The sequence below is a fragment of the Pholis gunnellus genome, assembly GCF_910591455.1.
Source record: "Pholis gunnellus genome assembly, chromosome: 13".
NCBI lineage: Eukaryota > Metazoa > Chordata > Actinopteri > Perciformes > Pholidae > Pholis > Pholis gunnellus.
The window spans coordinates 24965229-25016598 of NC_136540.1; the positions used below are offsets into that span (position 1 = coordinate 24965229).

Here is a 51370-nt window from a genome sequence, read left to right on the forward strand (position 1 = left end):
TTCGTCTCTTCTGGAAGACATTGTATTGACAGGAGAGGTGAAAAAAAGGGAGCAAAGAGAGAGAAGTTCAAATCCCGCTCCTCTCCTGACCTCCATACAGAAATGTTGCTCAAAGGCTCTTTTTAGGTCCTTCGAAGCAAGTCAGAGTCAAAAAAGCCAGTTTTTCGTTTTTGATGCTTGTTACTTACAACTCAATGTCAAAAATCACAGCAGCTACTTTAATTGAACAGAAACAAGGCATGTAACACTCAGTCTGTTGTGTTTTCTTTTCTTAAAGTGTCTGACGATAATAGAGCACAAAAGCTTAAAGCCCTTCTGAAAATACAGGTGATGATAACAATCCCACCAACATGTATGAGCTGCCGCTGACGTCATCACTCTCTGCATTACCCAGAACAAAGTCGTTCATTAGACAAGGCAAGTTTCCCCACACATTCAAACTGGTGAGAGTGAAGCCTCGGTACAAAGAGGGATCACATTAGAACCTGCTCATCATCAGCCTGTCCCCAGCCTGTGTTCACTATCACAGGTCAGACAGTCATACATGAACAAACTGATATTTATCACACAATATTCTGTATGAATTTCAATCTGGTTTCAGAAAATCGCATTCTACCCAACAGATCACATGAGTGAAGAAGGAGATGAAGGAAATCTCAGAAAGGCGTCTGATACTGTAAACCGTGACATTGATTTGATGAAGCTCAGGGCTTCATCTCTACAGGGGGTCAAAGAACAAGTGGTGGATGATGACTGGAACCATGTCTGTTCAGCTCTTACTCTCAGTTGGATGGCAGGCTGTTTTCAGCTCCATTCATTTCAGCGTGTGCTAGAGACAGGCAGCCAATATTATTTGCCAATTTTCAGACACCAAGCTGACCTCAAATTAGCACCAACAATGGCAAGACGAAAAAGAAGGATCAGAACTGATTTAGCAGACCAATATATCTTTTTTCATTTCACATTTTCTTCTTTCTCGACAAAACCTGGCGCCCGCATTGCTCTCATGTTTCTCTTGTTATTGGTGTTACAAGATAAGGCTGTTAAGCAGTTTGCTTAAAAAAACACCCAAAAAACATTTCACCACCCATGTTGACCATTTTCCAAGGCTGACTACAAGGTTTTGATTGATGAATGTGTTTTTTATTTTCTACCTTTCAGTCAGTGACTGGTTTCCTTTCACGTCAGCGTGGTATGAAAAAAAAAATAACTTAAATTACCTGTAAAAGTTGTCTTGAGGTACATAATGGCGGTGAATAACATGACAGCTGTCACTTTTGTCAATATTACATTTTTGTTGAGTGGCAAGCAGCTGAGAACAGAGGCTGCGACGGCAGCATTTGACTGGTGGTGCATTAAGGTGCTTGCAGGAAAATTGGATTAGTGTATTTATGAACTGAAAATCCAATCTAAACCTAAAGTGTTCAATAAAACATTTGACTTAAATAAAGCCACACAGGCAAACAGTCTGTGCCTTCCTGTCCCTGAACTAGAACAACAAACAACTTGTTTAAATGAGAAAGTGTTCATTTAGCCCTGAACCGGTTATGGCCCGTTTGCAGCAGACCACTACTTTTGCTACCTTGAGTTTGGAGTTGGCATTCAGCATGATGTATTTAATGGCGCTCTGGATGTTCTCAGTCCAGCTGGCCAGCCATGTCACAGCGTTGTCATGTTGAACCTCCTTCCAACGGTGACCAGTAGGCGGCACGGGGATGCAGGCTTCTCTGTCAATTAAGGAGAGAGTGCAAGACAGAATGTGTGTGTGTTAGCAGTCACAGCATGGAAGTACAAGCTACAGCATCCCGAAGGGGCTCACGCCTTCTCAGCATACACGTACGACACCAGAGCCAGAAATGGATTCAACGGTTGAAATCTACGGTGATATGAATTAAGGTTGCTTTAACATACCGGATTTCTGAGGTTACCTAAAGCAAACATTCACAGTCAAAATACAAAGACAAGTGAAATAAGACTGACCCTAATGTTTCAAAGTTATTTTTTTAAAATATATATACGCATCCCCTCCAAATGTCATATGAAATGTATCATAATCCCACATTATTTACTCTGCGTCAACATTAATTATTAGTTCTTCTCACTCGCTGTTTGTTGTGTAGAGGGTGCATGTGTGTGTTCGGTAAACAAAGCCAGGTCCTTTATTTTATTTGTTTGCATAGGCTACGGTATATTTATTTATTTATAGGCCTCCGTATGAGCAAATCATTATTTTATGGGCTATTGCTAGAACTTATTTGATGCGAATATTGCACATTTTGCCACCGTTATTGTTTCAATTACAAGGAAATCCTTAAAGTTCATTTTTCTTCTCATTTGACAATAAAAGCAAAGAAAGTAAATCTTGGCTGCAAGTTTGAGGAAAGTCTTACAGCGCGTGTTGTCGTCGTCCCCCCTGGCCACAGATGTTTCAGCAGGAGGTTCTCTCCCTCTCTGTACCTTTTGGTGACACAATTTGTAAATAACCAAATTCATGTGTGGCAAGCAATCTGTTGTTTTTCGTTGCATGTTTTGCCTGTTTTTCTGAGTTTATGTCTTTATTGTTGTTAAAACGAAATGCTTTTATTTTGAAAGCACCTCAGAGAGCAACGATCACGGACGGAGAGAAAGACGGTTGGAGAGAGAGTAACGGACAGAGAGTAACGGACGGAGAGAAAGACGGTTGGAGAGAGAGTAACGGACAGAGAGTAACGGACAGAGAGAAAGACGGTTGGAGAGAGAGTAACGGACGGAGAGAAAGACGGTTGGAGAGAGAGTAACGGACAGAGAGTAACGGACGGAGAGAAAGACGGTTGGAGAGAGAGTAACGGACGGAGAGAAAGACGGTTGGAGAGAGAGTAACGGACAGAGAGTAACGGACGGAGAGAAAGACGGTTGGAAATGGATACTAACGGTACGGGATGAGTACCCCCCCGAAGAGGCACAAGCTCTTAAGTTGTTTGTTGTTTGTTGTTTGTTGTTTGTTTGATTAATCAATAAATTACACAATCATCAGTTAAGTGTCAAACCATCATTCGGAGGGATACGCTACAGTAAGAGCTTTACCTTCATCTGCTACACCTCGCTACTTGTGGAAAAGTAAGAGCTTCACCTTCATCTGCTACGCTAAAGTAAGAGCTTCACCTTCATCTGCTACACCTCGCTACTTGTGGAAAAGTAAGAGCTTTACTTTCATCTGCTGCGCTTCAGTGGGAGCTTCACCTTCATCTGCTACACCTCGCTACTGGTGGAAAAAGACGGAACGGCCACAGAGCAGCGAGTTGCAGCACCTAGCTTGATGGTCAACAGTAGCGGTAAGGAAAAATACATTCCAAATGGATTCCATAAAGGATCAGATATATAAGCTACAAACGGAAATTCAAGAAATTAGAGGCTTACTACATCTGGAGGATTATGAAGTAATGTCGAAGCAGGAATTAAAAGAGGAAATTGAATGTAAGGAAAAACAGCTAGCTGAGCTTCAACTTGAAATGGATACATTACCACGTCGATCAGAACGTCATATTGTACAAACGGAGAAAATGCTTGCCTACCAACAGGATGAACTGAGTAAAAAAGAAAAAAGACTCCTAAACTTGTATGATCAATGGAAAATTAAAATCAGAACATCCAAAGAAAATTTAAAGAAAGACATATCAGACACCGAATTGTCTACAATAGCAGACAACATTGAAGAAGGAATGGATGATGTCATGAGAGCGTACAGTGAAATAAGAGAGCGTGCCTCACCATCCACTGACTTGAGACGCAAGATTGATGCATGTGAGGCTGTGACTAAAGACGTCATGAAGATAGTCAATGAACGCTTATCAGCAGTCGATGGTGATTATGATGCAGTATGTGAAAGGCATCGTCTCCGTCAGTTATATGCCCATGACTATGCGTACTCAGTATATGGCACAGCTTCTCAGTCAAGTGGCAGTCACCACTCTGAGTCAACGATCATAGCTGCAAAAAGGGCTGAGGCAGCCGCAGAGCTCGCTGCAAAGGAGGCTCAGTATAAAATACTGCAAGAAGAAAGAAAGCAAAAGGAAAAAATAAGGATAATGGAGGAAAACCATAGGAAGGAATTAGAAAAGCAGACGTCTGAATTAGAGCGTCTACAAGTAGAAAGAGATATGGAAGTTGCTCGTGCTAGACTGGAGATCTACGACAGAGAAATCAGACAAGAAACTGATAGACAGTCCATTCAGCAGAACAACAGACCCCCCATCATTCCTTTCAACCCTGCTATATACCATCAAAACCCTCACGTTGTGACACCAGCGCCCACTAATGACATGTCCTGTCTAGCCCAAGCAATCCAAGACAGCATAGCCATAAACAGACTCCCAGTGCCAACGCCCACAGTGTTTAGTGGAGACCCAATCCAGTACATTGAATGGCGAGCGTCGTTCATGTCACTTGTTGACCGAAAGGGTATTTCTTCAGCTGATAAACTGTATTACCTAAAGAAATACGTCAGTGGCCCTGCTCATAAATGTCTCGAAGGCACATTTTATCGCAATGATGATGAGGCATATAGGGATGCATGGAATAAGCTCAACCATCGCTACGGACAGCCTTTTGTCGTCCAAAGAGCTTTCAGGGACAAGCTATCAAAATGGCCAAAAATTCAGCCCAAGGATGCTGAAGGGTTAAGAACATTCTCGGACTTCCTAAGTGCTTGTCTGCAAGCCATGGCCCATGTGAAGGGTTTAGAAATATTAAGTGACTGCGAAGAAAACGTAAAGCTAATACAAAAGGTTCCTGACTGGTTAGCATCAAGTTGGAATCGTCGGGTTACAATAGCCCTAATGGAAGGAAAAGAGTTTCCCACCTTTGAGGATTTCACTAACTTTGTGTCTTTAGAAGCAGAGATAGCATGCAACCCAGTCACTTCCCTATATGCTCTTCACTCAGCCAACTCATCTCATGACAAAGGATACATAAAGGAAACAAAGGGAAACAAAGCCAATGTTTTCAGCACTCAAACTGCCATGAACAGTGACAAGTCAACATTAAACAATGCAAAACCAAGGTCCCCCTGTTTGTGGTGCAACGATGACAAGCATCAACTTCCCAAGTGCCCTGACTTCAAAGAAAAGTCCCTTGAGGATCGACGAGCATACGTGAAGGATAACAAGCTGTGTTATGGATGTGTGAAACCAGGCCACGGTGCCAAGGAATGTCGTCACCGCCATTCTTGTGATATATGTAAGGGAAGGCACCCTACTTGTCTCCACGATGAGAACTACAGAAGACGTGATGGTAGAGAAAGGTCTGTACCCCTTGCCAACACAGCTCCAAACACTGTAAACGAAACCATTGCAGCCACAGCACTCAGTGTCACTGGAGGTAGTCAGTCAGGCAGCACTTCCATGATCGTTCCTGTATGGGTGTCCTCTACTGAAAACCCAGCCAAAGAACAGCTTGTCTACGCATTACTAGACACTCAAAGTGACAGCACCTTCATCAACAAGGAGATAAGCAAGGAACTACAACCAGACGCATACCCTGTTAAACTGAAACTTACCACTATGCTTGGAGAAAACATGATTGTGAAAAGTGAAAGGGTATCGGGACTACGTGTGAGAGGTTACAATTCAGGTGTTCACATCAACCTTCCTCCTTCTTACACCAAGGACTGCATTCCTGTGAATCGTGATCATATTCCCACTCACGAAACTGCAAAACAATGGCCTCACTTAACAGCGATCGCAGATAAGATGCCACCTCTTCTCAGCTGTGATGTAGGACTCTTGATTGGGTATAACTGTCCCAGAACACTAACACCCAGACAAGTTGTAGCAGGAAAAGACGACGAGCCCTATGCCATCCTTACGGACTTAGGATGGAGCATTGTAGGCTGCTCAACACAGTGCCTCGATGAAACAGAATCAAGGCTGTGTCACAGAGTCACTGTAAAGGAACTCCCAATAGTCACGCCAATGGATGTGATAAGCGCCCTGGAATCAGATTTTAAGGACACCAAAGGAGATGACAAGACTGTCTCACAAGAGGATATCATTTTCCTAAACAAACTCAAAGAAGGCATAAGGAAAAATGATCGGGGACATTACGAGATGCCTCTGCCCTTTAAGCAGCGGCCACACTTACCTGATAACAAAAAACTCGCTGAAATCAGACTTAGTCATTTACGACGGAGGTTCCACAGGGACGAGAAATATAAGAAAGACTACACAGCATACATGAAAGAAGTCATTGAGAGAGGTGATGTTGAGGAAGTAAACAAAGATGGAACTCCTGGTGAACGATGGTACATTCCCCATCATGGCATCTACCACCCTAAAAAACCTGAAAAAATACGGGTTGTGTTCGACTGTTCTGCAAGGTACAGCGGCACAAACCTAAACGAACACAGAAATTTATGTGTCGGTGATATAGTGATGGACATTGATGAACTGTTGCCCAGAGGTGAATGGAGACTTGCAAGGGTCTTAGAGACTGTTAGTGGTAAGGATGGACTTGTAAGGAGAGTGAAAATCTCAGTGGGAGATAAGAGACTGAACAAGAAGGGTGAGCGCCTTAGAAATCTCTCCATAATGGAGCGCCCAGTGCAGAAGTTAGTTCTGATGTTAGAGGCTTCTTAAGCTCAAGACTACAAAGGGACATTGTCGCTCTTAATGTGAAATTATTCATAGTTCATATGATGTAATATGAAACATTCATAATTTGGTGGGAGTGTAAATAACCAAATTCATGTGTGGCAAGCAATCTGTTGTTTTTCGTTGCATGTTTTGCCTTTATTGTTGTTAAAACGAAATGCTTTTATTTTGAAAGCACCTCAGAGAGTAACGATCACGGACGGAGAGAAAGACGGTTGGAGAGAGAGTAACGGACAGAGAGTAACGGACGGAGAGAAAGACGGTTGGAGAGAGAGTAACGGACAGAGAGTAACGGACGGAGAGAAAGACGGTTGGAGAGAGAGTAACGGACAGAGAGTAACGGACGGAGAGAAAGACGGTTGGAGAGAGAGTAACGGACAGAGAGTAACGGACGGAGAGAAAGACGGTTGGAGAGAGAGTAACGGACAGAGAGTAACGGACAGAGAGTAACGGACGGAGAGAAAGACGGTTGGAGAGAGAGTAACGGACAGAGAGTAACGGACGGAGAGAAAGACGGTTGGAGAGAGAGTAACGGACAGAGAGTAACGGACGGAGAGAAAGACGGTTGGAGAGAGAGTAACGGACAGAGAGTAACGGACGGAGAGAAAGACGGTTGGAGAGAGAGTAACGGACAGAGAGTAACGGACAGAGAGTAACGGACGGAGAGAAAGACGGTTGGAGAGAGAGTAACGGACAGAGAGTAACGGACGGAGAGAAAGACGGTTGGAAATGGATACTAACGGTACGGGATGAGTACCCCCCCGAAGAGGCACAAGCTCTTAAGTTGTTTGTTGTTTGTTGTTTGTTGTTTGTTTGATTAATCAATAAATTACACAATCATCAGTTAAGTGTCAAACCATCATTCGGAGGGATACGCTACACAATTTCTGTTTCCTATAGCGCGTATTTATAGTGTTCTCTAAAACAATTCCTGACTCGACTAATTTCATCACTTTTTGTGTGGTTTCTGGGACACACTGTCTGAAAATGTGTGCTTTATGCCCATATTTATCCATTATCATGTATATGATGGCCCGGCTCAGTTATGTCAAAGAGCATGCAATTTAACACTTCAGACATTTTCCTTAACTGTAAACACACCGGACGTGGCTTCAAGGCATTTTTAAGGTCAACTGTCCCGCTGGGGGACGACTACATCCATGCATTAGTCTGACAGGACTCCAGAGGACGTGGCTGTTATACTGTAGCATGTGGGATTTACATCGGAGCTTCCTAATATGCGTGTTTTGAGTTTCTTTTGTAACTTGTAAATGAAGAACCCCGTGTTGTGTTGAACGTGAGCTTGTTTGTCTGTGTGCAGGTAAGAAGGTGAAGCTGAGCCTGGCAGCTGAAGAGGTGGCGTTGTTCTTTGCCCAGATGTTGGACCACGAGTACACCACCAAGAAGGTGTTCCGGGAGAACTACTTCAAAGACTGGAGGAAGGTAAAGCCAGAAAGAGTCTTGGATATATTGCCAGTTTTGCAAAAAAAAAGCACCCCTTAATAGGTTTGGGTGATATTGAAATTCTCCTACTGACAATATTAATGTAAGATAAAAATGATAAGAAATGATCATCCAAAAAATGGCATTACACAATGCATGAATTAGATTAGCAGCTAGTTAGTTATTACTTTTCCTTTGGTATAGCTCTTCTGCTGTTGCTTGGTTCTCCCGACAGGGTTAACAACACCACGGTTGAATCTCAGCCTGCACGCTTGTCTTTTTTCAGCTCAACATTATTGAATCAGAGAAGTTAATATTGGGAGCACGAGAGCGTCGTGTCTCTGCTCAGGGCACAAGGAGTGTGTTGAAACGATCAGGGGAGAGGAGAGAAACAAGTGCAGTAAAGACTAAACTCCCGATTATGTTTTGTCATCGAGTCGCTTTTTCAAGAAATGTTCTTCTGACCTCTTCAGTCAACTGGTGGTAACGGCCCTCATACAGTCTCGCCCTGTGGACCATGTCATGTTTATAGTTGCTTATCTTTGCAGAAGGTGATGACTGAGGGTTGATTGCTCTTGCTGATAGTTTTTGGCTTTGTCAATGGAGTCTGTGGCTGACCATTAAACCGGAAGTTAAGCGGAGCTCAGAAAGATGAAAAATGGCGGTGAAAACAGCGAACTGTTTCTTCCCCGTCTGTTATTCTACAGCTGGTCTACCAGGCGAACATGGTAAAGTTTATTCAGTTAACTCATTAAAGTACTGTTATACTTGTAGGTGATGAGAGACAGAGTATTTGTTTCTTTGTTGTTTGTACATGAAGCTGTTTTGTGTCTTCTAGTTTTCCCGGTATTCCATGAGAGAGAATCAGTAAGAAGCGTGGACTCTTTTATGACCAGTATGGCTACAGGTTCTATTTTGTGGGTTTTTCTCTGAACTGGGGCCATGATTAAGAGGGACGGCCGGGGAAACCTCACCCGGCCCGGACACGGCAAGGATTGACAGATTGATGCTCTTTCTCCATTCTGTGGGTGGTGGTGATGGCCATTCTTAGTCGGTGGAGCGATTTGTCTGGTTAATTCCGATAACGAACGAGACTCCGGCATGCTAACTAGTTACGCGGCCCCGTGCGGTCGGCGTCCAGCTTCTTAGAGGGACAAGTGGCGTTCAGCCACATGAGATTGAGCAATAACAGGTCTGTGATGCCCTTAGATGTCCGGGGCTGCACGCGCGCCACACTGAGTGGATCAGCGTGTGTCTACCCTTCGCCGAGAGGCGTGGGTAACCCGCTGAACCCCACTCCTGATATTAGTCCATTTATTTTTTTTAATTATTACTTTAACAGCTCAGGGATGTTTGAGCAACCTGTTTGTGCACTTTCTGAAGATCTTTTGCACTGTGAAGTCAGCTCTGTTCTTGAATAAAGGGTTGGAAATGAATGCTTTTTTGTTTTTTTATCCGATTCATCGATTAATCGAACAAATAATCGACAGATTAATCGATTATTAAAATAATCGTTAGTTGCAGCCCTAAATTATAGTTGAAACTCAGCTGCCCTTCTGCTGCCTCCAGTGTACTGCTGTGTCATGCCTTCTTAGGAGGAAATGGTCTATACTCTGGCCTTTCATAACGATACCGTTATTGTATGCTGCGCTATTTGACAGACAAAGGTTGTGTACTCTATTAATAGCTCCTAGTAAAATGACTAAAGCAGCATTGTGTGCGGATCCTTTGTCTCTTTCTTCCTTTAGTTAAACATTTTGAATCTGCACAGAACAAGTGTTTGAATTTGCATACTTTTTATGATCCATATTGAAGTTTTGATTTAACAAGTCAGTTTGTTTCATCAGAATTTCCATTGAACTTTAGATCAGTGGTGGAAAATGGATGGATGGATACTGTAGTCCAGAAAATGAACAAAAACTGTTGACTGAGGAGATTTATTGATGATCAAAATGTGATGATGATTCATTTTCTCATATACGCATCTTTGTATCACTAAAGGCTATCCAGATGTATCTAAGACACATTCCAGAGTGTCAGATTTGTGCGTTTGTGTCTGTTTAGAAAATGACCGATGAGGAGAGGTCGCTGATCAAAAATCTGGACAAATGTGACTTTGGAGAGCTCCATGCCATGCATAAAGCCAAGGTGGAGGCCAAGAAAGTCCTGACCAAAGAGGAGAAACTGGTAAAAACAATGTCTCTGTCTGTGCCATATCTTCAATATCATAAGATTCTTCCCGTTAGTGTTTGAAGAAGGTCAACATGGATCATTTTGGTTTAAAAAACCCAAAATGATTTGATTTCTGTTGTAGGTTTTGAAAGAGGCCAACAAGAAGGTAGTGGATGAATACGGCTACTGTCTGCTGGACCACCACAAAGAGCGCATCGACAACTTTAAGATTGAGCCTCCAGGGCTGTTCCGGGGTAGAGGCGAGCATCCAAAACAGGGCATGCTGAAGATGAGGATCCAACCGGAGCATGTCATCATCAACTGCAGCAAGTGAGAGTGAGGCAAGGGGATGAAACTGTACACAGAGCGGTGTGACAGCATAGTGATGCATAAGTAAAGACTGGTGTGACGAAGAGCAGCATTTGCTAAAACTCCATCACCCTAGCTGCTAAAAAACCCAGTGGGTAATGCCTCTTGATGCGACCTTCTAGCTGGAAGACCTCAATGCACAAAGTGTTTTTAAAAGCTGTGAATCATAAGAAAATCTTTTCAAAATGTCCATTACCATGTTCCTTAGTATGAAGCAATGCGTATCCGTATTGACAGCTGCACAGGCACTGGTAGTTCACTGCTACAGATGGTGCTGTCTTTGTATTTTGACTGTGAATGTTTGCTTTAGGTAACCTCAGAAATCCGGTATGTTAAAGCAACCTTAATTCATATCACCGTAGATTTCAACCGTTGAATCCATTTCTGGCTCTGGTGTCGTACGTGTATGCTGAGAAGGCGTGAGCCCCTTCGGGATGCTGTAGCTTGTACTTCCATGCTGTGACTGCTAACACACACACATTCTGTCTTGCACTCTCTCCTTAATTGACAGAGAAGCCTGCATCCCTGTGCCGCCTACTGGTCACCGTTGGAAGGAGGTTCGACATGACAACGCTGTGACATGGCTGGCCAGCTGGACTGAGAACATCCAGAGCGCCATTAAATACATCATGCTGAATGCCAACTCCAAACTCAAGGTAGCAAAAGTAGTGGTCTGCTGCAAACGGGCCATAACCGGTTCAGGGCTAAATGAACACTTTCTCATTTAAACAAGTTGTTTGTTGTTCTAGTTCAGGGACAGGAAGGCACAGACTGTTTGCCTGTGTGGCTTTATTTAAGTCAAATGTTTTATTGAACACTTTAGGTTTAGATTGGATTTTCAGTTCATAAATACACTAATCCAATTTTCCTGCAAGCACCTTAATGCACCACCAGTCAAATGCTGCCGTCGCAGCCTCTGTTCTCAGCTGCTTGCCACTCAACAAAAATGTAATATTGACAAAAGTGACAGCTGTCATGTTATTCACCGCCATTATGTACCTCAAGACAACTTTTACAGGTAATTTAAGTTCTTTTTTTTTTTTTCATACCACGCTGACGTGAAAGGAAACCAGTCACTGACTGAAAGGTAGAAAATAAAAAACACATTCATCAATCAAAACCTTGTAGTCAGCCTTGGAAAATGGTCAACATGGGTGGTGAAATGTTTTTTGGGTGTTTTTTTAAGCAAACTGCTTAACAGCCTTATCTTGTAACACCAATAACAAGAGAAACATGAGAGCAATGCGGGCGCCAGGTTTTGTCGAGAAAGAAGAAAATGTGAAATGAAAAAAGATATATTGGTCTGCTAAATCAGTTCTGATCCTTCTTTTTCGTCTTGCCATTGTTGGTGCTAATTTGAGGTCAGCTTGGTGTCTGAAAATTGGCAAATAATATTGGCTGCCTGTCTCTAGCACACGCTGAAATGAATGGAGCTGAAAACAGCCTGCCATCCAACTGAGAGTAAAGAGAGATATTCAGTTAGAATACAAACAAGTAGAACAAAAATCTCATCTGTCAAAAATGTGCAGTCCACGCGCCAGATGGTTTGTTAGACAGACGCCGTAATTGGAAGCTCTTTGGAAAATGGGCAGGAACTTTAAAAAAACAATTGTCGGGTGATTGAATGAACCATCTGTCAATCAAACTCTCGCTGAAGCATAAACATCCTCTGCTCTTCTTTCAATTAAGAATTACTCGCCAGTTGTGATACAGCTGATGCTATTGCAGCATCTATGCTAACCTCTTTAGGAGCCGCCATTGTGGTTTTGAGCAAACAGTTGCCTCTGTGACACCCACACCTCACCACGGCCTTAGCTCCTCACAGGATGCTGATTGGTCCCAAACAATGTAGTTGCAACACAAACACATTACTTTAAACCTGACGAGATGGGTTTTTCAATTTGTCAACCCACTTACAAATAATATTTACACTTCTAACAGGTATAGAAAGGCCAATTTAAACCCTATTGGTTTCCAATCACGGCTGTGCTTTTGTTTTATGTGCTTACAAGTTGAGAGGGCGTCATCTTGTTCCTTTAATCGGTCCTCACACTGTTGACCTCAGACCACAGCTATGATCCTGACATCAGATCTGTATTGTATAACTACAAGCACCAAGCATGCATCCTTGTCATGGTCAATAAAACCCAACTGTTTGTGTAGGAGATTTGCAGTATATACTGTATATTATATAAATATTGTTTTGTTTCTAAAATATTAAAATGCCGTTATGGTTTCGTTTGGAGAGGAAATGTGACTTATGTGTTGAAAAAGACGTGTGTGACTTCTTCTCTTCCTCTTCTTTCATGTGTAAAGGTTAAGTTATTCCCCTCTTAGTCTCCATGACAATATGTGCGTGTATTCACCGCTGGTGGGTTTAATTGTCTTAATCCCATCTCCCGATAAACACTACAGCCAGTGACAAACAGGCAGAGGAAACGTAGTCAAAAGAGTTGTGATATTCAGCCTGCTTTCATGTCATGATTACCATTTTGATTACTGTTTTGATCAGAGGCTTTTCAAGGAAAATTACTTTTCTGTTCTCATTTTGTTTCTTCAGTTCTTTGTTTCATATTTGCCCCCCTCCCCCCCCTATCTCTGCTGTTTCCCCTATTGTTATCCCTACTTCTCACTGTGTCTCTTTCTCTCTGTTGCTTTCTCTTTGTCCGTGCCACTCTTCTTCCGCCTTCCTCCCCTACTTTTCATCCTGCGAAGGGAGAGAAGGACTGGGAAAAATACGAGATTGCCCGAAAACTGAAGTCGTGCGTGGACGACATCCGTAACCAGTACAACCAGGATCTCAAATCCAAAAAGATGGATACACGACAAAGAGCTGTGGCCCTCTACTTCATAGACAAGGTCTGTTTAGTCCAGGACAAACTTTGATGTTAAGATTGGCATACCACGTTTTTTACATGTTTACACACCAGTGCTAGAAATAAAGTGCTGTCAGTTTCACAGATTCTCCTCAGTGCTTGGGTCTGATACCAAGAGCCATGTGAACATATTGGAAATCAATGCGATGCGTCTTGATTGCCTTTTCTATCTTCTCACATAGCTGGATGGAAGATCTTTTGCAATGAAATAATGGATTAGATGTAGCTATTTTCTTTCAGCCACCCCACGCTAATTGTCTCGGTCTGCATTTAGTGAAATGAGTGTGTGATTGCTTTTGACTCATGCCAAAGGATTCTGATTCTGCTTTGTGTTTAATTTGCAGATCTTCATTCCTACCACATGCCTTGTGTGTACGTGTATATATTTAATGGTCATCTGGTCGGCACATGTTTGCTCTGTGAATGGGGAGGATGATGGTCAAAGTGCTGGGAGAGTGAGTGTAGATTTGTGCATTTATCTCTGTATTTTCTGCCCCCCCCCCCCACAAAAGCTTGCACTGAGAGCTGGTAATAAGAAGGAGGAGGGAGAGACGGCGGACACAGTTGGTTGCTGCTCACTACGTGTGGAGCACATCACCCTTCACGAGAAACTGGAAGGCAACAAGTGTGTGGTGGAATTTGACTTCCTGGGTAAAGACTCCATACGTTACTACAACAAGATCCCCGTCATCAAGAAGGTAAAGAAGCAACGAGCTCCAAAAGCACTTCCACACTCTCCTTCATCCCTGCTTTCATGTCTTTGCTTGCACCTGAAAGTTTTATTCTAGATCTTCTTCTGCTAACATCTGGGCCGTTCATTGCAGTACAAAACCAAAATATTTCATTATGATAATCTAGGTTTTGCCCTTTGGGTTTTTGGCAGAAGTCCCTGCAGAGAAGGTCACTTGCATGCATATCGACATGCACTGATCCTGCTGCAGAGAGGGAACTGAGGAATGTCCCCTGGGCACAGTTGTAGATTGCATTCCTGTGGCTGTGCTGGTTTAATTTGTCTCTGCTCCAGTCTGCTGCTCTTGAATGACATGTTGGTGAATTGTTAACCCACAACTTCAGGTAACCTTGAGTTGGTCTGTACACCTTAGCATCATAACATGGTTTGAATATTGCGGTCAAGCTTATACTCCATAAGCAGTACTTTGTAGTACTGATGAATCATCAGTTCTTTCCCTTGTGTTAGACGGTCACTATGTAGCATCTCTTAGGCCACAACTGCTGGCAACAGTTTGTCGAATCTAAGAATGCGGTTTATTCCTTTTCTTTCGTTACCTCTCCTTGTTCTGTCGTGTTAAATCGTTTTTAGGTGTTTTACATTGATGGTCAGACAAAATAAGCTATTTTAAAGCAAAGTTGCTGCTGACATAACTTATTTCTGGCATTTTATGGAATAAATTGATCAAGATAATTAGCAGAGAGGTGGATAATAATAATAACTAGAAAATTTCGCAAGAAATTTTGACAGTGTGGCTTCTACTGCCGGAAGACGTCGCAATATATAGCTACACAGGCCGATGTTACGGTTCGATTGAGTTATCGCTTCTCTCTTTTCTGCATTTAAAATCCATACTCTTGAATTTAATCTTGTATAACTGTTTCAATTTCCTGTACATGTGAGTTTTTCACACACCAAGCCGGATCAAGTGCTGTCTGTCTTCAACAGGCAGTTAAATATATTGTCCACCGTTAATGGTGTTAGCATTGGAGCTAGTTTTCTTATGTGTATTGAGAGGGACCCCTAGTCATGGTCATTACTTTATAACAATGAACAACCCACAACAAACGCTCTTTAACAGAGCAAATCACAACGACACAACAGTCTGTCACACAAACAATTTGTAACACTAATAATTGTACATTTATAAAATTACACCGCCGAACTGCATGCTGGGTACAGCTCACTCGCCTGCTAGCAAAACAGTCTGCTAACAGCTGGGAGAGGCTCCGTTGCTCCAGTAAAGTTTTTCACATGATCTGCTCTTCAACTCATCATTCCTCTCATGTGTTCATATCGGAGCAATAGGAGCTACGGTTATGGGGGTTTGAGGATTTGTTTGAGAGGTGTTTCCCTGCTTTTTCTCCATGAACAGGCTGCAGGCGCACAGGTGACTCACAGTGTGTGTATGTGAGTCTGTGAGCCTCTGTTCACTAATTAGCTCAATCAGAATCACCTGTGCACCTGCAGCCTGTTCATGGAGAAAAAGCAGGGAAACGCCTCTCCTCACATTACGTGATGCCTACTAGTAATGCCTTTGGAAATGATGGGAGCTAACGCTCCCATCATTTCTCTATTTGAGATAAATACATTTGTTTGAGAAGCCTTTGGAAATGATGGGAGCTAACGCTCCCATCATTTCTGTACGAACCTCATTCTGAGCTTCATGTTAAGATACAGTTAATCTATGGGGCTTTTATTTTGAAAGGGTGGGACTGGGTGGGTGAGAGAGGGGGAGAGGAGACATATTCATAATGTTTGACACAAACACAAAGGTTATTAAATGACAGGCTTCATCACAAGTATTCCAGTTAGGATTCACTCTGTGGGGCTTTTATTTTGAAATGGGAGGGGGGGGGGGGGAGACAGAAAGATAGAGAGAGACAGAGTGAGTGAGTGAGTGAGACAGGCAGGCAGACAGACAGAGAGAGAGAGACAGACAGACAGTATGTGGAGAGAGACAGAGAGAGAGCGTGCCTGCGTGCGTGTGTGTAACTGGTTGCCATGGTGAGGACGCACCTGGTGTTAGAGGCAGACTTATTAATAAACGTTACAGTAAACAGTGATTTTGAACAAAACTTTTTAACAAAAAGTAGGAGTCTGAGTGCCAAAATATGTTTACCGTGAGAAAGATAAGACTCTTACAAACATGGTGATGTGTTTTTTATGTTTGTGGTGTTAAAAATGTGAGCTCCAGAGCAATATACAAAAGTGGTACCGTCTGCTTTCTTTGAGAAATGAGTGGTCAGATTTAACATGGAGTCTAATGGAGCAGAAAGCTGGTTTTCCTGTCAATTAAGGTCTGTAGTGCAAAATGTGTAAATGTGCTGGATTCCACAGTCATTTCTCTAGACCAGCACACCATTAGCTAACTTTTTGCAAAAAATAATGCATGAGGTGTGCAAATTGTGGCACTCTGAGCAATTTGTTTTCAGAAATCACAAAATATTTTCCTGCTCTGCTCCACTCTAACAATTATGCCCTCACTCTAGCCCTTAACGAGCTGCGCAATACACACCCATTATAAAATCTGAAATGGAGCCAAAATGTTCCTGAAACTTCATCTGCGACTTCATGAAAACTGTGCTAGCTATCAAAATGTCCATTTGGCTCAATAACCTCCAGCGTTTTGTCTACGTTTTAAACTTTAAATCATTTTTCTATGTTAAAGTATGGCTTGTCAATATGGGTCCAAAGTTCAGTGTTTTTTTTGCTCTCTTCACGCCGAAACCCCATTCAAGTCTATGGGCCAATTTTGCTCCGTTTTTCGGGATTTTCGGGAAAACCGCTGGGCGAATCTCTTATACGAGACATAGCACACCATTCCCGATCGGGCCGCACGTTCGGATATACTTTTCACGCCACTGTTGGCAACGCTGTGTGACAAGATACACGCCGAAATTCGGGGTGGCAGATGGAGAATAAGAAAAACTAGAAAATGCATTTCCTGCTGAAAATGCGTTGGAATGCTGAAAGCTGAAATTAATTGCAAAAACATTGCTGAAAATAGATATCCAAATTAAAAAAAATTGCAAAAAGCTTAATAATTCAAAAAGTTTAAAGATTACAAATGGCTGAAAATACAGAAATGGGAGACTACCTGTCTGAAAAATGTTGTAGCCTGAAAGCATTTAAACTGCACTACTGAAAACCCTTCTAGTTGAAATGTTTAACTATGGCGTCTGTAGCTGAAAGTATGAGAAAGAAGGCTTTGAAAGTTGAAGAAGTTTAAGAGGATTTGAAGATTTAAAAAAAGATTGCAAAAAGCTGAATAATTCAAAAAGTTTAAAGAATACAAATATGAAAAGTCATATCACCCATCTCCTGAAAGAGCTGAACATTTTGATAGTCGAACGGTTTCTGTAGCTTAAAAAAGGGAAAAGTCCTCTCAAAATCTCTAAGACTAAATGAATATATGAGAGACACAGAGAGAGAGAGAGAGAGAGAGAGAGAGATAGACTGAGTGAATGAGTGTGAGAGTGAGAAAGAGACAGACTCAGACAGTTATATGTACTAAGTGAGTGAGTGAGACAGGCAGACAGACAGACAGACGGTCTAAAAATGCCTTTGACTGAATATCTCCAAGTCGTGTGTGTGTGTAGAGAGAGAGCGTGCCTGCGTGCGTGTGTGTATCTGGTTGCCATGGTGAGGACGCACCTGGTGTTAGAAGCTGATTATTAAGAAGCGATTTTCAACAAAACTACCTGTCGAACATATGCTCTTTTATACCAAAACCAGTCAACCTCAAAAAACATCAATCTCCATTGATATCTCAAAAAACATCAATCTCCATTGATATCTCATTCAAAAAAGATTGCAAAAAATGGAATAATTCAACACGTTTAAAGATTAGAAACATGAAGAGATATAGCACCCCTCTGCTGAAAGAGCTGAACATTTTGATATTTGAACGGTTTCTGTGGCTTAAAGAAATGTCAGCAGTAGTGATATTTGTAGTAGTAGTAGTAGTAGTAGAAGTTGTAGTTGTAGTAGTAGAAGTATTATAAGTAGAAGTACTAGTAGCATTTGAATAAGTACTCGTAGTAGCAGTAGTGATTTTTGTAGTGGGTAGCAAAACTTGTAGTTATAGTAGAAGTATTATTACTAGTAGAAGTATTAATAATTAGAAGTAGTAGAAGTAGTAGTATCAGTAATTGTAGTAATAGCTATAGTAGTGGTCGTGGTATTTAATAAAACAGTAGTAGTAGTAGAAGTAGTAGTAGTAGTACTAGCAGTCTTACTAATATATGTAGTAGTATTAGTACTGGTGTAGCATGAATAGCAGTAGTAGTAGTAGTTGTAGTACAAGTAATAGTAGTAGTGGTAGTAATAGCTGTAGTGGTAGTAATAATATTGATGGTAGCAGTAATAGCAGTAGCAGGAGTAGTAGTAGTAATACTAGAAATATTAGCAGCTGTAGTAGTAGTTGTTGCAGTATTAGTAAGAGCATGAATTATTTCAACAAAAAAGCCTAATTTTAAGCTTAATGTTTAAATACAATTAATCCATAAGGCTTTTATTTTGAAAGGGTGGGACTGGGTGGGGGAGAGAGGGGGAGAGGAGACAGAATCATAATGTTTGACACACATAAACAGAGGTTATTAAATGACAGGTTTCATCACAAGCATTTCAGCTTAAATTCACTCTCTGGGGCTTTTATTTTGAAATGGGGGGTGTGGGGGTAGGGAAGAGGAGACAGAATAATAATGCTAGATAAACACAGACAGGTTATTAAGTGACAGGCTTCATCACAAGCATTTCAGTTAGAATTCATTCTGTGGGGCTTTTATTTTAAAATGGTGGTGTGTGTGTGTGTATGTGTGTGTGTGTGTGTGTGTGTGGGTGGGGGGGGGGGGGGGGGGCGGGCGGGGGAGTCCTCTAAAAGTATCCAAGACCTGAATGAGAGACACACACAGAGATAGATAGAGAGAGGAGTGAGTGCACGTGTCTGTGAGTCTGTGTGTTTATAAACATCCCTAATTAGAAACACCTGTGTGCCCGCAGCATTTTAATGGAGATAAAACTGTGAAACACCTCTCAAACAAATCCTCAAAAATCCCATAACCGTACCTCCTATTGCTCCGATATCATTACATGAGCGGAAGGATGAGTTGAACAACAGATCATGTGAAAATTGTGTCTGTAGTGTAAAAAATGTGGCTAAACTGGCGATGTAGAAATGGGGTACCGAGTTCTGTGGAAGATGTTTTTGCAGCAAGATTTAACATTGGTCTCTATGGAGCAGAAAGTTGGGTTTTCCTCTCAATTAAGTCATTTTCTGCCAAATGTGTAAATCTGTGGGATTCCACAATCACTTTTTAACGAGAAGACAGGATTAGCTACTGTATGAACTAAAAAATATATATGAAGAGTGTAAATTGTGGAGTCGAAGGCAAAAGACAAATATTTTTTTCACAAGAATCTGAAGCTGCTCTTCACTCTAGCGGTGACATCACGCACTCTAAGCTGCGCAATACACACCCATTATAAAGGCAGAAGAGGACTGAAAAAATCATAAAAGTTAAAATGGGACAGTTCAAAAAGTATAAAAGATATTAAAAAGATTATAACATACAATAATAGCTTAAGATTTTCTCTGTATTTTAAAGTTGAAATGGTGTCTGTAGCTGAAAGTATGAGGAAGTTGAAGGATTTGAAAGTTGAAGAATTATTTGAATTATTTGAAATATTTGAAAATATTCTCCATAGAAACCCATTCAAAAAAAAGTTGAAAAAAGCTTAATAATTCAAAAAGTTTAAAGATTAGAAATATGAAGAGACATAGCACCCCTCTCCTGAAAGAGCTGAACATTTTGATAGTTGAACGGTTTCTGTAGCTTAAAATATGAAGGAGCCTTAGCGTGTCAAAGAATGGGGACGGAAGAAATAGAAGAATAAAGAGAAACAGGATAACAATACTTGGAATGCTTAACAGCATTCCAACAACTAGAAAATGCATTTCCTGCTGAAAATGCGTTGGAATGCTGAAAGCTGAAATTAATTGCGAAAACATTGCTGAAACATTGCTGAAACATTGCTGAAGTATGAGGACGTTGAAGGATTTGAAAGTTGAAGAAGTTTAACAGGATTTGAAGATTTTCTCCATAGATATCCAATTCAAAAAAATTGCAAAAAGCTTAATATTTAAAAGATTTAAACATTACAAATGTGAAAAATCATAGCACCCCTCTCCTGAAAGAGCTGAACATTTTGATAGTCGAACGGTTTCTGTAGCTTAAAAAAGGGAAAAGTCCTCTCAAAATCTCTAAGACCTAAATGAATATATGAGAGACACAGAGAGAGAGAGAGAGAGATAGACTGAGTGAATGAGTGTGAGAGTGAGAAAGAGACAGACTCAGACAGTTATATGTACTGAGTGAGTGAGTGAGACAGGCAGACAGACAGTTATATATACTGAGTGAGTGTGTGAGACAGGCAGACAGACAGTTACATGTACTGAGTGAGTGAGACAGGCAGACAGACAGTTATATGTACTGACTGAGTGAGTGAGACAGGCAGACAGACAGTTATATGTACTGAGTGAGTGAGTGAGACAGGCAGACAGACAGTTATATGTACTGAGTGAGTGAGACAGGCAGACAGACAGTTATATGTACTGAGTGAGTGAGTGAGACAGGCAGACAGACAGTTATATGTACTGACTGAGTGAGTGAGACAGTCAGACAGACAGTTATATGTACTGATAGTGAGTGAGACAGAGAGGCAGACAGACAGACAGGAGGTCTAAAAATGCCTTTGACTGAAAATCTCCAAGTCGTGTGTGTGTGTAGAGAGAGAGCCTGCATGCGTGCGTGTGTGTAACTGGTTGCCATGGTGAGGACGCACCTGGCGTTAGAAGCAAACTGATTAAGAAATGTTACAGTAAACAGTGATTTTGAACAAAACTCCTGCCTCCTTTTAACAAAAAGGGAGCCAAAAAATAAGGAGACCGTGAGAAAGATAAGACTCTGCCGAACGCGATGATGTGTTTTTTATGTTGGTGGTGTTAAAAATGTGAGCTCCGGCGCAATATACAAAACTGGTACCGTCGGCTTTCTTTGAGAAATGAGTGGTCAGATTTAACATTGGTCTCTATGGAGCAGAAAGTTGGGTTTTCCTCTCAATTAAGTCATTTTCTGGCAAATGTGTAAATCTGTGGGATTCCACAATCACTTTTTAACGAGAAGACAGGATTAGCTACTGTATGAACTAAAAAATATATATGAAGAGTTAAAATTGTGGAGTCGAAGGCAAAAGACAAATATTTTTTTCACAAGAATCTGAAGCTGCTCTTCACTCTAGCGGTGACATCACGCACTCTAAGCTGCGCAATACACACCCATTATAAAGGCAGAAGAGGACTGAAAAAATCATAAAAGTTAAAATGGGACAGTTCAAAAAGTATAAAAGATATAAAAAAGATTATAACATACAATAATAGCTTAAGATTTTCTCTGTATTTTAAAGTTGAAATGGTGTCTGTAGCTGAAAGTATGAGGAAGTTGAAGGATTTGAAAGTTGAAGAATTATTTGAAGTATTTGAAAATATTCTCCATAGAAACCCATTCAAAAAAAAGTGGCAAAAAGCTTAATAATTCAAAAAGTTTAAAGATTAGAAATATGAAGAGACATAGCACTCGTCTCCTGAAAGAGCTGAACATTTTGATATTTGAACGGTTTCTGTAGCTTAAAATATGAAGGAGCAGAAGCATTTCAAAAAACGGACGGAAGAAATATAATAATAATAAAAAGAGGAATAAAGAAGAGGATAACAATACTTGGAATGCTTAAAAGCATTCCAACAATAAAGAAACAGGATAACAATACTTGGAATGCTTAAAAGCATTCCAACAATAAAGAAAACAGGATAACAATACTTGGAATGCTTAAAAGCATTCCAACAATAAGCCCGCAGGATTACAGTCAGTGTGCTTTGGCACAGGCAGTTCTACTGCCTTTGTGCCACAAAGCCACACTGAATAATGATGATTTGTTGCAGTCCTAACTTGTTTTTCACTTATGACAACAGAAGTATCGGTCTGAGAGTGCATGTGACGAACTGATCCTTAGGAACAGCTTTCCTGGAGCACGTTTTACCTTCAAAGAAGTAACACAGGTGTAGTCTCACCCCAACCCCGATGACATCACAATGGCCACACTAGACATAAATACCACAGAATGCAACTCCTCAAGACGTGTAAACCAAACTTAGTGTTTTAAATGTGTCGAGTGCATCTTCGAGATCTGCAATACTGTTGCCATTCAGGGGTGGTATTCACAGTGTAAATCTTGTTTGAACAGAAAGCTCAAAACACACATACATACACACACACACACACACACACACACACACACACACACACACACGCACACACACACACACACTCACTAAGGTCCTTGTGTCTTTATTATATGTTTATTATCATGTATTTGTATAAGAGAGTAATTGTTTTAGATCTGACTTGTAAGCATTTCTAACTAATATAAATACAATGTTTAAGATCTTTCACCTCCTCAATGTAAGTGGCTCACTAACTACTAACAGTATTTTTAAACGATTCTATTATTTCATTATTTGTGAAATCTGCCCACAAGTGATTACCTGTTGTTTTTTTTTCTGGGGTTGTTTAATACCTGACTACTAATGAGTGAGATGCTCTCCTCAGGCGTGTAATATTTGATGTTTCTTTATGTTTTCTGGCCGCGGGTAAAGGAAAAGCAGGGGCTAAATTGTAAGGTGTAAGGGATGAGATTGAATGAGCCAATGGTGTGGAGAGATGAAAGGGCTAAATTGAAGAGAAGGGGAAGAGTATTGGGAGCAGGGAGACTGAAAGCAGGAAAGCACTTTCAAAAGAGAGAGGGGGATGGACACTGGCAGATAAAAATGAAGCCGCACAAGTGGAAATTGAGAATGAACATGCTGGGCGGATGAATTTCAACACATAAAAATGTGCCGTCCACTCAACCTCTTCCTCTACCTGCAGGCAGCGAGGCCACACGGCATGCAGCAGTCGTACGCACGGCCAGTCCACCGCAGGGAGACGTGGGGCTCTTCAGGGGGCACTCGGTCCTTTTTAAAACAACATAATCGGTCTATTTGAGTCCGTACCCAAGGCTAACAGATTAACCTGGTAGAGGACACACATTCAGAATCGCTCAATATACAGGTTTCTTATAGACTGCAGCTCACAGCCTGGCAATCTTGGGTTAAGTGCTGTGATTGCTGAGGAATAACTTGTCTTTTAGATAGACTCGAGAGAGAGAAACGGGATTGTAGGTAGAAACGTATGCAACAGATGAACGGTCACTCTGGAGCTGAGGGGGTTAACGGAACAGAGTGAGGAAGAGATGCAGATGAGAACGCACGAGGAAGGTTCGAGAGCCAGCCTCGTGTCTCATGTCTAAAGATTGACAGGTGGGAGAAGGAAGATGCAGGACAGGACAGGAATGAGAGGGTGAGACGAGGAGATGGAGCAATTGAAGGAAGGAGTGCGGTGCCTCTGCTCTCTGCCCTCTAGTGTGTCAGGAAATGTCAGGGCGTGTTGGAGGTGGAATGGTAATGGCTGCTGTGGGCAGGCCTGATTGGCACCCGCAAAGGCCAGGCCACTGAGAGAGCGGAGGGAGGGTGGGTGTGGGCGAGTAGACAGAGCGATAGGAATGTGACAGCTGGACCAGGTGAGGGGAGGTTAGGAAGGGAGAAGGTGGAAGATGGCTGTGAAAGGCTAGGAGGTGGAAGAGAGGGAGGAAAGAGGGAGGGAGGGAGAAAGCAAATGATAAAGTCGACAACCAGGCAGCAGCTATGTGGAGCTGCTGCGATCACACGGCCTTAATGCACAGAGATGGTGGAAGACGTATTAAACGGATTAGGGCTGAAATGTAAATGAAGAACATGAAAAGGAAAGTGAGTTGCAGAGTTAAATGACTCCTAAGCTCCATTCACTGAACAGCCTCTGTGGTCTTTGGAGCTAAACTAGCCTGTGAGCACGGTGTTGGTGTCCAGTGCTGAGAGCTACTAGGGGGGGGGTCGTCAATCTGGTGTCTCACCTTTACACCTTCACAGTGAAACAGAAGTGGAAGTGTCTTTATTTTCAACAATGTGGCATATTTTGCGAGCTAAACGGAATATAGAATGAACAGGAACACGTAGAGACAGAATCAGACTTTGGAAAATGTATTTTTATGGCTCCGCACCGGCACCAGCTGTGGCCGGAGGCATTCTGTTTACCAGTGCTCCGTCCGGTCCATTCCCAGGAACACCTTGAGCAAACATTCACACATTTGCCACAAATGTCCATTTGGACTCAAGGTTAGACTGATTTAGAATTGGTTGGTCAAAGGTCCCAGTGACCTCACGCGTTTTGGGCCATAACTTAAGAATTCATGTGCTAATTATGACAATCATTCAAAAGCATTCAGTGTTGCAAACATTGAGGCCTAATTGTTTGGAGTAACATTTCTGAGGTAGAGAGCCGGAGTGCTCCTCAATGTTATATTAAAACATCTGAATTACTACTAGCTGTGCAGTATATTCCCTCCCTTTGAGCTGCTTTATTTGGCACATTTACATTTGCCTCCACTCTTTTGCATCCTTTTTCCCTTTAACGGGGAACTGAGGCAGAGAACAGCCGGCGAAAAATGAGAAACATCCCATCATAGCTAGTTCAGCGCGGTAACAGTCAGTATTTGTCTCTGGCAGTAGTCGCCTTCACCACACATTGTCTAGCAGTATGTTGATAAGAAAGTTCCAGTACATAGCATCCTGTGTTTTAAATAGGATATTGGTACTGCAGTAATGGCAAGGTGTAATAAATGCCTGCCTGAGAAGATCTCATGGATGACACACACACACACACACACACACACACACACACACACAAACACACAAACACACAAACACACAAACACACAAAACACCATGCCAAGGGAGTTGGGGGTGTGAGACCTATCATATTTGCCCCTCAGATTTGCAGACACCATCATTAGCATTGCGGGAGGAGAGTTTGGTAGCTCATTAGCAAGACAGACACGGCAGCTGGTGTGTGTGTGTGTGTGTGTGCGCGTGTTTGCGTTTGCAGCACTTGCATGCACACGTATGGATACATGAAAACCCTCCCTCACCGTGTTCCTAATAGGATCCTGCAGGGAGACACATTCACAATCTCATTCAAGTGTGTGGCCCCTGACAGCCGGGTCCTGACCCTGCTCTGATTAAACCAACCACATCATTATTGTAATCCTCACCAGAATCATCAGAGTGATGATGATTCTTCTGCTGCCGCTGCGAGTTCATCTGGATGGTGTTTTTTTTTCCTTCACGTCTGTGAGCTTTCATCCGTGTTTACAAATGCATGCCCACGCTATCTGCCTCTCAAGTCCATGTGTTTACACCTCATATCAGTATTGGAACAGGGAAGCACACGTGTTTGTTTTTCCTTCATAGCATCGTGTGCCCTCACACTGTTAACGCCGTTTAATCTCTTTCCTGTTCCGTTGAAGCTGCAGCCATTTGACAGGAGCTAATGGCTATCTAACCACTGGCTCTGACAGCTCTAACTTGTTATAATACCTACCGAAATAGTACTCTGATCTCTTTTAATTCTCCGCTCTAATGACTGATGATGCTAATGAAGGCGTTGTATAGGTTTCATTTGTTATGGTACAGTACAGACGCTTTAAACACTGCAGTGGCGCAATGCCACAGTGCCACCCAGTGGTCGAGGTCTGATTCATTTGTTTTTTGTGGTATTCGTTGCAAAGCCCTCTGATGTGAACGTGTTCCCTCTCCTTCCCGTTTGTCCCTGCAGACAGGCCTGCTGAACAAGCACCTGAGTACTCTCATGGCCGGTCTGACTGCCAAGGTCTTCAGGACATACAACGCTTCCATCACCTTACAGCAGCAGCTCAAAGAGCTCACAAACAGATACCGTTACGCCAGTCAGCTTTTCCAGCCATTGCAGGAGTACATTATCGCTGTGCACAGTGCTGTGAATCTCTGCCTCACTCTAATCAGGGTCCCGTTGGCTGCCCGTGCCACCGTTTCTCATTCAGAGATAGAAGTGTCACGCTCCTTTCTCATCTCTGGATTGCCGCTGAGAGCCAATCTGCAGGATGGCATGTGGCTGTACCGTGTGTTGTGTGGACCCCAGGGATAGTAGATGAAGATTATAGGGATCTGAATAAATGAAATGAAATGACAGCAGTGTGCGTGTGTGTGTGTGTGTGTGTGTGTGTGTGTGTGTGTGTGTGTGTGTGTGTGTGTGTGTGTGTTTTTAAAGGTCAAGATTGGACACCAGCATGATTAACTCTTCATCTCTGGTCAGATTTGTGTTTTTCGTGGGATATTCCTGTTCAAATACTCTTCGGTCTCACTCCACAGAGTCCGACAATGAGCCGGAGAAACTGCTCTCCTACAACAGGGCTAACAGAGCAGTTGCCATTCTGTGTAACCACCAGCGGGTGCCGCCAAAGACCTTTGATCAGTTCATGGCTAACCTTCAGCCCAAGGTAAGATTAGCTTAGCTTGGATTATTCATCACATTGACAGGGGATGATATTGTCCTGTTCCTGTGTCACTGTAACAGTTTGTTGAAAAAAGGCCAGTGCAGATTTAATAACCTTTCCAGCCTCGATCAGTGATATTTTAAAGCTAACAGAAATCCATATATAAAAACATGTCTATTTCCATATGTGCTCCTCCCAGATTGATGCTCGAAAGGAAACGCTGGCCCTCGCAAAAACGGAGCTGAAACAGGCCAAGAAGGAGGCGAAGAAGCAGCAGACGTTGTCACGATTAGGCTTTGCCTCTGTGTTCTGTGTGTCTGTGTTACTCCACTCTACCTGTCAGTCACTCCCTCAGCCTAATTCCCTTCACCTGCCGCTGATTAGTAATCAAGCACTTCCCCCTCATCAGCACAACTCTTCTCACCTGTTCTTCCCTCTTCATAAGCTCCTGCCCATCAGTCACTCCTTGCCAGATTCTTGCAATGTCTACCCGCCCGTTCGGCTTGTCCTGTTCCTGGTTTCCCTGTCTGCCTGCCCTGTTTTCTGTCCTGCTGGATTTCCTCCCCTCTTCCCTTGTCTCTTCCGTGGATGCCCCATTGTGCCTGTAAGTCTGCTGTTTGATTTGAATTGTTTATTAAAACACCTTCTACACGCTACTCTGCCTGGTCTGCGCTTGAGTCCTCCACCATGCCTCGTGACAGACGTACGTGTCACAATAGTGCTGATAACAAAAAAACAGCAAGCTGTGGACAAAACAATTAGAACAACAAGTAGCAAAGAGAAAGGTACCCGGCAGGTTTAAATGCCTCCAAACAACAGAGATAACGGCTTCACGGTGAATAATGAGCCGTAGGTGAAAGCTGTGAGAAAGGTTCCTGACCATGAAATTGTGTTGGTTGTGTTGGCAGTCCTGCTGTTAACTCACAGAGATGAGCTTCCCTGCTATTCCTTTTAGTCTTTGGGCCTGCAGCCAAAAGGCAATTACAGACACTCTGGTAGTCGTACGTCGCACTGCAACGGACGACTGCTTTTTCTGTGTGTTGCCTTTAATTCACGATCGAAATGTTTGTTCACTGGGATACTCATGATTCAGAGAGCAGTGTGTAGTATTGCGTGGCGCACAGAAAAGGAACACTTGTTTCTGTGGGATGTGTGGGGAGATCTTTGTATATGCATAGGTTTGCTACTTTAAGTTATTTACACAAAACGTCTTCTGAATTAGGCTGCATACCGACGAAAGCACACTAGAATTCACCTATATGTTTTCTGTCAGTCTGGTGGAGCAGAAGAAGGCAGCAGTGAAGCGCTGTAAGGAGCAGCTGCTGAAGTCGGAGGTCCAGGCGACTGACAGGGAAGAAAACAAACAGATTGCACTGGGTACCTCAAAGCTCAACTCCCTGGACCCACGCATCAGCGTGGCTTGGTGAGTGAACACTAACACTAAACACACCTTGATGAAAACACATTTTGCTGACAAACTCTCTTCCTAAATTCATGCACCTGCTGTGCCTACGTGAGAGCACACAGACAAGCTGAGTCTCCAATAGAACCACCTGGACCACGTCCACCTGGGGCCTGTAGCACGAGATTAGTGAGTCAGCTACCCAATTTGGGGCTTAACTTGGGCTTTCTAGTTTTGTGACGCTGGTACTATTTTACTCGGTGCTGACGATATCACCATAGTAACCTGAGTTGTGTGGCCAACTGGACATGTTCAGCTCAGTGGATCTGATCAAAATGTATTTCTTGAAAAGCTCTTGCTATAAAACATCACAAATAGCAGGAAGCTAGTGGACACTTGTCAATAATGCACACAAGGCTGATCTGGAGACTTATTTATGCTGCTGCAGACGTGTTTCAATGAGTCTATAGAAAATAATATTTACAAAGTCGCATAAAATGACTGTTCACCTTAAAATATTCTTCAAATCTTTTAATGCTGTTCTATCTGTAGTTTTCTTCTCTTCGGCATCAAAGCAAATATGGTGTTACTTATAGCTATGAAGTTGTGTAGTTAGTTTGTTCATCTTCAAACACAGCAGTCAGTAAATCTAATCAATTCAATACCAATTCTGCTTACAGTCAACCGTTAAATCATGTTCACACTCCTGTATAGCCTATTACACTTTTGGGGGTTTATTTCTATTGATTGCATTCTATCAGTGCTTTTACATTCTCTATCAGAATACCTCTGTACTTTGTTTTAAGAGGAACGATTTGGGACCTGTCGGACCAAATGGTGGGTTAAACTATTTATTTTTTCCATTTGTTCAGGTGCAAGAACATGGAGGTACCTATAGAGAAAATCTACAGTAAGAGCCAAAGGGACAAGTTTGCCTGGGCCATCGACATGACGGAGGAGGACTTTGAGTTCTAACTTTGATAAGACAATTCTGAAATATTTTCTTTTATACTGAAACTTTTAACAATTGTTATCATTATCTCCACCACATCTTATTATTATCATAGTTGCATTCTTGTCAGAGTGGAAACCCATTAAATAGCAAAAAGACTTACAAATAAAATTGTTTATTAATTTTAACTTCACTTGACAAGAGCATAAAAGGTCACTGCACCGAACAAAGACTGTTTTAATATCTTCATACTGAACACTTTAAGGAATTGAAACAATAACGGACATTTTGTAAAAATCTGTTTTCACTTTGATATTAAAGGTTTATTTATATATAAATAACTAAATCTTCACTATCTGACACAACAGAGAGTACTGACCGCCGCTGTGTCCGTCCGTCTGTCCGTCTCCTGCCCTGGTGGATTCTGGGTAGTAGGAGGGGGGTTGATGGAGTCCTCGAGTCTCAGGGTACAAAGGAGGGACGACTGGGGGGGGGGGGTCATATAAACATGAGGTCATATAAACACGATGAGGTCACATAAACAAACAAGTGAACAGATGTAAGTTCTTGACGTGGTCAGAGAATAAATCAACATCTGTATTCATGACGGAGCAACAGAAACAAACTACCAGGAGAGGTTCAGGGTCCAGGAGATGAGATCTCTAAAGATTAAAACTAGAACATCTAGAACCAGAACCAGAACACAAGCAGAGTCACCGGAAAAAGGAGGAATTTAAAAAGATATTAAAAGACAAACAGAAGAATCAGCTGATGAACCATCAGGCTTCAGCTTAACTCATTACTACCTAACTCACTAACTCACCCATTTACTAACTAACTCACTAACCCATTAACTCACTAACTCACTAACCCATTAACTCACTAACCCATCAACTCACTAACCCATTAACTCACTAACCCATTAACTCACTAAGCCATCAACTCACTAACCCATCAACTCACTAACTCACTAACCCATCAACTCACTAACTCACTAACCCATTAACTCACTAACCCACTAACTAACTCATTAACTCACACATGAACCAACTTAAGCTAACACATGAACTAACTCAACTCATGAACTAACTCAACAGTCAGTCTGACATGTGATATTAAGAGCTGATGATGCTGCTGATTGGTGGCCACACCACCAATGAACTGACGGCTCTCTCCCCAGCAGCCAATCAGAGCGTGAGCAGGCCTCACCATGCAGCGGGGGCTCCTGGTTCAGGTAGGGGGTGTAGTGCTGGTAGGAGTAGGAGGCCTCCGGCGAGGTGGCGGGGTACGCCTGCTGCTGCCAACAGCTCTGATGGTACCATTGCAGAGGAGGGGGGTTAGTAAAGAGTTAGGGGGGGGGGGTAGTAAAGAGTTAGGGGGGGGGGGGTAGTAAAGAGTTAGGGGGGGTAGTAAAGAGTTAGGGAGGGGGGGTTAGTAAAGAGTTAGGGGGGGTAGTAAAGAGTTAGGGGGGGGGTAGTAAAGAGTTAGGGAGGGGGTAGTAAAGAGTTAGGGGGGGTAGTAAAGAGTTAGGGAGGGGGGGTTAGTAAAGAGTTAGGGGGGGTAGTAAAGAGTTAGGGGGGGGGTAGTAAAGAGTTAGGGAGGGGGTAGTAAAGAGTTAGGGAGGGGGGGGGTAGTAAAGAGTTAGGGAGGGGGGTAGTAAAGAGTTAGGGGGGGTAGTAAAGAGTTAGGGGGGGGTAGTAAAGAGTTAGGGAGGGGGTAGTAAAGAGTTAGGGGGGGGGTTAGTAAAGAGTTAGGGAGGGGGGTAGTAAAGAGTTAGGGGGGGGTAGTAAAGAGTTAGGGAGGGGGTAGTAAAGAGTTAGGGGGGGGGGTTAGTAAAGAGTTAGGGGGGGTAGTAAAGAGTTAGGGGGGGTAGTAAAGAGTTAGGGAGGGGGGGTTAGTAAAGAGTTAGGGAGGGGGGGTTAGTAAAGAGTTAGGGGGGGGGTAGTAAAGAGTTAGGGAGGGGGTAGTAAAGAGTTAGGGAGGGGGTAGTAAAGAGTTAGGGGGGGTAGTAAAGAGTTAGGGGGGGTAGTAAAGAGTTAGGGAGGGGGTCAACATGGTGCAAAATCAAACTTTTTATAACAAAAAAAAAGAACAAATACCATATTGTAGTGGATGTTGAAGGGTTTCCCTTTAAATGAGAAAGAAACGTTAAATAAAACTAATGTTTATAGTACAATAACAGAGCCACAGTGTTGGGAACCTGACCTTTGGCCTCACAAGTGGTCTGCGTCCTGGTCTGCTGCGATCTGAACCAAAGCATGATTAGTACCAAACCTGCCCTCCAGATGACAGCAGATGCAGCTTTATGTGAGCTTTGTGAGATGTGCCCCCGTTATCTGAGGATGTGACTGGGTTGAGGTGGGGGGGGGGGGGGGGTCTACCTCTCCTCACTCTCATACAGAGGGGCGGTGTGCCGGGCGGGGCTCTCCGCGGTCGGGGCGGGCACGTGGCTCAGAGAGGACAGCAGCTTCAACGTCTTGGAGCCGGGGGGGGGCGCCGTCTTCATGGCTGCGCGAGCTGCAGGGCCCGAGAAGAGTGGGGGGGTCAGTTCAAATGTGTTTTATTATTCTATAAATTATTCATCAATGACACATGGACACATCTCTGACAGCAAACACTTTGAAACGTGAAGTTATTAACAACAATATTATCATTTTATCCCAGTATGACCTGTTTGCAATGTCATTTAAACGCAAAGCCTAATATTATTTTACATTCAGAACCAATTGAAAACTTGAGGTGCAAATCTAAAGTTTTAAATCTAGGAGATTACTTATCTGTAAGAAACAATATACAACTGGCTTTCTGATGTTATAAGTACATAAGATGCTGGAGAGTGAAGCTGTAATGGGGGGACAAATCCTTTGATATTATATTTATATTAATAATAAGGAATAACACCACTGGTGTCACCCACGGCAGCGACTGCTCCTACTGGTGGAACACTGGCTCATCATTCCATTCATGCCAGCTGTCTGAAAATAGCTCTTCTGCCCGGCTCCCCACAGCCCGGGATAGCCACATATGGAACCAGCACCCGCTAGAGCTCCACGGCCTCCACACAGAGAGCAGTGAAGTCCTCTGGAGAGTCATGCTTCATAGTTCTACTGTATGGCTGTCACTGCAAGTCATCTACACAATTAACTAAGACTTCTAATGTCAATGACACAAACCACAACAGGCACGTTAACATTAAAATGAGCTCAGTCAGCTTTTCTTCCTGCAAATATTCACCAAATAGAAAGAGATGAAAGGATCGTTTGTGGCGTTCCTTCTGCTCAATTACTGCTGTGTGTGGCTGTGCAGACAGCTGTTATAAAAGGAAACGTATCAGATGTGTCCAGCTTCTTGAGCTGATCACAATGACTTCACCATCATATTTTGTCTATATCACCTGTACTTATACATCCAAACAATAAAGTGCCATTTGTTTTCACTCATTTTGACTCTGCAGGTGCTTGAGGGAAGTTATTACACCAACTACAAGTCCTTAGTGATCCCGTTAAAGACGGGAGTAACTGGATGAAGTCCTGGTTCAGATGTGGTGGTCTGCTTGCTGAGGCGCACAGTCCAGCTCAGGTAGTTTGTGTGTCCTCTCACTCCGCTCCCTGTCCACACAGCAGCTGGCGTGTCATGTGATCGAGCAGACACCTGATAGCTGTGGTGTACTTTCCTCCGGTGAGCTCTCTCATCAGTGGATGCTGCAGTATTCTTGAGGAAAGCTCCGTGCGTTCATCAGGTTTCCACTCGATCACATGACACAACATTGGTTTGCAGGCTGCGGCGCTGGATTCACTGGAGCGTGGAGCGTCCTCCATATGCTGTCTGATTCTACTTTCCTGCGCTACCATGGTAACCGGATAACACACACGCTTGACTTACTGCCGACATCCAGCCTGGCGTTGCATGTGGACATGCCGGCTTCATTGATGGCGGATAGAGTGTACCAACCGGCATCGGACTTCATCAGCCTCTCCAGCAGCAAGCACTGGCGGCCTGAACCGTCCTGATACAGACTGTGGATACACAAAGAGGTAGTAGCACGTGGTGGATACAGTGGCCTGATGCAGGCTGAGCATGCAGACAACAAAAGCACAAATAAACAATAATATGAGAAATGGGGAGGCAGCAGAAACAAATTGTGAACACTAACGTTATCTTTTTATGTCGATATTGGAACAGTTGCTTATTTACACATGGAGCAACGTTCATTTGGAGTTCTGATCTGATGAATGCAGGTCTAACATCCACTCTCTTTTGGTCTCTACCCAGGGAGATATCTGCCTCTTTAGCTGCTCCGCTATGTTTACACCGGCTAGTAGCAGACACAGGGGTTCAAGTCTCTCAAAGCACAGCTGGCATAGATTAGTAACTCATCCCGCTCATTACTAAGTTACACTTTGATGATGAAATTCTATGAAAGAAAAACAGCAGTTCCAGCCTAAATAGAGACACTTTTTACCTAACACATCCAGCCTCAAGGTAAATTTGCTCTCCCCTGCTCGGTTCCTGGCCACACACTCATAGACGCCGGCGTGGTGCACTGTGACGATCTCTATGAGGAACGAGTGCATCCCTTTTTCACACACCAACATCTTATGGAAGTCGTCTGGACGGATGGCTTTACCGTCCAGGTACCAGCACACGTCTGGTGTGGGGAGGCCTCCGACCTGGATTGAGAACACGACCGCACCATAATTTGCATTGGTTCTTTCAGGTATTAGTGATGCTAATATGAGCTTGTTATGATACAGGCTTGAGTGTTCACCTTGAAGTCGATCCTACAGAAGCGCCCCTCCTCTACCGTGAGGTCTGCAGGGATCAGCATGAAGCGAGGAGCGTAACATTTCTCCTGGATAGCTGAGCCCTCGTTTCCCCTCTCATCTGTCCCCGTGTGGCGCCTCCCCCTGCAGGGAGAGGGAGAACATCTAACCAACCTCACCTCGCTCTCAGTGACAACCAGTGAGGGAACAGGTTGCCTGTGTGTGAGAGCTGTCTCTGTCCTTTGACAGTTTATATCCCTCCTGACAGACAACTAGTAATATTCATAGCACAACACAAGGTGGCGATGAGGTAAGAATACAGTATTAAAAGTAAAACTTGTTGCTGTGATGTAAGCTGCAAAGTATCATACATGACTGTACAGAGCACACTCACAAGCGTCAATACTCATGAGCTGGACAAATGACTAACATAGTGCATAATGCACTTCTTTTTTTTACAGATGGATGAATAAATAGTGCTGGATTGGAGTCAAATGTTATGAGCAACATTTATACACAAGTTATATTTATTTACCAGAGTCCACCTGTGTGTCTTCCTTCTGGTGAATCTGGCTGCAACAGAAAACACACTCATATAAGCAGAGGTACTCACAGCTTTGAACTATGAAAAGCAAACGATTCTAGTCTGGCAAAATGTGTGTGTGTGTGTGTGTGTGTGTGTGTGTTCTGACACAATAGTCCTGTTGTCACCAGTGAAAGGGGCTCCTTCTCAGAAAGCAGGCAAGAAATAGCAGAGCAGCTGACAAATCTGTGTGTGTGTGTGTGTGTGTGTGTGTGTGTGTGTGTGTGTACATGCATGTTATTGTGTGTTTGTGTTGTGTGTGTGCAAGACAGAGAATAGATGGTGCAAAGCCCTGTGAGCGACACAATCCTGCACACACACACACAGACTCAAAATGACCAGAGAGCCATCGGGAGGCCCTGAGAGGGAGGCGGGCTCCCTGTGCAGCCATTCAAACCCAAGTGAGTGTAATAATGTGTGGTCTTTACTTAACAGCTAAGTGAAAGCTAATGGGCTTTGGACCAGAGCCAACATAAGTGCAGCACAGTCGGCGCTGCAACACACATCAGTACAACGCGCTGTGATCATGAAGTCCACTCACTAGGAGAAGACGGCTGTGGTCGTACCTGGTCGGGTTGGGAGTCTGACAGACTGTCCTGGTCCAACATGTCGTTGGCGTTGTCTGGACCCAGCAGCCTGCGAGCCATGCGCTCCTCGTAGGACAGTTTCTGTTTGAAAATCAAGCTGGATTCTGTTAAACTGTCATCTTTCTCACACATACATTGCGTGCTGTAGTTTGTTTTGGTAAACTATTTGAACTATGTCTTTTTTTACATTACAAAGGCACACACTGCTCGTGTGTGTGTTGGTGGGAGGAATGTTAGTGTTTATTCTTGCCCTTCCAAAACAGTCTGCAGGACACACACACACACACACCTGGCTGTTTCTCCTCCTGGCCTCCTTTGAGCGCAGCTTCTTCTCCAGATCCTGGATGAGGGCGTCTTTGGAGCCTTGGATGTCTTCGTCTGTGGAGCGAGAGGAAGATGGCCGAGGAGCTACAGACTTCTTCAGAATGGGTTTGGGAAGGCTGAGGGTGGAGAGAGACAAAGGAGGGAGAAACAGAAGTTAGATAGATCAAAATAAGGAAGTAAAGATACAGACTTGTATCCAGCCCTTCTGGAAATAAGCCCTTGTCCGTAGCTGCCCAGTATAAACCTGCAATGAGCTGTACCGGTTGATGAAAGAAAGCGTGAACATCTGGGTGGACTTTTGCTACTAAATGCATTTAATACAGAGATTGCAAAAAACTGATGGCCACGCTTGCTTCTTGCTTTTATATAACTGATTCCGTCAAATAACACCACTGCTGTTTTATTATGAATAACACATGTAATTATTTTCTGTACACTAAATACTAGAGGAAATGTTTCTCACAGTGTGAGATATGTCAGTGAGCAACAACATTGATTTTGATGCATATATTTGCCATTAACAGTCTGAGTTTATTTTATAATCAAAAATAAAATAAAAAAACTTTAAAAAAGCCCCAAATGTCCCACTGACACATAACTGGAGAGACTCCCCAGATTTGTTTTAAATTGTGGATGCCAAATTGCCGTATAGACTCACATGCTTGGCGCCGCCTTGTAGCTGGCGGGCAAGGAGACCACAGCAGGAGGTACTCTGCTCTGACCGTTGGGAGAGGTGGGCTGTTGCAGAGAGGAGGAGGGGGAGAGAGGGGAGAATGGGGAGAGAGGGGAGAGAGGGGAGCGAGGGGAGCGAGGGGAGCAAGGGAGGGACGGTGACACTGGGAGAGGCTGCTGGGCCCCCAAGGGGAGGAGAGGGCTGCAGGGCGCGGGTGGGAAACGGGAGGGGGAGGGGGAGAGGGAGAGGTGGGGATGGTTGGAGTTGGGAGACAGCTTGGAGGAGGAAAAAGGGGAGAAGGCGGACGGGGAGGGCAGCACCGAGCAGAGGTAGGCAGCGGGCGCCGACATGGAGTCCTGATTGGCCGGCAGGGTGGCGCTGCCGAGGCCGGTGGCACTGGGGATGCTGGGGGTGAGGGTGATGGTGGAGCGCACGGTGGTGCGGGGGAGAGAGGCTGAGGAGGCCGGGATGATGGGGGCAGAGGGACTCAGCATGGGGGCAGTGAAGGACTGAGGAGGCGCAGAGGAGGAGGCCGGGGTGGAAATGGGAGAGCTGAGACTTGAAGAGGAGGGGGAGGACTTGCCCATGCCGTTGGCGTGGGTCTGGCTCTGGCTCTGGACCTGGGCCTGGGCCTGGGCCTGGGCCTGGATCTGGGTCTGGTCCTGGGCAACAGACTGGGTCTGGCTCTGACTGAGGCTTAGGGACTGAAACTGCGCCTGGGTCTGTGACAAGGACTTGGACACTGACCGAGTCTGAGAGAAAGACTGACTTTGCGTGGACGTCATTTTAGCTTGACTCTGTGTCTCTGTGACGTTCAAACTGCTTTGGGACTGGCCAAGGTTCTGCTGGGAGTGGTTCTGGTTCTCCTGGGACTCCTTCAGAACGCTGTCGTAGCTGGGGGCCTGAAAGGCCGGCTGCGATTGGATGAAATGTCGCGGTCGCTCATAGTTGAAGGCGCTGGGGGGGAAGACGCTGGGAGTGAAGGTCGGCAGGTCGGACAGGTTCATGTTAGGGCCTCCTGGCTGGGAGGACTGGGAGGGCTGGGAAGAAGAAGACACGCACATTCACAAAAACTGAATGAAAGTGGAATTCTACCATTTCTGATGAAGACAGGACATTAAGTAATGAAGCTACTTAAGACGACACATTGCGTAAGACATGTTCTTACAGTGAAGCTGAGCTTGAATGGGGTGAACAGCTTGGGCGTTTGGGCTTTCTCCTTGACCTGGGTCGGTGGTGGTGGAGGGCTGGGCGTATAGGCTCGGATGGGGACCCCTGGTGACCTTTGGCCCCCTGAGCTTGGGGCACGCTCCTCCTCGCTGCGACCAAAGGGCTCTTCAGAGGAGTGGTCGGCCGGCTGAGGCTCTGGATAACTGACAGAAGCAGACATGGAAGTAAAGATTTGGATTTATTCCTACATCCTGTTCTACATCCTGTCCTCGTCCTACATCCTGTTCTACATCCTGTCCTTGTTGTCCTACATCCTGTCCTACATCCTGTCCTTGTTGTCCTACATCCTGTCCTATGTCCTGTCCTCGTTGTCCTACATCCTGTCCTTTCTCTCCTTTCTCTCCTCACCAATGTCCTCTCGGTTCCCCCTCAGGTGCCCTGATGCACGAGCTGTCTAACGAATTATTTATTGACTTTTCCAAGGCGTTTGATATCGTTGATCACAGATTAACAAAACAAAGTACTTATTCTCAAATTTGGAAGATAATGTTCCAACTGGGTTTGTGCATATGTGTCTGGTAGAACACAGGTTTATGGTATCCATTTGTATGCACATGGCTCTTTTCCAACCAAAGCCATGTCTAGATTACAGCCTGCCTTCAAAGTTCTTTAGACATCACTGCTGATCATCACTACAAGCCTCAAACTTGTACGGAATACAGATAAGACAAAATACGTTTTATTATAGAACCCATAGTTCTATCCTGCAGCTTCCTGCCATACATAATGGCACTGAAATTGAGCTTCTTCAGTGTAATGAATGTCTGTAAAACACCATCAACCCCCATGGGAAAATACTGAACGTTGGAAGACTTCGCACCATATAACTAGAATGATTTTTAATTTTGGACCATTTAAGGGATGTCTGTGATTGTTGACACTGTTTGTAATATGCCAGTGTATAACTTACTGTTTCTCCACTGATATCTGATCATTTGCAGGAGACGTAGTAGCAGAACACTGTGCACCTCCTCCTCCTCAGTCTTCCTCTAAACCTGCTGCCCCTGCACCCACCCAGGTGGCCGCTGCCGGTACGACTCCAGTAGCCCTGATCCTTCAGATGATAAAAATGTTCCTCATCGAATTTAAAGAATGAAGTGTGTGCGTGTGTGTGTGTCTCTTAAAATATACTATTCAGCTACAGTCGGGGAAACAAAGTGATGGAGAGGACAGCACCTCCCTCAAGAATTATTGCTTATATTCAAAAACAAAATTAAAAAAAATTGAGAATGCATTCACATGTATGTAACGGAGCATCTTTGTTAATGAATACCGATGCTGTACTGAAATGTAAAGTACAACTTAATGAAAAGAACATAATTTGCAGACTATATTTATCCTTTCTTGTAAAAATTAGTGGTGTTATATCTAAAATGTGTTTTCAACATGAAGCAATAATTAGTGATTAAAGCTGCAAGCAGCATTGATCGGGCCCTCACAACTTCACGCACGTCGAGGGTACTGGCAGGACTCTGGTTATGCATTTCTGTGACCATCATACACTGAGTGCACAAGTTAAAAGGTATTTCCTGCCGGGACCAATGGTGTAGCCAGGTCATTTTTGCCAGGTCTTAAGCCTCGAATGTTTTGAGTGTAGCTCTGAATACAATCTCAAATGTAAGCCTGTTAAGATCGACAAAAAACTGACTGTGTGAATGCGCTTCAGTGTTAGTAACATAACAGACTGTCAAAGTAAATGCAGGTCATTTGTTTCTGCAGTTAGCTCTGACAATCACTGCTGAGTGACTCAAAGCTGGAAGAGTCGAGGAGAAATAGGAGAATGTATAGTTCCATGTGGAAAAAAAACATCTTTTTATAAAGAAATAAGTTGAAAACCAAAAGGTGATTCAACGTAGAATAATCTAACATAAATTAATCTGGGTGCAGTTTGAATTTATTAAACAAACTTCACATTGCATGAAATGACTAATAACATTATGGCCTGGCTCCAAAATGAACAAAAACAATTACATTTACTATTAATGAAAACTCCACAAACAAGCGCGATTTGGAAACCTTTTTTATCCAATTTCTGCTCTCCAAACATCTTAGTTTGCACATATTTAGATCAGAGAAATCTTTTTCTCATGGTGTGCCCACAAACCCTTTTAATAAGTTCAGTGTTTGAATTTAGCACCATTTAGCACCAGCGTCACTAAAAGTCAAGATGGAAATCTTACTAGGTGTGATTGGTAACATTTTGTATCACTTTTAAAATGGCACAAGACTGTTTGTATTCACAAAAACTGCATTGATGAGTATTCAGCAAAAGTTTTCCATACGAGTCCCACCGTAACGTCCTGACATTTAATGCTTCTGTGCTGCCGGATATTACAAAACAGGCTGCAGAATTGGCTATCCAAAAAATGTTAAACTATTTAAATGCATCAGTGGATTCATTGTGAGTAGAGGTTGCGAGAATCACTATGCTGGCACGATGGTCATTATTTAAGTATTTAACTGCAAGTTAAGTATTCAAATCTGTCAGTGATGCAGCCTGTGAGAAAACAGAAAATATGTAAAAGAAATATGTAAAATATGCCGCTGTAGTTATAGAATCCTGCTTACGTCCGTGGTTGCCAGTAGGTGGCGCTATTACTATGAGTTAATATTGGCATGCAGAAGTCCTAAAGTCCTGACGGTCATCAAGCATGTCAAGTTTGGGACAGTTTTGACAAAGTACAGTCGAGTTACAACAGCTTGATAGATGATGGAGAACCATGTAAAATGGCCTGCACACCACATACACGTCGTTAATTCCCTAGGAGGAGTTCGTTAAAGTACAGCACCTGGAAATGTCAAAAGAAACACAAGAAATTCATAAAAAATTCAAAATAACTGACTTCCGGTTGTGTTTAGAGCATGGCCACAGGAGACTGTTTTTTAAGTCCACATGTGATACATGTGCCAACAAAATTTTGTAAATCTATGTGAAACGTACTGCGAGGGCTGCTTCATCTAAATCTTTTAGGGGGCTCTATTGAACCGATTTGCCACTCTGAAGCAATAAAATCATACTATATACCTACAATTTCAGCTTTAAATCTGTGTGCCAAGTTTGCTTATGTTTCGAGCATTTTTAGACTCTCAAAAGCACCTTCGTTTTTCACGGCGAAGACTGCGTCGCCACGGCAACTGTGTTTGACGAAACATCAAATGCTTCATGAACTGGCATTATGAACTTCTTACATTTGTGTGGAACTAATTTGATGTTGATCTGATTTACCTACTAAGAGTAGGTACTATGCTGGTGAGGCTAGTTCAACACTTAAGATGGAAATCCTTTATGTGTGTCAGCAGAAAATACTATTTAGAGTTGCTAGCTTTTTGAAAAGTTTTTTAAAAAATTGCAAACAAACATTAAGAGAACACGAGTAAATCTTCATATTTATTCAATTCAATTTGATTTATATAGAGCCAAATCACAACAGTTATTGTCTCAGGCCACTGTTCGGATAGAGCAGGTGTAGACCGTACCCTTTATAATATTATTTGCAGATACCCAAAGATTTCAACCATGAGCAAAAGTGGCAAGGAAAAACTCCCTTTAACAGGTAGAAACCTCAAATCAAACCAGGATCTGAGTAGTCCGCTATCTGGCTCAACAATATACAGCTTGTATATAAACAGGCATTTGCTTCAAAGTACAACACACAGGAAACAGCTGGCAGTTTACATATGTTCCGTTAAACAGGGATTCCAAAATTATAATTCATAAGACCTTAACTGTTTTGCCAAGGTAGTTTATTATAATGCAGTGGCGGGCCGTGCATTTTATACCTGGGCCTTCTGTGCTGTCCTACTACAGTTGAATTTCCTCCTAATAACCTCATTATGACGCATCAATCCAGCAAACCTGCAGCGGATCCACATATTGCACCACATAAGAGCACGAGCCATTCAAATACTATTCATAAAAATGACACGATAGACAAATGAACAGAAGTAATGTTATTAAGTAAAAAAACTAACGCAGTTTGTCACTTACCGAAACTTAAAGAGTTTAATCCCAGTACATCGTTTCAGTTCCAGTAAGAAGTCCTTCTCAATTCATGGAGCCAGTGATGACAGTCGAGCCTCCCCAGTTGTATTTCGCTGGTCTGCTGCGGCAGGTTCGCAGCGGGATCAGGATCCCACCTCCGCCGGGGCGCTCGCCGGCCAGCGCAGACCGCACGTCGGGCCGCGGTTGTGGAGCTGTTTCCTTGCGAAAGTGTTGGTTGAGTTGTAGATCCACTCGAGTCTCTCCAAAAGTTTTCAAATGCTAATTTGAACTCATACTCCTCCAACTAAGCTCTGCTGGCAAGTTAAGTTTCGTTTCACAATAGTCACGTGCTCACCCACTGACCAATCACAGCACACACTGCACCTCACTGCAGAGCTGCTCCTGCAAACTGAGCTGCACGTAATGCTGAGGTACTTGTAGGCCAGCTAGCAGCTCTGACACGTCAAAGAATACGCCCAACATGTCAAACTAAGGATCTGATTAGTTGAACACTATGCCAATCAACAATATCGTCCCCATTCACTTTAACTGCACATGGAGGCACTGGTGAGTCTGCAGGCCTCGGGCCTCTCTTCTTACCTAGAGACACAGAGGTGAAATCTGATTGGATAAAAGCTCTACTTAAAACAAGCTGCACTGGAAGTAGGGCTGAAAATGTCCACTCGACAGAGGCAGCAAATATTGGGATTGTCACCGCCTAACTCTCAAGTGTGCGTAGATTCCCAAAGTCCCCCCCAAAAATAGATCAATGTCAGAATCTTTGTGAAAACAGAGCAAGTGGGGTTTAACAAAAATTATCATGTCTACACTTCATCTAAATTACCTTTCTGTTGGGTATTTCTGCACTGCAATGTCTTGTTGGTTGACACAGTATTCACTAATACTCAGAACAATTGGTTTATTGTATTAATTAAGCAATTGTTTTCGTCTGGCTTTTCAAAATTGTCTTAAAGCAACATCTTTGTCACACTCAGAAATCTGTAATATGAGAAATCTGAAAGGAGTGCAATACCTTGAGCTGTTATGAAAATGAATAACACTGAATAATAATGGTCTCACTCTTATCTTTTCTTAATTCTGGAAAGGTTTTTTCATGGAAACAAAGGATACTGCTATAAATATACTGTCGAGAGCCGAAATTTAAAACCTCATCATGGATTGTTGGCATTGATGCCATCTTATGACCATTGCATAATGATTCTCTTCATTGTTTTATAACAGCAAAGTAATACAACTTCAGCTGCATGTTAAAAACACTGTTCTGTATTGATATTACCATCTTTCAAAATGTGCCCCATAGCCTCTCACACCACAAAATCTTGTATAGCATCAAGCTCAGTATATTTCCACCTTCTTTACCGCTCAGAGATCCAGAGGAATTTATAGAAAGGCCAAACATCTTAATCTTGATTAATCATGCTCATTATTTTACCCAAGCGTGTGCATTTTATCAAATAAATATAAATTGACTTGACCTGCTATTAGTTTACTTTTTTTGTTTTGAAATGGAGTAGACTGCAATCAGAGTAAAGTCAAGTTGTGCTGCAGCAGGAAGAATTCCAAAACCAAACTAGCCAGCTCATCGGCCAAAATCTATTTAAATCTTGGCTAAATAAAGCAAAGGCAGCTCCTTACGGAGACTGCCACAATATCCTTCATTAACAGTTCCAACACACAAACGCACTGGCTTTGAATCGGTGTCCTTGGCATTAGACTTTTGACGGTGGAGACCTGGTTTACAAAGAATGAGTAAAAACAAGCACAGTAAGGAGTCAGCAAAGATCAGTATGCTGCTCCATGAAGAGGAAACCTTTTTAGCAAATTTGGGTCTGACCTCAGAGATGGGTTGGAATTCTAAATGTTGTGACCTTAAATAGACATTTCTATTCAGTTTTATGAATGCAAGAGCACAGATAATCAGCCAAGGTGGTCTCATATTATGAATTAAAATATACTTTTATGATTTTATGAATAAACTGTTTAGTTAACCAGACCGCTGATGGAACATTGAAGACAGGACTTTCAGTCCATAATAAGGCCATAGATTAAGTGAAAACAAGAGAAAGAACTGGAAAATAAAAACTTTAACAGTCTAGGCCAAACAATGGTGACCAGTTTGTTTTAACCGCATGTGTCTTTGAATTAATGTTTCTGTGTGTTGTCAAGTTGGTGAAGATGTTTCCTCATTTGCTTGTGTTGTGTGGATTTGCATGTGTTTTCTTCATTGGCGGTGTGTTGAGCTCTCAGGGCCACCACACTAACACTCCATGAATATGGTAAACATTACCAGTTAAACATCAGTATGTTAATATTGTGATTGTGATGGTAGCATTTAGTGCCAAGCACCACTGTGACTCAGAACGGCCTCACAGAGCCGCTAGAATGGCTGCACACTCTTAGGACTGTCCGCACAGCAAACAGTTAGTGTCTTAGGGTTATGTCCTGGCTGGTTTTGTATCTTGGTGACTCGCCGTGCTTCTCAGTGGGACGAGGGATGTGGTAGAGGGTGCGGTGATGCCAATCCGGTGGCGCACTGTAATCTTGGTGCTAAGAATGAGTTTATCTTTCACGATCTGTCGCCCGCCTGCTTAGAGCAGATGGGCAGCTCATTGCACTTGTGTTCCATTTTATCATTTTGGCCACTGTTTGTTTAAAACAACAACGGTGGCTTCTAAAGAGGTTCGCGTAAATGCTGCAATAGCATCAATTATATCAAAACTGGTAAGTATTTCTGAAAAAAGAATAAAAAAACAGGTTTCTTGATGGAAAATATGTTTTTACTCTTCTCCCAACTGGTTTTGGCAAGAGATTGATTGACAGATGGTTCATCCAATCACCTGACAAGTATTTTTTGAAAGTGCCTGCCCTTTACCAAACAGCTTCCAATGATGGCCTCTCAGATGGTCCTGTTTAACAAACCATCTGGTGCGTAAGGTCAGGCAATAATGCCAGCCAGTCAGAACAAAGATTAATGAACTGTGCAATCCAAACAGTTATTAGATAGCAAATACTGAAGGCCTTTCCTTTACTCTGGTGACTCTCTTTGAAGCCTTCTGATTTGACTGCAAATGACCAATAACATTGCAAACTATAACAAATGGCCAACATGATGACCATGATTGGCCATGATTGTCACGCCTCATGACACACCCATATTTAATACAGAGAGCCCCCTTCAAAGGGTGTTCAGGGGGGGGGGGGGGGGGGGCGACAGAGTACACACATGTAGTACAAATCACTTCTGAGAACGAATTAAATGATATTTTATGATATATCAAAAACCTACGTAACGAAGAAATTCTGATAAAATGGACCATGTAAGCTATTTTACTCACTCAAAAACATATATATACACAAAGTAATACAATATACTACAAGTACTACCACAATTTCACCTATTTTTCGCCAGGAGACAGCGAGCTACGTTTTCCGTTACCGATACCAACCACGACCTATGGCACTCTCACAAACAAACCGCATATCAAAGAGCACGAGGACTCCACACTGAATCCAACAATATCTTCCAAATTCCTCTCCTTCAAACCATTAAAAAGTTACAATTCATCCGCCACAGAGCATCACACAGCCAAACAGTATAAGAATTGAAACGCTTCGCACCTTGAGATGGTTTTCTGGATGAAAATTGCCCAAAAAATTAAATTAATCCTTGCAGCCACGTGCTGCCGGTCTCTCTCCTCCGTAGTGTGAAAAAACTGAGTCTCTACGAGCGTTTATGAAGAAGGGGTAATCTTTTCAGTTTTTGGCCAATGGGTTTGACCCTTGGCAGCGAGCCACGGTTTTCGATATTTTTATTAGCTTCAAATTCTGTCAATCAACTCAAAGAAAGTATCACTACACTCCTTACACTCTTCCGCGTTCAACGCTGTGTCAAATGCGCAAATCGGCCAATCACAGGCCGACCAAAGTAAGGTTCAATTGCATTCTGTAAAACTGAAATTCAGATGAGGATGAGCCATGTTTTACAGGTTTATTTAGAGCCCAGGCTCTCAAAATGATGCCAAACTGCTGTATTAGATAGATTGATCACTATTAGTCATAAAAAAAGTGAAATATATAGTTATCTAGTACATAAAATTACAATAAAACGGCTGAAAGTACTGCTTCCAAAATCAGAATTGACATTGGCTGACCTGTACAAAAACATCGATATCTCTGGCCTACTTCACTTTATCAAAGCCAATTCTTTTTTTAAAAGGACTGCTGACATGTCGTGCTATAATTTGGGAGAGTTTCGGCCTTCGTCTGCATCATTTCAAATCCATATCATCAATAAAAGTGCTTTTTCTTTCAGGCGAACCTGAACATTTTCAATTCATTCAGCATTTACCAGTAACATGTACACTGATATGTACACATATTAACAAACTATCACAAGTGTTGGTGTTATTATTCCATTGAAATTATTCAAATAGACCTTGTAGTTAGAGAGATAAGCCCCTTTAAGTATGGGTATGACATTTTCGAGGGGTTAAAAGGTTAAAGTATGACGATGTATAATCTCTTATCCAAGTGATTCACAGGTGCACTAGGTGAGTCTGCCCATGAAAAATTGTGTTTGGCAAACCCGTAATGCACTAGGCTGGGGGGACTCGACTGCAATCTGTGCCACGCTGCAGGGTTGAGAAAAATGGAGCCCTTAGACTTATTGATTTTTTTGGTAGCTTCCATGTCCACTTGTGTGAAAATCTAGGTATATCATTGGTTTCGTGAAAACCAATGAACAAACCACTACTCCTACTAATATAGGAGTATTACTGCCACTAACATGTTTCTAACTGCAGTATGCTTTATGCTGCTGAAGCAGTGACATCCACCAACAGGTTCTGTTTATGTCTTGATACAACACACTCATTTTCACAGTATGACAGAAAAATATGGGTTTGTTTATTATTGTGACAGCAACTGTGTTACAATGGAGTAACTCCATAACACATAACTGTGTTATGGAGGTCAAATAAACAAACAAACACACACTGAGGCTCAGGAGGTAGAGCAGGCTGTCCATGAGTGTGTAATGTTGACATGTGGTTAATGTACCTTAGAGTTATAACAACTTGATTTTTCAGAAAAATGATGCAAAATGGCCGCCACGCCACGTCAAGGTTCTTTGACGAAAACTCTAGCTTTTAATAATTTTTAATCACAAAGGTCTTAAGAGCATCCTGAACAAATTTGAAGGCGATCGCATAAATTCTCTAGGAGGAGTTCGTTGAAGTACGAAGGCTGAAAAATGGAAAATGTGCCAATCCACACAAAACTTCTTGTGCATGATGCCACTTCAAGTCTGAAAATACTTAAATTGAAAAAAATTAAATAACTCATAGCGCCGCCTACTGGCTGAAGGAAATGTTTTTTTTTAAACTTTCATTCATTCCTCCTAGCCAGGTGACCCGATTAGTCTCAAATTGTGCTAGGATGGCCTTTAGACATTGATGAAGAATCGCCATAAGTATTGTGAGTTTTTGTTGAACGCTGTTGCCGTGGCGACGCATCGTTCGCCATGCAAAATTGAAGTTGTTATAACTCCAAGGTACATTATCCAATTTGCACAAAACTTCTTGTGCATGATGCCACTTCAAGCCTGAACATACCTGATTTGAAAAAATTCAAAAAACTCATAGCGCCACCTACTGGCTGAAGGAAATATGGTTCAGTAAGTTAGGATGCTCAAAAATTCATGGCACTTTGCACAAGTGTCAAAGGCATCAGAAGAAATATATGGAATGATTTTTGGCCTTGTCTGTTTTAAATTGCCTCTGTAGCGCCCCCTACAATATTTCAAAAGAGCAGCCCCGGCGCTACGTGTGAGCTACACGTACGAAACTTGGTAGGCGCACGTATCCTGTGGAGACTTAACAATAAGTCTCATGGCACCATGCTCTAAAACCTACCGAAGTCGGACATTTTCATTTTGGTGTCATTTTTTCATAGATTTTGCCCTATTAGGCCCCATTACCATAACAAACTCCTCCTAGGGACTTTGTCAGTGTCACAGTGCCACCTGTTGGTGAAAGATTTTTGTGTCATTTTTTCTTAGAATTTGGCCTATTTAGTCCATATACTTTAACGAACTTCTCCTAGGGACTTTGTCAGTGTCACAGTGCCACCTGCTGGTGAAGGATCTGCATTTTCTGACAAAAAACGAAGTTACATGACTTTTACACTATGTGGTGTACACTTGATATAGAGCTACATAATGCATCTTTGCGTGTCTTCTCTAGCACACTCAACACAGGAAAAATATGTCTCACTCATGGATGCGGTGTCCAATGGACGCAGAATTTCACGGCCACGTTATTTGGTGTCCCGCCAGTACTTTCGTTGTGCCATTTGTGAGAGGCATAATTTCAGTCACTACAGATTGAGGCCCAATCCAAATCTCCACACTTACATACTTTGAGGCGTGCTCCCGTAAAGTCCTTGAGGGTTTAGGGTTGTCCCACTGTCAAATTGGCCAGCGTTCACTTTCTTGCAGACATTTTAAGCCCTTTCTGAACATTTTCTGTAAATCAGCATTATATGCAGACTTTGCCAAAAGGAAATAGCCACAATTCATTGAAATTGCACGTATTTCACAAGTATGAAGACGTAAAAAAAATAAACAAACTCGACGGCACGTGTGTTCAGCCTGTCATATTAAATTTAAACAGAAACATTTGGGATTAAAGACAGAACAAACAAACACTTATATATTTATTTATTTAATCATCAAATATATCATTTTTTCATTGAAGATGTTTTGACAAAAACAAGTTAATACATTTTTTTTGCATTGCACTTTTCTTTTTTAGCTCATTAAATGTTTTTTCTAACTTTTTTTTTCAATAGGTTTTTTTTTTCACTACATTGTCTTCTCTTTTTTCTTTCAGATATGACACCACCAACGTCAACAAGCTGTTGCCCTCTCTGCTGCCGGGTGTATGGGGCCCTCCCTCACCATCTGAAGAGGTCACACATGGTTAGAAACCTTCAAGAGAGAAAAATACTGCTCGGACTAGCATCTGGTCGAGTAAATATCCGACATGAAAAATGTCCAGTCTTGGGCTGTCAATATGACATCTCAAGACTGGACAAACACATGGCCCAAGGCCACCCTGAGATGGAAGAAGAGCAATTAAAGATCCATTTGCAAAATGTCAGGAAAACGGCCGCCATAAAACAACTGGCCAAACTACGTGCCAAAAATCCAGCAAGACCAATGATAACAGCCCTGGACCTGGAGGAGCGGGAGGCAGAGCCGGTGCCAGACGATGAGGAGGTCGTGGAGGAGGGTGCTGTGGCACGCTGTAACAACCCACAGTGTGTGGAAGACATAAAGAAACTGAAGTTGTCAGTTAAAAACCTGAAGAGCGAGTTAGCCAAGGGCCTGAAAAACAATCAGCAGTTGGCCAAAAGACTCCACAAGCTCAAAACTGTGAGTACGGCTGGCTGGAAGGTGATAAGCATCATACTGGTTGTCAAAATAGTAATACTAATTATACCCTCTGTATTTCTGCTTTTTTCTCTCTCAGCCAAAGCCAGTTGGAGCAGTGCAAGAGGAGGTGCTAGAGGTGGAGGTGGAAAACACAGAAGGGGACGCAGAAGTGGCCGGTCCAAGCACCTTACCAGATGTACTTGAGTTGACCAGCGCACAGGCCCAAGTGCACAGTGCCAACAGACAAGATCCCTTCCGAGGCAGCGGGAGAGGCCCCAGCATGAGGGACTTGTCTCTCGCCCCGTCGATTGGTAAGAAGGAAAAGTACATTATGTGTGTGTGTGTGGTTTAAGATTCTATTTCAATGTTACATTTTAAAACATTTTGTATTTCTAATCACAGTAGAGTACCTGAAAGCGTACCAGGATTTCCAAGAGGGCAGTTGTCCCTCGGACAAGCAGAAAGAAAACGCGCTCTCCAGAGTGAGCAGGGTTAAATCATTCCTTTTCTTTCTGGCCGAGAACCACACCGAGACACACACCTGGCTGTTTATGGATAACACCAAAATGATTAGCAGGTAAGCCTTGTTTTCCCATGCAAGTGGAGCAGTTGTGACACAAGACTGATGTGAACAGCGAATAAATGGCAGTGTTTCTTTCTGCAGCTATGCCGGCCACCTCATCGATGCAGGAAAGTTGGTGACGACCGCCAATTTTTACTTAAGAAATATTTTCCAATTCGTAAAATATTTTCAAGAGACCCCGCCCCGCTTGTGCAGGCTGTCAAAGACACAAATTCTTTGCGTGGTGAGGAGCGTCAGGGCAGCTCTGAAAAAAATCACCAGGCCGGTCGTGCTGCACCAGCTGAAGGTGAAGGCGAACAAGATGACGAGGCTTGTTTCGAAGGACAGCCTGAGGAAGTGCCAGGAGTTGTGCAAGGTAGCAATACCAAAGATACTGGGTAAGACAGTTGGCATACCTGAATGTGCAAAGATAGAGATGGAAATACACCTGTGTCTCTCTCCAAGGTGCTGAAGGTGTTTTTTTTTTCTTCTCTCTTTTGCCCTGTCCTCTTTTCAGAGCAAATGGCTATTATTGTATGTTATAATCTTTTTAATATATTTTATACTTTTTGAACTGTCCCATTTTAACTTTTATGATTTTTTCAGTCCTCTTCTGCCTTTATAATGGGTGTGTATTGCACAGCTTAGAGTGCGTGATGTCACCGCTAGAGTGAAGAGCAGATTCAGATTCTTGTGAAAAAAATATTTGTCTTTTGCCTTCGACTCCACAATTTACACTCTTTATATATATTTTTTAGTTCATACAGTAGCTAATCCTGTCTTCTCGTTAAAAAGTGATTGTGGAATCCCACAGATTTACACATTTGGCAGAAAATGACTTAATTGAGAGGAAAACCAACTTTCTGCTCCATAGAGACCAATGTTAAATCTGACCACTCATTTCTCAAAGAAAGCAGACGGTACCAGTTTTATATATTGCGCCGGAGCTCACATTTTTAACACCACTGCTTAAAAGGAGGCAGGAGTTTTGTTCAAAATCACTGTTTACTGTAACGTTTATTAATCAGTCTGCTTCTAACACCAGGTGCGTCCTCACCATGGCAACCAGTTACACACACGCACGCAGGCTCTCTCTCTGTCTCTCTACACACACTGTCTGTCTCTCTCTGTCTGTCCTTCTCTCTCTCTGACTGTCTGTCTGTGTGCCTGTCTCACTCACTCACTGTCTCGCTCTATCTTTCTGTCTCCCCCCCCTCCCATTTCAAGCTGTAAATGATAAAACATAGATCAATCTCCAAATGAGAAAAATTGCCAGAGAGATCACAGTCACATGTCACTTATAGATATTAAGGGAAATATATTCAGTCCCACCCTTTCAAAATAAAAGCCCCGTAAATGAACTGTATCTTAACATGAAGCTCAGAATATGGATTGTACAGAACTGATGGGAGTTCTCGATATGAATAATACTTTTGCGCTCCCCGTACAAAGAAGCTCTGACTCACAGGTGGTTTAGCTTAAATACTTTTACTTTACTTTTGTTCTAACATTTCCCTGTTTCTTTATCCTCTCCGATGAGGATTTGACCTTGTACAGGGACGCTTCATCTTCGCACACACACCGTGGGTGGGAGTCTTCCTGCTGTGGGAGTTCTGCCTGCTGAGGGAATTCTCAAGGTGTCGGTCCTGTGTAGTCTTTTCGAGTCAGATTATACAGTGGGCTCTTTGCCCGAGGTGGACAATTTGGTGACCCCCGACGTGATTGGTTATCGATGAACAACTGAACTTTTGTTTTTGAGGTGACGACCTTTTCGACCCACGGCTCCGGGACCAGCGGCTTCGTTTGTATCATCTGGTGCACCAACTACAACTGAAAGGTAAGCAGAACCTGTTGTCACATGACCAAATACTGCTGATTGAAAACATGAAATTTAGTGATGTTACGTTACGATGTCTGAAAAGTCCTGGATAACCGATAAAAAGTGTAAGCATCATTACAAAAAAAATCTCTGGGAGGTCGGATCAGGGATCCGTGACAGGGGTTAGAGTCCCACGCTAATAAGACTATTGTTGCCTTCATACACAGAATTATATCATACATGTTTAACTGAAAAACTGCTTTTGGGGAAAAATGCTCGAGTAATGCTTACAAAAAATGTTGATGTTATGGATGGCTTTG

General features: G+C 42.8%; 2 protein-coding genes across 2 annotated transcripts; one reads left to right on the forward strand and one right to left on the reverse strand.

Annotated features, from left to right (window-relative positions):
- Positions 1-6255: 6255 nt before the first annotated feature.
- On the forward strand, positions 6256-29094 carry LOC306705553 (DNA topoisomerase 1-like; the record flags this gene model as incomplete). The annotated part of the gene is made up of 12 exons (XM_079172332.1): positions 6256-6352; positions 7948-8069; positions 10134-10256; positions 10384-10571; positions 11122-11266; positions 13326-13469; positions 13999-14262; positions 26021-26141; positions 26593-26720; positions 26917-26996; positions 27991-28140; positions 28992-29094. 12 exons carry the CDS (start codon positions 6256-6258, stop codon positions 29092-29094), a joined length of 1665 nt encoding a protein of 554 aa, XP_079028458.1.
- A 2467-nt stretch (positions 29095-31561) lies between these two features.
- Positions 31562-37391, reverse strand: LOC306705555 (uncharacterized protein; the record flags this gene model as incomplete). The annotated part of the gene is made up of 9 exons (XM_079172334.1): positions 31562-31588; positions 32954-33087; positions 33534-33741; positions 33840-33978; positions 34370-34407; positions 34984-35085; positions 35294-35444; positions 35987-37023; positions 37170-37391. The coding sequence occupies 8 exons, from the start codon at positions 37389-37391 to the stop codon at positions 33038-33040; spliced, it is 1947 nt and encodes a 648-aa protein (XP_079028460.1). The 3' UTR covers positions 31562-31588; positions 32954-33037.
- Positions 37392-51370: the final 13979 nt, after the last annotated feature.